Source organism: Hemitrygon akajei, unplaced genomic scaffold, assembly GCF_048418815.1.
Source record: "Hemitrygon akajei unplaced genomic scaffold, sHemAka1.3 Scf000202, whole genome shotgun sequence".
Classification (NCBI taxonomy): Eukaryota; Metazoa; Chordata; class Chondrichthyes; order Myliobatiformes; family Dasyatidae; genus Hemitrygon; species Hemitrygon akajei.
In genome coordinates, this window is record NW_027332087.1 from 343,522 (window position 1) to 414,432 (window position 70,911).

Genomic DNA, 70,911 nt, shown 5'->3' on the forward strand with positions numbered 1-70,911 from the left:
CCGACCACGTAACCTACTCTAGAGACTGCCTAGGATTTCCTGATCGTATAACCCTCTATGTTTCTAAGCTCCATGTACCTATCTAAGAGTCTCTTAAACTATCCTATTGTATCCACCTCCACCATCGCTGCAGGCAGTGCATTCCATGCACCCACCACTCTCTGTGTAAGAAACTTACCCCTGACATTCCCTCGATACCGACTTCCAAGCAGCTTAAAACTACGTCCCCTCGTGTCAGTCACTTCAAGCCTGGGAAAATGCCTCTGGCTATCCACATGGTCAAAGCCTCTCATAATCATATATACCTCTATCAGGTCACCTCTCATCCTCCGTCGCTCCAAGAAGGAAAGGCCAAGTTCACTCAATCTATTCTCATAAGGCTGCTCTCCAATCCAAGAGCAACATCCTTGTAAATCTACTCTACACTCTCTATAGTATCCACATCCTTCCTGTAGTGAGGTCACCAGAACTGAACACAGGACTCCCAAGTGGAGACCAACTAAGTCCACAACCCTGCCATGTTGGGGTACAGTTACTTATGTACAGGTTAGGAAAAATATAGCTTCAACATCACCTCACAGCTCTTGAACTCAATCCCACGGTTGATGAAGGCCATCACACCAGACGCCTTCCTAACAACACTGCCAACCTCCACAGCAGCTTTGAATGTCATATGGACATGGACCCCAAGATCTCTCTGACCTTCCACACTGCCAAGAGTCTTACCATTAATATTATATTCTGTGTTCAAATTTGATCTGCAGAAATGAATCTCTTCATCTGTGTTGAACTCGCTCTGCCACTTCCCAGTTCTGCATCCGAGGTGAGGAAATAGATTGCTGAGCCTCTGGCTAGGATCATTATGTCCTCATTGTCCATGGGAATGGTATCGGAGGATTGGAGGGAGGCGAATGTTGTCCCCTTGTTCAAAAAGGGTAGTAGGGTCAGTCCGGATAATTATAGACCATTGAACCTGTGGTGGGAAAGCTGTTGGAAAAGATTCACAAAGATAGGATTTATTGGCATTTAGAGAATCATGGTCTGATCAGTGACAGTCAGCATGGCTTTCTGAAGGGCAGATCGTGTCTAACAAGCTTGATGGAGTTCTTTAGAGAGGTGACTAGGCATATAGATGAGAGTAGTGCAGTGGATGTGATCTACATGGATTTTAGTAATGCATTTGATAAGGTTACACACGGTAGGCTTATTCATAATGTCAGAAGGCATGGGAACCAGGGATGTTTGACCAGGTGGATTCAGAATTGGCTTGCCTGCAGAAAGCAGAGAGTTGTGGTGGAGGGATTACATTCGGATTGGAGGGTTGTGACTAGTGGTGTCCCACAAGGATCAGTTCTGGGATTCCTACTTTTCGTGATTTTTATTAACGACCTGGATGTGGGGGTAGAAGGATGGGTTTGCAAGTTTGCAGAAGACACAAAATGTTGGTGGTGTTGTGGATAGTGCAGAGAATTGTCAAAGATTGCAGAGAGACATTGATAGGATGCAGGAGTGGGCTGAGAAGTGGCAGATAGAGTTCAACCTGGAGAAGTGTGAGGTGGTACACTTTGGAAGGACAAACTCCAAGGCAGAGTACAAAGTAAATGGCAGGATACTTGGAAGTGTGGAGGAGCAGAGGGATCTGGGGCTTATGGGGTGTTAGCTTTCATAAGTCGAGGGATAGAGTTTAAGAGTCGCGATGTAATGATGCAGCTCTATAAAACTCTGGTTAGGCCACACTTGGAGTACTCTGTCCAGTTCTGGTCACCTCACTATAAGAAGGATGTGGAAGCACTGGAAAGGGTACAGAGGAGTAAATCTTCTTTGCAATCTTTGAATCTTACTGATATCCTTCCTATATTTAGGTGACCAGAACTGCAAATTTGTCCTCACCAATGCCTTATACAACCTCAGCATAACATCCCAACTCCCGTACTCAGTACTTTGATTTATGAATGCCAGGATGCCAAAGGCCTTCTTTCCAACCCTGTCTACCTGTGACGCCACTTTCAGGGAATTATGTACCTGAACTCCCAGATCCGTTTGTTTCTCCGCACTCCTCAGTGCCCTACCATTTACTGTGTATGTCCTACCTTGGTTTGTCCTTCCAAAATGCAACACCTCACGCTTGTCTGCATTAAATTTCATCTGTCATTTTCTGGCCCATTTTTCCAGTTGGTCCAGTTCTCGGCAAGCTTTGAAAGCCTTCCTCGCTGTCCACAATGCCTCCAATCTTGGTGTCATCAGCAAAATTGCTGATCCAATTGACCACATCTATATCATTGATATAGACAACAAACAACAATAGTCCCAGCACAGATCCCTGAGGCACACCACTAGTCACAGGCCTCCAGTCTGAGAAGCAATCATCCACATCACTCTCTGTCTTCTCCCTCACAGCCAATTTCGAATCCAGTTTCTAACCTCTCTATGGATACCTAGTGTCTGAACCTTTTGAACTAACCTTGTCAAAGGCTTGTTGTATCCTTGTCCCATGTATACAACATCCACAGCCTTTCCTTCATCTACTTTCTTGGTAACCTCCTCAAAAAACTCTACAAGTTTCATTAAACACGATCTACCACGCACAAAGCCATAATGACCATCCTTAATCAGCCCTTGGCTGTCCAAATACTTGTAAATCTGATCTCTCAGAACACCTTCCAATAATTTACCTACCACTGATGTCAGGCTCACTGGCCTGTTGTTACCTGGTTTACTATTGGAGCCTTTTTTAAACAACGGAATAACATGAGCTACCCTCCAATCCTCCGGCACTGCTCCCGTGTCTGAGGACATTTTAAATATTTCTGTCAGGGCCCCTGGAATTTCTACACTAGTCTCTCTCAAGGTCCGAGGAAATATCAAGTCAGGCCCGGGGGATTTATCTACCTTTATTCGCTTTAAGGCAGCAAGCACCTCCTCCTCTTTAATCTACAAATGTTCCATGACGCTACTGCTTGTTTCCCTTCCTTCCATATACACTATGCCAGTTTCCTGAGTAAATACTGATGCAGTTAATACAGATAATACAGAATCTGAGGCCACAAACCAGGCACGCCCGGGATCCGCTTCAGTTTGCGTATAAGGAGAAGGTGGGAGTGGAGGATGCTATCACGTATTTGCTGCACAAATCACTCTCTCACCTAGATGGGGTCAGTTGTGCTGTGAGGATTACATTCCTTGACTTCTCTAGTGCCTTTAACACCATCCAGCCCAAGATCTTAAAGCACAAACTAACGGAGATGGGAGTAGACTCTCACATGGTGGATTGGATAGTGGACTACTTGACAGATAGACCTCAGTATGTGCGGTTGGGAGACTGTAGGTCTGACACAGTGATCAGCAGCACAGGAGCGCCACAGGGAACCGTACTCTCTCCGGTCCTGTTCACCCTGTACACATCTGACTTCCAATATAACTCGGAGTCCTGCCATGTGCAGAAGTTCGCTGATGACACGGCCATAGTGGGGTGTGTCAGGAATGGACAGGAGGAGGAGTATAGGAAACTGATACAGGACTTTGTGATATGGTGCAACTCAAACTACCTGCGTCTCAATGTCACCAAGACCAAGGAGATGGTGGTGGACTTTAGGAGATCTAGGCCTCATATGGAGCCAGTGATCATTAATGGAGAATGTGTGGAGCAGGTTAAGACCTACAAGTATCTGGGAGTACAGTTGGACGAGAAGCTAGACTGGACTGCCAACACAGATGCCTTGTGCAGGAAGGCACAGAGTCGACTGTACTTCCTTAGAAGGTTGGCGTCATTCAATGTCTGCAGTGAGATGCTGATGATGTTCTATAGGTCAGTTGTTGAGAGCGCCCTCTTCTTTGTGGTGGCGTGTTGGGGAGGAAGCATTAAGAAGAAGGACGCCTCACGTCTTAATAAGCTGATAAGGAAGGCGGGCTCTGTCGTGGGCAAAGTACTGGAGAGTTTAGCATCGGTAGCTGAGCGAAGGGCGCTGAGTAGGCTACGGTCAATTATGGAAAACCCTGAACATCCTCTACATAGCACCATCCAGAGACAGAGAAGCAGTTTCAGCGACAGGTTACTGTCGATGCAATGCTCCTCAGACAGGATGAAGAGGTCAATACTCCCCAATGCCATTAGGCTTTACAATTCAACTGCCAGGACTTAAGAACTTTTTTAAAGCTATTATTAATGCTTTTTGAGTTAGTGATTTAGATGCATATCATATTATTACTGAGTTAAGTATTGTATGTAATGAGTTTTTGCTACAACAAGTGTATGGGACATTGGAAAAAATGTTGAATTTCCCCATGGGGATGAATAAAGTATCTATCTATCTATCTATCTATCTATCTAAAAAAAACTGTTTAAGATCTCCCCCATCTCGTGAGGCTCCACACGTAGACGACCACTCTGATCTTCTAGGGGACCAATTTTGTCCCTTACTATCCATTTACTCTCAATATATTTGTAGAAATCCTTTGAGTTTTCCCTTCACATTAGCTGCCAAAGCATCCTCATGTCTTTTTTCCTTCCTGATTTCCTTCTTTAGTATTTTCTTACATTTTCTATACTCTTCAAGTACCTCATTTGTTCTTTGTTGCCTATACCTGCTATACACTTCTCCCTTTTTCTTAACCAGATCGCCAATATCCCTTGAAAACCAAGGCTCCCTATGCCTGTTAACTTTGCCTTTAATCCTGGCAGGAACGTGCAAACTCTGCACTCTCAGATTTCACCTTTGAACTTACTGAAAATCCTCGCCAGAAAAAAAAACTTTTCCCAATCCACTCTTCCTGGATCCTTTTTCATTTCCACAAAATTGGCCCTTCTCCAATTTTACCGGAACATTAAGCTGCCAGTTCTGCCCCTCCTGCCACCAAGACTCACTAGTAGCAGTAATGTCGTAATCCCACGTGTCAACCGACGCCCTAAACTCATCTGCCCTACCTACAATACTCCTTGCATTGAAATAGATGTGCCTGAGATTATTTATATCATGCATAAAGCTTTTTTTCATTTCCGTCTATACATGCAGTCCTCGCATATTCCTTATCCTCCTCCACCTCACTATCTGCTCTAACACTCTGGTTCCCCTCCCTCTGCAAATCTAGATTGAATCCCCCGGAGCAGCACTGGCAAATCTACCCGCAAAGATGTTAGTCCCCGTCCAGTTCAGGGACAAACTGTCCCGTCGGAACAGGCCCCACCTTCCCGGGAACAAAGCCCAATTGTCCAGAAACATGAAGCCCTCCCTCCTGCACCATCTCCTTAGCCACGTATTTAGCTGCACTCTCCGCACATTTATATTTACAGGGACTTTACTCCTGACGCCGGTCCCGGGACCCGACCCGTTTACAGACCCGGAGCGGAACCGGAGCAGATTCTCAGCCACTGGTTTGCATCCCCAGTCCGGAAGAAAGGATAAAGTTTCCCCGTGAATTTATTCCCAGTGAAGGTGTGGAGATGGGACGTGGTCTCCGCGTTGTAAAATGAAACTGTCCCGGACTCGTAAATGAGATAAACTCGCACCCTCCCGGGGATGGGACCGGCAGTGAGACGGGACTCGGGGGAGGGGAGACCACGGTCCACGTCATAATCCCGATGTAACACGTCACCATTCCGCCTGATGATCCAGAATCCGGTCTCCGGAGTCAGACAGACCCGTCCCTTCCTCTCCACTGACTCTGCGGCGACTCCCAGCCACCAGAACCGATGCCCCGTCGCATCCACCTCCCAGTAATGTCTCCCCCATGTGAATCCCTCCGATCCCAGCACACAAGGCCGGTCTGTGAATCTCTTCCGGGTGTCAGGGAGATTCCTCCAGGTCTCGGTCCGTCTCACACTCTTCCGATCATCAGACACCTCGAGATACGGATTCGCCGTTTCCACATCCAGGGTGACAGAGACTGGGGGGAGAAGCAGAGAATTAGAGAGTCCCCGGGGATCGGGGGGAGTCTCGGGCAGCGCGGCCCCGGGGATCGGGGGGAGACTCAGGCAGCGCGGCCCCGGGGATCGGGGGGAGACTCGGGCAGCGCGGCCCCGGGGATCGGGGGGAGACTCGGGCAGCGCGGCACAGGGGATGGGGGAAAGGCCGCTGGATCTCAGGCGCGGTCGTGTGGCCGACACGAACCGTTGACTCGACAAAAGCGGATGCACAACTAATGTCTCCACAAGGGTTTTCCCTGGACCGAGAGCAGAGAGACCCCTGGCCCTTGACTCCTCAGACAGGGGAAACATCCTCCCTCACTCCTGCCTGTTGACCCCTGAAAGAATTTTGTGTTTCCATGAGATCTCCTCTCATTTTTCGAAACTGGGAACAGAGAACATAGAACAGTACAGCACAGAAACAGGCCCGTCAGACAATGTTCACATTCATTTGCGAGTGTGAAGTGGGGCAGTGTGATGGTTTGAGACAGTAAAGGAGGTGATAATGGGAACCAGTAGGGGAGAGATGAATGGCAGATTGAACCGGGAGGGGGAGGGGTGCAAAGCCTGTGGGTGAACTATGTGTGTAGACGTAATGTGAAGCTGGAGGGGGCAAAGATGGGAGATGAGGATGGCTTTGTCCCCTTACCCACGACCCCATTCCCCGGAGCCCCTCATTAGGACAGGGGATGAATTTGCAGGAACCCTTAAGCAACACATTTCTTGATGAAGTGTTTCAATCTGAACCGTCGAGTGTTCACTCTTTTCCATAGAAACTTCCCGGCTTGCTGTTCCCCCAACAATTTGTGTGTGTTACTCTGCTTTAAATATACTCAATTATTTGGCCTCCACAGCTGCCTGTGGCAGATTCACTATCCTGTGGATAAAAGAATTCCTCCTCATCTCTGTCCTAAATGGACATCCCTATAGTCGGAGGCTGTGCTTACTGTTCTCGACCCACCCACATCCTTCCAACATCAACTCTCTGCAGACAGGTGTCAGAGAGATCTGGCGAGACCCTTCATCAGGACCTGTGTAGCTTGGATTACCAACATCTGCAGATTTTCTCCTGTTTGATTTTTAAAGCAGAAGTTAATAAGTAAACTTCTTGATTAGTCAGATTCTCAAAAGTTATGGGGAGAATGCGGGAGATAATAAATCAGCTATTCTGCTAAACTCCAGTGAGTACAGACCCAGAATCAACAAAGACTCCTCATGTGTTAAATCTTTCATTCCCGGAATAATTCTTGTGAACCTCCTGGACCCCCTCCAATGCCAGTACATGTTTTCCAATAGGAGGGACCCAAAACTGCTCACAATACTCCAAGTGTGGTCTGACCAATGCCTTATAAAACCTCAGAATTACATCCTTGCTCTTCTACTCTAATCCTCTCGAAATGAAAGCAAACATTGAGTTTGCCAATCTTACCACTGACACAAACTGCAAGTTAACCTTCAGGGAATCCTGCCCAAGGACACCCATGTCCCTTTGCACCTCTGATTTTTGAATTTCGCCCTGTTTACAGAATTGTCTCTGCTTTTATTCCTTCGACCAAAGTCATATCTGCCTAAGTGTGTACCTGCCAAACTCTACCTGTGCTACAAGATCCTTATTCCGTATACTGCTGCATTCAAATAAGACCATAAGACAAAGTAGCAGAAGCCGGCCATTCGGCCCTTCGAATCTGCTCCGTCATTTTATCATGAGCTGATCCATTCTCCCATTTAGTCCCACTCACCCACCATCTCACCATGACCTTTGATGCCCTGGCTACTCACATACCTATCAATCTCTGCCTTAAATACACCCAATGGCTTGGCTTCCACTGCAGCAAGAAATTCACAGATTCACCAACCTCTGGCTAAAAAAATTACTTCGCATCTCCCTTCTGAATGGGCGCCCTTCAATCCTTAAGTCATGCTCTCTCGTACTAGACTCCCCCACCATGGGAAACAACTTTGCCACATCCACTCTGTCCATGCCTTTTAACATTCGACATGTTTCTGTGAGGTTCCCCCTCATTCATCTAAACTCCACGGAGTACAGTCCAAGAGCGGTCAAATGTTCCTCCTATGTTAACCCTCTAATTTCCGGAATCATTCAGGTGAATCTTCTCTGAACCCTCTCCAATGTCAGAACATCCTTTCTTAAATAAGGAGCCCAAAACTGCACACAGTATTCCAAGTGAGGTTTACCAGTGCCTTATAGAGCCTCAACATCACATCCCTGCTCCTATACTCTATTCCTTCAGAAATGAATGCCAACATTGCATTTGCCTTCTTCACCACCGACTCAACCTGGAGGTTAACCTTAAGGGTATCCTGCACGAGCACTCCCAAGTACAATTGCAACTCAGAATTTTGAATTCTCTCTCCATTTAAATAATAGTCAGCCCGTTTATTTCTTCTACCAACGTGCATGACCATACATTTTTCAACATTGTATTTCATTTGCCACTTCTTTGACCATTCTGCTAATCTATCCATGTCTCTCTGCAGACTCTCTGTATCCTCAGCACTACCATGCCCTCCACTTATCTTTGTATCATAAGCAAACTTAGCCACAAAGCCATCTATTCCATAATCCAAATCGTTGATATACAACGTAAAAAGAAGTGGCCCCAACACGGATCCCTGTGAAACACCACTGGTAACTGGCAGACAACCAGAATGTGATCCTTTATTCCCACTCTCTGGTTCCTGCCAATCAGCCAACGCTCTATCCACATATGTAAATTTCCCGTAATTCCATGGGCTGTTATCTTGTTTAGCAGCCTCATGTCCGGCACCTTGTCAAAGGCCTTCTGAAAATCCAAATACACAACATCCACTACATCTCCCTTGTCTAGCCTACTTGTGATCTCCTCAAAAAATTTCAATGGGTTTGTCAGGCAGGATTTTCCTTTCAGGAAACCATGCTGAGTTTGGCCTATCTTGTCATATGCCTCCAGGTACTCCGTAACCTCATCCATGACAATTGACTCCAGAAACTTCCCAACCATTTCTCAAGCTAACAGGTCTATAATTCACTTTTTGCTTCCTTGCCCCTTTCTTAAATACCAGAGAGGCATTTGCAATCTTCCACTCCTCCCGAACCATTCAAGAATCTATTGACTTTTGAACGATCATTGCTAATGCCTCCGCGATCTCCACAGCTACTTCCTTCAAAACACAAGGGTGCATTCCATCTGGTCCTGGAGATTTATCTACCCTTAGACTATTCAGCTTCCTGAGTACTTTCTCTGTCGTAATTGTGACTGCGCACACTTCTCTTCCCTGACACCCTTGTGTTTCTGGTATACTGCTGATAACTTCCTCAGTGAGGACTGATGCAAATACTCATTCAGTTCCTCAGCCATCTCCTTATCTCCCATTACAATTTCTCTAGCATCATTTTCTATCTGTCCTATATCCACTCTCACCCGTTTTTTATTCTTTATATACTTGAAAAAGCTTTTAGTATCTTCTTTGATATTATTTGCTAGCTTCCTTTTATGGTTCAAATTTTCCCTCTTAATGGCCTTCTTAGGTTCCTTTTGTAAGCTTTTAAAAACTTCCCAATCCTCTGTCTTCCCACTAATTTTTGTTTCCTTGAACGCCCTCTCCTTTGCTTTTACTTTGGCTTTCACTTCTCTTGTCAGCAACAGTCGCATCGTTTTTCCATTCGAAAATTTATTCTTTTTTCGAATATATCTGTCTCGCACCTTCCTCACTTCTCGCATAAACTCCAGCCACTGCTGCTCTGCCATTCTTCCGCTAGTGTCCCTTTCCAGTCAAATTTGGCCAGTTCCTCTCTCGTGCCACTGTAATTTCCTTTACTCCACTGAAATACTGACACATCGGATTTTGGCTTCTCTTTCTCAAATTTCACAGTGAATTCAATCATGTTACGATCAATGCCTCCTAACGGTTCCTTCATCTCAATCTCTCTAATCACCTCTGGTTCATTACACAATATTCAATCCAGTACCTCTGATCCCCTAGTGGGCTCAACAACAAGCTGTTCTGAAAAGCCATCTCGTAGACATTCTACAAATTCTGTCTCTTGAGATCCAGTGTCGCCCTGATTTTCCCAATCCACTTGCATGTTAAAATCCCCCACAATTATCATAACACTGCCCTTCTGGCAAGCCTTTTCTATTTCCTGTTGTAATTTGTAGTCCACCTCACAGCAGCTGTTAGGAGGCCTGTATATAACTGCCATCAGGGTCCTTTTACCCCTGCGATTTCTTAGCTCAACCCATAAAGATTCTACACCTTCCAATCCGATGTCACCTCTTTCTAATTATTTAATATCATTTCTTACCAATAAAGCCACACCACCCCCTCTGCCTACCTGCCTATCCTTTCGATACACCGTGTATCCTTGGACGTTCATCTCTCAGAGACATGCATCCTTTAGCCACGTCTCAGTGATGGCCACAAAATTATACCTGCCAATCTGTAGCTGTACGACAAGATCATCCACCTTATTCCTTATGCTGTGTGTATTTAAGTATAACACCTTCAGTCCAGTATTTGGTACTTTTTGTTTTGATTGCACTGCAACTCATCCCAGTGGCTGCAAATTTGCCCAATCACCTGTCTGTCATTCCTGACATCTTTACTGCTCACTATCATAGATTTATTTCTGTTTTCCCCCTCCTCCGCTCTATCATTTCAGTTTCCCATCCCCCTGCCAAATTAGTTTAAACCCTCCCTAACAGCTCTATTAAATATTCCCGCTATGATATTGATCCCCTTCGTGTTCAGGTGTAACCCGTACTCTGGCACCTGGAAGGCAACACACCATGCGGGTGTCTCTACCAGGCTCACAGAATCTCCTGTCTGTTCCCCTGACTATGGAATCCCCTATGACTACCGCATTCCTCTTCTCCCTCCTTCCCTCCTGCACAACAGCGCCAGGCTCAGTGCCAGAGACCCGGTCACCGTGGCCGTCCCCTTTCAGGTCACCTCCCTCAACAGCATCCGAAACGATATACTTGTTGTTGAGGGGGGCAGCCACAGGGGTGCTTTCCACAATCCGGGCATTTCCCTTCCCTCTCCTGACAGTCACCCAGTTTTCTGACCCCTGTAGCCTAGGGATGACTACCTCCCTGTAGCTCCTGTCTATCACCTCTTCATTTTCTCTAATAAGCAGTAGGTCATCAAGCTGCAGCTCCAGATCCCTAACACGGTCTCCGAGGAGCTGAATCTCGGTTCACCTGGTGCAGATGTGGCTATCAGGGAGGCTGGAGGTCTCCCAGGATTCCCACATCTGACACCCTGAACAAAGCACTAACCCTGCAGACATGCTACCTAATTCTACAGGAATGAAACAAAGAAAGATAGGTCTACTCACCCACTTACTTCACCAAAGACACAAACTTTTTAAACCATTAGCTAATGTGCCCTGCTGTTCCCCCGTCCGTCCGGGCCGATTTGCCAAGGGGAAATAAAGAGCCGGTTCCTCGCTCTCACCTCTTCCCGTTACCGCCTAAGCCCGTTGAGCCAAAGCCCTACACTCTGCTGTCATCCACTCCGCTGCCCGCTGTATAGGGTGGTCATCTTTTTAAACTCTCTGCCCTGTCCTGTGCAGTCTCGCTGTTCTTGTACATGAAGTTTTTTAAAAAACAACTGCCTTCCTTCAGAATTTAGCTCCCACACCGCCCTTCTTGTCCCAATCTAAAAAACACCTTCAGTCGTGTATTCATCAGCCTATTTCACACTGTCCTCATGAAATTCAGCAAGGCCTTTGATGTCGATGATAGACCACACTTGGAGCATTGTCTGCATTTCCGGTTCCCGAATATGGGGAGGATGTCATTACACTGGACAGGAGGCTTCAGGAGGATGTTACCAGGACTGGGGGCTTGGGTTAAAAACAGAGAGTGTATAAGCTTGGGCTATTCAGCTGTAGTGTAGGATGTTCAGGTATGACCCCTTATCGAGGTAAATAATTCATAAGGAGCTTAAATAAAGTTTCTTTTTCCAAGAAATGGGAGTACAGAGCCAGAGGCCTCAGATTGAAAGTGAGACGGGAAATTTTTCTGAGTGGTCTATCAGGTAACATTCTTATAGAGACGGAGGTTGTTAAATGGAATTTGCCCTCAGACGCTGTAGAAACAGGTAAAAATAAAATATTTTAAAATAAATTTGGGCAGGTACACAGATGGGAAATGGTTAGAGGAATGGGGGGGGGGGGCAAACACACATACAAATTGGCCATGCTCAAGAAGACATCTTAGTCTTGCAGATTGATGAAGTGGGCCGTGAGTTCAACATCCGTCAAACCCTCCCAGATCATCCTCCTGAGGAATCTCACCCCGGAGTCTGTCTGTGAAGTGTTGATGTGACGTCACGTCAGAGGGCAGCTCAGTGCCACAGAACAGACAGACTGGGTGAGGACGGCAGATTTCAATCCTAAATGGGAATTTGTGCCTGTTTCTCTGGCCATGTGTCACACTCTGATAGTATATCTGTGTGTGTGTGTGTGTGTGTGTGTGTGTGTGTGTGTGTGTGTGTGTGTGTGTGTGTGTGTGTGTGTGTGTGTGTGTGTGTGTGTGTGTGTGTGTGTGTGTGTGTGTGTGTGTGTGTGTGTGTGTGTTGATTGTGATAAGTATCCGTGTGGTGTGTATATACATTGAAGGAGAGTGTGCACATTGAAGAATTTGTATGTTACAGTGTGTCATCACATGTCTGGTGTGTGTTGACAATGTGTCACACGTGATTGAGTTGTTTAAATGAATGAATGACTATCTCTGAAGAGATTGGTTTCCAGGTTACTGAGGGAAATAACAACGTACATTGCTGAGGCTCTGACTACAATCTGCCAGTCCTTCCTGTGTATGTATGTGAGGGAGCTTTGCCAGGCCGGTTATGCTGTGTGTGCTTCTCCCGAGATGAAATCTTGACCCATGTCAATGCTTGTTGGTGTGTCCGAGCTCATTCTCACAATGCTTCAATGTCGTGGTCTGATCACCATAAGACACAGGAGCAGAATTAGGCCATTTGCCCATCGACTCTGCTCCGCCATTCAATCATGGCTGATCCAGACTCGATGGACTGAATGGCCTACTTCTGCTCCTATGTCTTATGGTCTACTCCATCAGCTAAATCTTGATATACAGCATAAAATGAAGGTGCCCTAACACTGACCCCTGTAGAACACGAGTCACTGGCACACAACCAGAATAGGATCTCTTTACTCTCATTCGCTGTTTCCTACCAATCAGCCAATGTTCTAACCATGCCTGTAACTTTTCTGTAATACCATGGCCTCTTAACCTGGTTACCACCTTCATGTGTGGCACCTTGTCAAAGGCCTTCCGAGATTCCAAATATACAACTTCCACTACATCCCCTTTATCTATCCTACTTGTAATCTCCTCGAAGAATCCCAACAGGTTTGTCAGGCAGGATATTCCCTTAACAAAGCCATGCTGACTTGTCCTATCTTGTCCAGTGTCACGAATTATTCCATAACCTCAAACTTAACAACTGACTACAATTTCTTCCCAACCACAGAGGTGAGGCTAACTGGTCTATAATTTCCTTTCTGCTGCCTTCCTCCTTACTTAAAGAGTTAAGTGACATTTGCCATTTTCCAGTCCTCTGGCACCATGCCAGGTCCAATGATTTTTGAAAGATCATTTGAAATGCCTCCACAATGTCTACCACAACCTCTTTCAGAACACTAGGGTGCAGTTCATCTGGTCCGAGTGACTTATGTACCTTTAGGTCTTTCAGCTTTTTGAGCACCTTCTCCCTTGTAACAGTAACTGCACTCACTTCTCTTCCCTCGGACCCTTCAACACCGGGCACAGTGCTAGTGTCTTCCACGGTGAAGACTGGTGCAAAATATTCGGTTTATCTGCCATCTCTTTATCCTGCGTTATTATATATCCGGCCTCATTTTCTAGCGGTTCTATATCCACTCTCATCTCTGTTTAATTTTTTTACAATACTTGAAAAACAATTTGATATTGTTTGCTAACTTGTTTTACAAAGACAGGTGTGTAAAAAGGGCCTGAAGGATCATTCGAGACCCTTGCACATTTAGATGGAGATGTAACGTAAAAATTTTTAATCCTCATGCATATGAAGGATGTAAGTGATAAAGTCAATTCAATTCAAATCAATTTCTTGTTTATTTTTTCCCATCCAATCATCCTTTTAGTTCCTCTACGTAGATATTTAAAAGCTTCCCAATCCTCTCTCTTCCTACAAATTTTTGTTTAGTTGTATGCCCTCTCTTTTGCCTTTACATTAACTTGTCAGCCATGCTTGTACTATTTCGCCATTTGAGTATTTATTTATTTTTCGAGTACATCTATCCTCATTTTCCCAGAAACTGACACCATTTCTACTCTGCTCTCATCCCTGCCAGCACCTCCTTCCAATTTGCTTTGGCCAACTCCTCTCTCAGACCACTGTAATTTCTTTCACTTCTCTGAAATACCACAATGTCAGACAAAACTGTCTCCTGATCAGATTTCAAGTTGAAGTCAGTCATGTTGTGATCACTGCCTCCTAAGGTTTCTTTTAACTACTCACCTCTGGTTCAATACAAAACACCCAATCCAGTAGAGCTGTTCCCCGAGTAGGCTCAATGACAAACTGCTCTAGAAAGCCATCACACTGCATTCAACAAACTCATTCTATTGAGATCCTTTACCAACCTGATTTTACCAATTGACCTGCATGTTGAAATCTCCCATGATTATCATAACATTGTCCTTTTCATCAGCCTTTTCTATTTCCAGCTGTAATCTGTGGGCCTCCCTCACTGTTGGGAGGCCTGTATACGACTGGTGTCAGTGTCATTTTCACTTTTGCAGTTCCTGACCTCAACCCACAAGATTCAACATCTTCCAATCCTATGTCCCATTCTTGCTACTGATTTACCAACAGAGCCATATCACCCCATCGGCCTTCCTTCCTTCCTCTGATACATTGTGTAACCTTGAACATTCAGCTCCCAACTACAACCATCCTTCAGCCATATTTCCGTGATGGCCACAACATCATACCTGACAATCGGTAATAGTGCAACAAGATCATCCACCTTATTTCTCATACTCCATGCATTTGTGTATGATGCAACACTTTGTGTACTGTATCTGCTACTTTTTTAATTCTGTATCCCTAATGCACTGATACTCACCTTGCTGGCTGCAATTTTGTCCTCGCATCTGTCCGCCTATCTGACAGACTGACTTGGCATTTTTACCATCTGTTCTATCCCTTCACTCCACTTCCAACCACACCCCCCCCCCCCCCCCGCCCCACCAAATTTGTTTAAAACCTCCCCGACAGCTCTATCAAACCTCTCTGTGAGAATATTGTTCTTCCTCGGGTCGAGGTGCGACCCATCCCTTTTGAGCAGGTCATTCCTCCACCAGAACAAATCCCAATGATCAAAGAACCTGAATCCCTGTCCCCAGCACCATCTTCTCAGCCATGTTTATCTGTCAAATTATCCTGTTTCTACCCTCACCAGCACGTGGTACAGGCAGCAATCCAGAAATTACAACCCTGGGGGGTGCTGCTTCTGAGCTTTCTACCAAGCTCTCCAAATTCTATTTTCAGGGCCTATTTGCTTTTACTTCCAATGTCATTGTCACGAATTTACCAAGATATCTGGCTCTTTTCCTTCCCTCTCTAAAATCTCTGGGGACACGATTCGAGGCATCCCTGAACCTGGCACCCAGAAGGCAACATAACATTCGGGTGTCCTGTTCACATCAATAGATTCTCCCGCCTGTTCCCCTGATGATTCAGTCCCTGATCACGACCACTCCCCTCTTCTGCCTCTAACAATAGTGAGAGATGCTGATCCGGAAGGGGGAAGACCTGTGTCAGTCAGAGTCCACACTCACAGGGCACACAAAGGACTTGTGTATTTTCCTGACAATCCCTGTCACCACACTGACACATGCTTTTATTCCCTACAATATTATCATCAGTATTAAATTCCCAGCTCCTCTGGTAGATCCAAACTCATGTCCTGGTGTGTTAGTGCATTTGCCTGGGATCAGGACACAGTGGTTTATCTGACAGTCCCGTGTATTGGTTGTATTGTGACCCTGTGCTGGTGTGTTCAGGGGTCTGACATCTCCAGTTGACCATGTGACAGTGATGCCTCCCAGTCGGTGGGGCTGATGTGGAATAAACTTCAGTTCCCCTTCAGCCCAGTATTACAGCCAATCTTTGCCTCAAATTGAAACTAAATTGAGCTGCATAAACAAGGAAAAATGAATCTTTGTACGTTTTACCTCGATTAATAGCATCAAGCGTTTCTCTCAGCACTGTGTTCAACAAATAGAGGTGATCGAATTTTTCAACCGGTAGGGTCTCATCTGTCACTGACAATTCCTGGATATTGTCATTAATCCTGTAAGTATTAAACTGCTGGTTATAAATTGCTATTCTGAACTATTTTACAAATCCATTCAGGATTTCAGTAAAGAGCCTGTCCTACCTCCTGTTCTGACGAGTTTCCTCCTGAAATAAATAAAACACAAATCTGATTAGACTTGCACTTACTGTCCACATCCTGAATTTCATCCAAATCATTACAAGGTGTTGAAAATTCCCACTCCCGCAATCACTCACACACACGGACAATACAGAACCATGGGGTAAATGACAGGGAAAGTTTTTGAATGTCAGACCATTACTGAGAGGATGAAACTTACAGGGAAGACAGGACAGGCTGTGCATTTTCATCTGGATATGAAGCCAGTGTGATAGGATGGAGGAATTTAAGATCAGTGATGTATGTGTTTGTGTGCGGGTGGAGGAAGTACCTCTATTTATGGGGAGATGTAATTCCAGATGGATTTTAACAAATTCAACTAGAAATTTAGTGAAGATGATGTGGAACTCGCTGCCACAGGAGTAGTTGAAATGGAACAGCAGAGATTGAATGTAATGGAGAGGCTGGATAAACACGTGAGGGACCAGGGAGTTCAGGGCACTGTTGCTGGCTGTGGTGAGGAGGTGGCAGGAGGATTGTGAAACAGGGAAATTGAGAGGAGAAAATGGGCCGATTGGCCTGGTTATGTTTTTAACGAATGAACGTTCATTTGAATGTTATCTGTAAAAGTAAAGAGACAATAATAGTTTCCCTAATCTGATGGAAGCCGGATACAGAAGATAAGTCTGATGTGTGGGTCAAATTCTTTGTTCTCACTGATTGACAGAGAGACCCTCACACCCACCGCACCAGACACACTCACAGCCTGTGACTGGAACTGGGAGTTAATGAGAGTTTCAGAGGATACTAAACGTAGAATTCAGGACACAGTCAGCAGCTCTGTGTTATGGTCAGAGTAAATAATTTCAGAGAAAAGTTGTGGAAGTCCAGTTTTGGGACAATAGATAATAGGTGCAGGAGTAGACCATTCGGCCCTTCTAGCCAGCAGCGCCTTTCACAGTGATCATGACTGATCATACAAAATCAGTACCCCGTACATGCCCTCTCCCCATATCCCTTGACCCCGCGATCTATAAGAGCTCTATCTAACTCTCTCTTGAAAGCATCCAGAGACTTGGCCTCCACTGCCTTCTGGGGCAGAGCATTCCACATATCCACCACTCTCTGGATGAAAAAGTTTTTCCGCATCACTGTTCTAAATGGCCTACCCCTTATTCTTAATCTGTGGCCTCTAGTTCTGGACTCACCCATCAGCGGGAACATGCTTCCTGCCGCCAGCGTGTCCAATCCCTTAATAATCTTATTATTATGAGACAATAACAACCATGAATAGTTACATCAATTGTCTGATGAGAAACAGTTTACTGTCATTTGTAAATGCTGTGTGTAGGAGCAACATATCTGTTTTCTGTCTGCATTGTATTCTGTGTTACGTGTTTATTATGGTAACTCGTCACGTGAGTGGGGACGTGGTAAAAACGAAGGGAAAAAGTTACGTATCTGTACTTTGTTCTGGGCAGTTTTGATCTGGGGACGGGCGGATATCATTCTGTTCTTGACAGCTGTGTTGCAGCTTACTTTACAATGAATTACCCTGAAGTTTCATCGCTCCAAGATTGTATTTTGCTAATGAAGGACTGAAAGCGTATCTTGGACATTTTGAAATGTCATTATTGGAGTGATGGGAGGGCGCATCATGCAGGTATAACAACTTGTGTGAGGTCACCAGCAGCGGCAATTGATTTGTTAGAATTGGCCTCTATGCTGTGTTTATTTCAAATATACCACTGTTCATTTAGTGCCCTTTGACAGAAACAAATTGAAATATAATCCCTCACCTTGAGAAATATCACACTGTCTTTTTGATCTATCTGTTCTTTTAACTTAGTGATTTCCTCCTGAATAATCCTTATATTCTCTTGAAAAGCGAGAAGATTTTTCTCCAGTGGGTTGAGAATCCTCTTCTCTTCTTCCCTGAGATCCCTGAGTAAGCTCTGCTCTTTCTCAGTGATAATCTGGCGCAGTTCAGCAAACTGGGATGTGATGTGGGACTGAAGGCTGTGTGACTGTTCCTGTCGAATGAAAGGTGAAGATTAATATACTGCATTGCTGTGCTCTGTTTCATTTTGTCGTTAAGTTCGGTCTGTTAGAGTCCATGCTACTTCTGAGAGCATTCCCGCCAACACCATTCCCTCACGTTTTCCTGAAACCTATTCTCACTTATTGACCCATAAACTCCCATCTGATTCACGCACACCCTCCCCACCTTTTCACGGTTAACGGTAATTAGCCATTCATCCGGCATGTCCTTGATATGTGTCGGAATCTCTCGTGGTCACAGGGGGAGCATGCAAACTCCACACAGACAGCAGCAGAGGTCAGGATCGAACCTAGGTCACTGGAGCTGCGATACTCGGCTATTCTGCATTAAATGGAGCAAAATTCGACAGTAATATCTGAAATTCCGCTCAGGAAGCCTCACCTGAACTCCGGAAATCTTCTCTTTCAGTTGTTGCTCCTTTTCCTGGAAGTCTGATTTCTTTTTTGTGAGAGAGTCTAAGGAAGATTTTAGCTGATCCTGGAAGTCAGAGAGTGAAGGAAATAGAAACAAAGATGCATCAAAAGAAACAGGTGATCAAACCCGATTATCACACAAAATGCCGGAGGAACTCAGTGAGTCAGGCAGCATCTATTCAGGGGAAATAAATAGTCGGTGTTTCGGGATGAGACCCTTCATTAGGACTGGGAAGGAATGGGACAGAAGCCAGAATAAAAAGGTTGGGGACGAGAACCAGCTGACAGGTGACGGGTGAGACAACGTGAGGGGGAACGTCGGGGAGGGTGATGACGTGAGGAGCTGAGAGGGGACAGGTGGAAGAGGTAATGAGCTGGAGAAGAAGGAATCTAATTCGAGAGGACAGTCGACCATGGAAGAAACGGGAGGAACTGGGCTGTTTGCGGCCCTGAATGGTGACAAGGGAGGAGATTAGGAGTCAGGTGTAGCACTTGTCCCGCTTGCAGGTGTCGGTGCCAGGAGGGAGATCAGTGGGGAGGAGCGAGTGGATCAGGGCGATACAGTACGGGGAGCGCGATCCGTATAGAGAGCGGAGACTTGCGGGGTGAGGAGGTGGGCTGTGGGACGGAGAGATGCTAGAATCCCGTTGGAGAAGGTGGAAGTTGCAGATAATCATGTGTTAGTTATAGAGGCTCGTGTGATGATATGTTGGACAAAAGAAATGTGTTAAGTATTTAATTAACGTTAGTTTTATCTTGTAGAGATTAACAGCTTCTTTAATCGGCTTGAAGCGGTGCTCTCTGTGTTCCTCCGCCACTGCACAGATCACACAGATCAGTGTCTTGTCCGTTTCACAAAACAGCTTCAGTTCTTCCTCATGTTCCTCGCAGTGACGTTTACTTTCCTTCCCCTTCGGATTCAGATTTATATTTTGAGCTTCTTCAGCCAGATTTGCTAAGGCCCGATTCACCCTGAGGGTGCGGTCAGCAAATACCTCTCTGCATTCCGGGCAGGAGTTTCTCTCCTCCCTTTCCCAACACCGTGTGATACAAGAGCGACAGAAGTTGTGTCCGCACTCCAGTATAACCGGATCGGTGAAGAAATCCAGGCAGACGGGACAAATTACCTCATCGCTCAAACTCTCGGCCGGTCCTTTCGAAGCCATGTTAAATCCCAGCACTTCCTGATTCAGAATGCTTTCACTTTCCGGGAGCTGCTGATCCCCTGCAGTACCGCGATTGTCCACTACGCGCGCTGCAGACTCGGGGAATCAAACAACACACACACAATGCTGGTGGAACACAGCAGGCCAGGCAGGGAGAAGCACTGTCGATGTTTCGGGCCGAGCTCCTTCATCAGGACAGCTGGTGTGGTATACTGCGTCCGGTGCTCCCGTTGTGGCCTTTTATATATTGGTGAGACCCGACGCAGACTGGGAGACCGTTTCGCTGAACACCTACGCTCTGTCCGCCAGAGAAAGCAGGATCTCCCAGTGGCCACACATTTTAATTCCACGTCCCATTCCCATTCTGATATGTCTATCCATGGACTCCTCTACCGTCAAGATGAAGCTGTCAGGTTGGAGGAACAACACCTGGGTAGCCTCCAACCTGATGGCATGAACATTGACTTCTCTCACTTCCGTTAATGCCCCTCCTCCCCTTCTTACCCCATCCCTGACATATTTAGTTGTTTGTTTTTTTATCTCTCTCTCTCTCCCCATCACTGCCTGTTCTCCATCTCCCTCTGGTGATCCCCTCCCCCTTTCTTTCTCCCTGGGCCACCTGTCCCATGATCCTTTCCCTTCTCCAGCTCTGTATCCCTTTTGCCAATCACCTTTCCAGCTCCGGTCTTCTCCTATCATTTCACATTTTCCCCTCCCCCTCCTACTTTCAAACCTCTTACTATCTCTCCTTTCAGTTAGTCCTGACGAAGGGTCTCGGCCCGAAACATCGACAGCGCTTCTCCCTATAGATGCTGCCTGGCCTGCTGTGTTCCACCAGCATTTTGTGTGTGTTGTTTGAATTTCCAGCATCAGCAGATTTCCTCGTGTTTGCTCAGAGAATCAACATGGTTTTGCTGGATGTGTTCAGTGGAAATTCTGACCATTTCTATGTTTAGTGTGGGATCAACAACACATTAAACAGACAACAGATAAGAAAACGCGGCCATGGACTGTCTAAGCCCGGCTACGAGCGGAGGAGGGTCGGCCGTATGGCCAGCAACCCCATCTCGTAAAAACCCAGTGCGACAAAAACGTCAGCTGAATCTCCAAAGGCCTCATCCCTGCGGTCGGAAGGACCTTCCCCTGGAAGACGATTGAAGTCCTGCGCTGAAAGGAGAAGCCATGTCCCCCCCGGGGTGGTTCACTACTACAATAACTGTGAGGCTTCTTCAGCCAACCCGGCCACTCCCTGTCCAGTGTAGAGGATCCCTGTAGTTCCAATGGTGTCCCTGTAGTCTGGAATGTGTCAGTCGGCAGCATTCCTGTACGAGAGAGATTCCCAAACATTTTTATGCACAGGACCAATACCAGTAACCGTGGTACCCAGGTTGGGATCCCCTGCTCTCCGGACATCTCGATGTGATGGCAGGCCAACAAGTTTCGAGCGTCTTTCCCCGAGTTGATGATCTTCCAGCAGCACTCGCTGTCCGTTTTCCTGCGCGACCTGGGAACAGCCCGAGGATCAGTGAGCCTTCTGTCACGCAGCTGCTGTGGCACAGGCCCTTGCATCTTTCTCCACAGATCTTCGCCAGCCCACAGTCTGCAAAGAGGTGAGTGACCGTCTCGTCTCCACTGCAGTAATCTCGGGGCAGCGCGCTGTGGGAGTGATCTCCGGGCATGCGGCAAGGATCAGACTGGGAGGGGCCCTCTCGTCTCCACTGCAGTAATCTCGGGGCAGCACGCTGTGGGAGTGATCTCCGGGCATGCAGCAAGGATCAGACTGGGAGGGGCCCTCTCGTCTCCACTGCAGTAATCTCGGGGCAGCGCGCTGTGTGAGTGATCTCCGGGCATGCAGCAAGGATCAGACCGGGAGGGACCCTCTCGCCGCCAGACAGGTGAGGTCTTGGTGCCTGTTGGTGAGATCTGGTGATGAGGCATTCTGCCGGATGGTCTGGACTGTCTGCTCAGGGAACCACTCCACTGTGTCCATCCAGTCCTTCTCTTGCAGTAACTGCAGGACATTCCGTGCTGACCACTGTCTGGTGTTCTTGTGGTCAAAGCTGCTGGTCTGAAAGAACTGTCACCAATTTCATGAACACAAGGTTCACATGGAGAAGCTTCCTGACTGAGACAGACACAGTCTCACAGGGTATTTACAGGGTAGGGGCAGGAATGATGTTTCTCCTGGCTGGGCAGTGGAACCGGGGATCACAGACTCAAAATCCGAGGTCACCTCAGCAGGACTGAGATGAGGAGAAATTTCCCCACCCACAGTGCAGTGAATATTTGGAGTTTTCTCCACAGATTTTCTAAATTAAACGGACATATTTAGGGGCTCGGCGATGTTGGGAACGTTGCAGGATAGTGGTGCTGAGGGCAAAGATCAGCCATGTTCTGAGTGAGGGACAGAACAGCGCAACGGGCCGAATGGCAACGTCTGTTCCTGTTTCTTATTTTCTAAATCACGAGGTTACCTTTGCGCCTTGTTCTCCCTTGGCCTTCAGCCTGTCGGATTGCACAGGGGAGCGGTGAGAGCTCCGGAGATCCATGGGCAGCCGTTGCGGTTATTTTATGTTCTTGTTCTTTATCATTATTTTTGTATTTGCATTTGCACAGATCAGCACTCTGGCTGATCTTTCACTGCCTGCTTCTGTTGTGGTTACTATTCTATACTTTTTCTAAGTATGTCCGCAGGAAAATGCTTCTCGGGGTTGTATGTGGTGACTTATCTGGACTCTGAAAATAAAATTTATTTTGAAATTTGAGTTTCGGGAAACTTGCTTTAATTCTGGGAACAAACTGTGATTGACATCTGCAGTTCCCAGCAGCAGCCCGTCCTCAGACACACTCACAGCCAATCAGCGATCAGCGTTGGGAGAAGGAAGTCCCCATTGGTTGACGGGTGTCAGTGGGCGGGACGCTGAGTGCCCGGCCCAGCCGCAGTTTGCAACCGGGACCCAGTGAGGCCGGAGACCGCTATTTGAGCCTCGGGTTTCGGCTGCACCACCGGCGGGTCTTGAATCCTTTCGAAGGCAGAGCTGAAGAGACCGGCGGAGATTCCGTGAGATGTTTCAGCTACACGGAGGACGCGCGGCCTTTCCCCGCCGAGGATCGGGGCCTGTTGTCTGGAGTTGTCTCCCAGACCCGTCCCTTCCTGCTGGGAGACGGGAGCTGCCCCGCAGCGGCTGCCGGTGGATCTCCGGAGCTCTCACCGCTCCCCTGTGCAATCCGAACGGCTGAAAACCAAGGGAGAACAAGGCGCAAAGGTAAACTCGTGCTTTAGAAAATAAGTAACATGAGCATGCCTGGCCACTCGGCCCGTTGCGCCTATTCCACCCTTTCCTCAGAATAGTCCTTTTAAAATAATTTTATTGATTTTAAACAAACACAAAAATGAAACATGAATACAAAGAGCTTGAGAGTACATAATTAATAGGTGAAGGTATAAATACAAATAGATGATAATAACCTCCCAAACTCATAGTGGTTACAAAAAATGGAGAAAATAAGAAATCCTCCCCCCCCAAAAAAAATGAAAAAAATCCTAACCGACATGGGCCATTGCATTATATCAATTATACACAGTAGCGTCAGTAACTCCGCACCTCCATCCAAATAATTAAGGACAATAAAAGTAAGGTTTAGGAAAAGTCAGTTTAGCTCATATGAAAATGTTGAATAAATGGTCTCCAAGTTTCTTCATATTTAACTGAAGGGTTAAAGGCAACACTTGTAATTTTTTCTAAACTCGAACAAGAAATAGTTTGAGAAAACCACTGAAATATAGTTGGAGGATTAATTTCTTTCCAGTTCAATAGGATAGATCTTCTAGCCATTAATGTAACAAATGCAATTATCCGCCGGGCTGAGGGGGGATAAACGACTATTATCCACCATTGGTAAACCGAAAATTGCAGTAATAGAATGTGGTTGCAATTTGATATTCAGAACTGTTGAAATAATACCAAAAACATCTTTCCAATAATTTCGCAAACAGGGGCAAGACCAGAACATGTGGGTCAATGAAGCGACTTCAGAATGACATCTGTCACTGGTTGGATTAACATAAGAATAAAATCGAGCCAGTTTATCCTTGGACATGTGAGCCCTATGTACAACCTTAAATTGTATTAGGCATGTTTAGCACAAATAGAAGAAGAATTGACTAATTGTAAAATTTTCTCCCACTGCTCTGTGGGTATAAGACAGTGAAGTTCTTTTTCCCATTCCTTCTTTATTATTTCTGATATTCCTGGCTGTATTTTCATGATCATATGATAAATTATGGCTACTTAACCCTTCTGGCAAGGATTCAGAGCTAGAATTTTTTCTGTAATGTCCATTGGACATAATTTCAGAAAATACTAACATTCAAGACATTTCTAACTTGCAAGTATCTAAAAAAAAATGAGTTTTCGGCTGGATAGCTGTTCAAAGGGCATAAAACTGTTATCTAAAAATAGATCACGAAAACATGTTATACCTTTTGTTTTCCATAACACAAAGGCTTGGTCCATAAAAGAGGGCTGGAAAAAGAAGTTAGATATAATAGGGCTTGATTATTCAAGCCAAAGAATTTACGAAATTGAAACCATATTCTTAATGTATGTTTAACTACAGGATTAGTTATTTGATTATTCGGTTTAGATAAAGCAAAAGGAAGCGAAGATCTTAAAATAGAAAACAATAAGAAGTCTTGTACAGATTTACACTCCAAATTTACCCATTGTGGGCAAGGTACTATGACCGATTCTTGTGTCCAAAATATTAAATATTGAATATTAACTGCCCAACTGTAAAATCTCAGGTTTGGCAAAGCAAATCCACCTTCCTTCTTAGGCTTCTGTAAATATTTTTTACTTAATCTAGGATTTTTATTCTGCCACACATATGAGGATATTTTGGAGTCAATAATATCAAAAAAAGATTTAGGAATAAAAATTGGTAATGTTTGGAATAAATATAAAAATTTGGGTAATACTATCATCTTGATAGTATTAATTTGACCAACCAATGACAGAGATAATGGGGACCACCTGGTAACAAGTTGCTTGATTTGTTCAATTAAAGGTAAAAAATTAATTTTAAATAAACCCTTATGTTCCTTGGTAATTTTAATACCCAAATAAGTGAAATGATCTGTGACAACTTAAATGGTAAGTGTTTATAAATTGGAACTTGCATACTTAATGGAAATAATTCACTCTTATTAAAATTCAGTTTGTAGCCAGAAAAGCTACTAAACTGAGCAAGCAAGGATGAAATAGCAGGAATAGATCTCTCAGGGTCAGATATGTATAGTAACAAATCATCAGCATATAATGATAACTTATAAGTCCCTTACCCACCTAATATATAAATTCTGCAACGTATTAAATAAATATAGCCATTCAACTCAATCAAACACTTTTTCAGCATCTAAGGAAATGCCATTCTGGTATTTTAGATGAAGAAGTATAAATTATATTAATTAATTTTCTAATGTTAAAAGATGAATAACAGTTTTTAATAAATCCGGTCTGATCTTCAGAGATAATTTGAGGTAATACATTTTGTAATCTGTTGGCCAAAATTTTGGTAAAAATCTTAGAATCCGTATTCAGCAAGGATATTGGCCGATAGGATGCACATTCAGTGGAGTCTTTATTTTTTTTAAGAATTGGAGAAATGGAGGCATCATAAAAAGATTGTGGTTATTTACCTACAGTTAACGCATCTTTAAAAATTTTACAAATCCTAGGAGCGAGTATAGAAGAAAAGGATTTTAAACATTCAGAAGTATAACCGTCTGGACCAGGGACTTTTCCTGAATTCATTGAAAAAGGGTGTGGGTTCACCTTTCCAGACCCTGCCCAGGGACTTGTGCCACTCCTCAGGGTTATATATGGAACCTCTCGGACAGGGACAGGGAGTGGGTTCCCCTTTCCAGACCCTAACCGGGGACTTGCCTGCACTCCTCAGGGTTATATATGGAACCTCTCGGACAGGGACAGGGAGTGGGTTCCCCTTTCCAGACCCTGCCCGGGGACTTGTGCCACTCCTCAGGGTTATATATGGAACCTCTCGGACAGGGACAGGGAGTGGGTTCCCCTTTCCAGACCCTGACCGGTGACTTGCCTGCACACCTCAGGGTTATATATGGAACCTCTCGGACAGGGACAGGGAGTGGGTTCCCCTTTCCAGACCCTGCCCGGGGACTTGTGCCACTCCTCAGGGTTATACATGGAACCTCTCGGACAGGGATAGGGAGTGGGTTCCCCTTTCCAGACCCTGACCGGTGACTTGCCTGCACACCTCAGGGTTACATATGGAACCTCTCGGACAGGGATAGGGAGTGGGTTCCACTTTCCAGACCCTGCCCGGGGACGTACCACTCCTCAGGGTTATATATGGAACCTCTCGGACAGGGACAGGGAGTGGGTTCCCCTTTCCGGACCCTGCCCGGGGACTTGCCTGCACACCTCAGGGTTATATATGTAACCTCTCGGACAGGGACAGGGAGTGGGTTCCCCTTTCCAGACCCTGCCCGGGGACTTGTGCCACTCCTCAGGGTTATATATGGACCCTCTCGGACAGGGACAGGGAGTGGTTTCCCCTTTCCAGACCGTGTCCGGGGACTTGTGCCACTCCTCAGGGTTATATATGGAACCTCTCGGACAGGGACAGGGACAGGGAGTGGGTTCCCCTTTCCAGACCCTGCCCGGGGACTTGTGCCACTCCTCAGGGTTATATATGGAACCTCTCAGACAGGGACAGGGAGTGGGTTCCCCTTTCCAGACCCTGCCCGGGGACTTGTGCCACTCCTCAGAGGTTATATATGGAACCTCTCGGACAGGGACAGGGAGTGGGTTCCCCTTTCCAGACTCTGCCCGGGGACTTGTGTCACTCCTCAGTGTTATTTATGGAACCTCTCGGATAGGGACAGGGAGTGGGTTCCCCTTTCCAGACCCTGCCCGGGGACTTGTGCCACTCCTCAGGGTTATATATGGAACCTCTCGGATAGGGCCAGGGAGTGGGTTCCCCTTTCCAGACCCTGCCCGGGGACGTGCCTCTCCTCAGGGTTATATATGGAACCTCTCGGACAGGGACAGGGAGTGGGTTCCCGTTTCTCAGGCAGACGCCTGAAGGTGACCGGGAGCCTCCAGAGGGGCTGATGTAATACAAGCCATGGCACGGTGGGTCACTGAGGTAAGGGAACCCATTTGAATGACAGCCCGACTGCACGCGGATTTTGGTGAATTTACCCGATAACTACAGAAAAAAGAAGAATCCCTTGCGTACTTTATAGCTCGTTTTAAGGATACGTGAGAGTCCAATGCCGGCAAACCCCTGGACAGATCAGTGTGTCCAACTGGCAGTGCAGACTTTTCTAAACTGTCTCAGACCCAAGCCTGTCCACTCCTTTAAGTTAACTAATCTCAATTCGCTGTGTCAGACCTGGCCCCGGGTGACATAAATTCTGATGAATAGGGAGCGCAATTGACTCTTTAAAGGGACTGGGGAAAAGCGAGAGTGTGCACAGAGAACCGGTAGTGAGGAGATGGAGTTCGGGTCCCGACGAAGAACCCAGAACGGGTGGCAGGATCGTGCGGACGGTGCAGATGAAGAGGACAGTTGGCTAAGGACAGAAACGGGGTTTGTAGAAAGAGGAGACATTGGGCCAGAGATTGTCGCACTGCAATCACAGACAACAATAATAAGGGGCAGGGATAGAGCCTGGTCCACAGTAATACTCGACAGATTACCACATTTACTCTCCACAATCCCTTTGGTCCCGGATAGGGCAGGCCAGAGGGGACGGATCACAGCGATAGTCGACAGAGTACCACATTTACTCTCCACAATCCCTTTGGTCCCGGATAGGACAGGCCAGAGGGGACGGATCACAGTGATACTGGACAGAGTACCACATTTACTCTCCACAATCCCTTTCGTCCCGGATAGGGCAGGCCAGAGGCGACGGATCACAATCATACTCGACAGAGTACCACATTTACTCTCCACAATCCCTTTGGTCCCGGATAGGGCAGACCAGAGGCGACGGATCACAGTAATAATCGTCAGAGTACCACATTTACTCTCCACAATCCCTTTGGTCCCAGATAGGGCAGGCCAGAGGGGACGGATCACTGCGATACTCGACAGAGTACCACATTTACTCTCCACAATCCCTTTGGTCCCAGATAGGGCAGGCCAGAGTGGACGGATCACAGTGATACTCGACAGAGTACCACATTTACTCTCCACAGTCCCTTTGGTCCCATGTACTGCAGGCCAGAGGGGACTGATGAGAGTGATACTCGAAAGAGTACCACATTTACTCTCCTCAATCCCTTTGGTCCCGGATAGGGCAGGGCAGATGGGACAGATCACAGTGATACTCGACAGAGTACCACACTTACTCTCCAGAATCCCTTTGGTCCCGGACAGGGTAGGCCAGAGGGACGGATCACAGTGATACTTGACAGAGTACCACATTTGCTCTCCACAATCCCTTTGGTCCCGGATAGGGCAGGCCAGAGGGGAGTGATCACAGTGATACTCGACAGAGTAACACATTTACCCTCCACAATCCCTTTGGTCCCGGATAGGGCAGGCCAGAGGGGATGGATCACAGTAATACTTGACAGAGTACCACATTTACTCTCCACAATCCCTTTGGTCCCGGATAGGGCAGGCCAGAGGCGACGGATCACAGTGATACTCGACAGAGTACCACATTTACTCTCCACAATCCCTTTGTTCCCGGATAGGGCAGGCCAGAGGGGACGGATCACAGTGATACTCGACAGAGTACCACATTTACTCTCCACAATCCCTTTGGTCCCGGATAGGGCAGGCCAGAGGCGACGGATCACAGTGATACTCGACAGAGTACCACATTTACTCTCCACAATCCCTTTGTTCCCGGATAGGGCAGGCCAGAGGGGACGGATCACAGTGATACTCGACAGAGTACCACATCTACCCTCCACAATCCCTTTGGTCCCGGATAGGGCAGGCCAGAGGGGACGGATCACAGTAATACTCGACAGAGTACCACATTTACTCTCCACAATCCCTTTGGTCCCGGATAGGGCAGGCCAGAGGCGACGGATCACAGTGATACTCGACAGAGTACCACATTTACTCTCCACAATCCCTTTGGTCCCGGATAGGGCAGGCCAGAGGGGACGGATCACAGTAATATTCGACAGAGTACCACATTTACTCTCCACAATCCCTTTGGTCCCGGATAGGGCAGGCCAGAGGCGACGGGTCACAGTGATACTCGACAGAGTACCACATTTACTCTCCACAATCCCTTTGGTCCCGGATAGTGCAGGCCAGAGGGGACGGATCACAGTGATACTCGACAGAGTACCACATTTACTCTCCACAATCCCTTTGGTCCCGGATAGGGCAGGCCAGAGAGGGACGGCGATACAGGCGGCTGTGATCAGGCTCACCACACAGGCAGGCTCTTTTCTCACTGCTGTAATCAGGTAGATGGTACACGAGCCTCAGGACTCGCCCCACCAGGGTCAGGAACAGTTACTACCCCTCAACCATCAGTCTGTGGAACAATACAGGATAACTGCACTCACTTGTCCATAGACATGCTCCCACAACAAATCATCGTACTGGGACTGTCTCCAAATGAGTGAAATAAGAGGTGGTATGACTGAGACAGACCACACTCCTGTCTCAGAATTAGAGAAATACAATCTCACAGGATATTTACAGCGGAAGGGCTGGAATGATGTTTCCCATAAGGTGTGGAACCAGCTGTCACAGAGTCAAAATCGCAGGACAACTCAGCCTGTCTGAGATGAGCAGAAATTTCCTCACCCAGAGTGCAGTGAATCATTGCAATTATCTCCACAAGGTTTCTAAATTTAATAGACATATCCTGGGGCTCAGCGGTGATGGAAATTTGCAGGAAAGCGGTGCTGACGTCAAAAGTCTAGCATGTTCTGAGTGAAGGGCAGAAGAGGCGCAAGGGGCCGAATGGCCACACCTTCTCTATTTCTGATTTTCTGAAACACGAGTTTACCTTTGCGCCTCACTGTTTCTTGTCCTGTCAGATTGAACAGGGAGCGCTGAGAGCACCGGACATCTATCGGCAGCCGCTGCTGTTATTTCATGTTCTCGTTGTTTATTTGCATTGGCGAAGTTTGTTGTCTTCTGCATTCTGGTTGATCTTTCAGTGATCCAGATATAGTTACCGTTCTGTAGCTTTGCTCTGTATGTTTGTAGGAGTTGTAGGTGGTGACTTATATGTACTCTGTTAGTTTTTGGAATAGTCGCTTGGGGAATCTGAAGTGGAGGAGTATTTGTGGCTTATTTAAAATTATACATAGATATTATCCATACAATGTTTATTTGACAAGGGTTAATTCTGATATTGAAACTAACTGTTCTTTTTGTGGTTTATATCCAGAGAATTTACTTCATCTGTTTTGGGATTTTGAATATGTTAAAACTTTTTGGGTTGATGTTGATCAATTTATAGATCAATATATTAATGTGGATTTTACTTTTTGTTTTCAAAATGTCTTATTTGGGTTTACTAATAACACCAAATCTCATAGGGATCATTTCTTTATCATAAATCTTTTGTTAATTTACAGCAAATTTTATATCCATAAATGCAATCACAGCAATAAGAAACCTTCATTTATATTTTTACGTCAGACTTCAAACTATACGTTTATCCTCTGAAAACTTCCCATAGCCAGAAGGCTGTAAAGACTGTACAAATCTGTCAACGTTTTGGGTTATCTCTGTAAATGTTCCTGTTTTGTGACTCCTCTTAGATACAATTCCTTCTGTCCAACAATATTTAGAGCGGATTTCCTTGTTTATTTGTATATTTAAAGTTAATAGTTATATATTTGTTGCTGCTTTTGTGTGACTCCCTGGCTTTGTTAGCATATGTTTAGTGTTTCTGTTTTTGATTGTGTTTAATAAAAATTAAAAAAATTTAAAAATAATAATAAAATTTACTTTGAACTTTGAGCCTCGGGGAACTTGCTTTGATTCTGAGAACAAACAGTGACTGACATTTCCATCTTCCGGTAGCAGCCCTCCCTCGGACACACTCACAGCCAATCAGATAAGACCACTGGGATACTCTTGCCTCCATTGGCTGAGGAGTGTCAGTGGGCGGACCGAAGTTTGGAACAGGGAAGGAGTGGACCCGGTGAGAGACCCGAGATTGGGAGCAGCTCCCCGGGTAAAGGCTGCAACAGCGGCCGGAGTTTTGAATCCTTCCGATGGCGGAGGTGAAGATTCGGGCGGAGATTCCGTGAGATGTTTCAGCCACACAGGGGGTGCCCGGTCTTTCTCCGCCGTGGATCGGGGCCTGTTGTCCGGAGTTTCCTCCCAGACCTGTCTCCTGCTGCTGGGATACGGGAGCTGGCCCGCAGCGGCTGCCGACGGAACTCCGGAGCTGTGAGCGCTCCCCTGTGCAAAAGGACAGGCTGAAGGTCAAGGGAGAACCAGGCGCAAAGGTAAACTCGGACTTTAGAAAATAACAAACAGGAGCAGGCCATTCGGCCCTTTGTGTCTGTTCTGCCTTTCACTCAGAACATGCCTGATCTTTGACCTCAGCGCCACTTTCGCGCAACGTTCCCAGCATCGCAGAGCCCCAAAATTTGTCCTTCGAATTTAGAAACCTTGTGGAGAAAATTCCAAAGATTCACTGCCCTCTGGGTGAGGAAATTTCTCCTCATCTGAGTCCTGCTGAGGTGAACTCGGATTCTGTGACCCCCATTCCTCACCACAGCCAAAGGAAACATCATTCCTGCCTCTACCCTGTCAATACCCTGTGAGACTGTGTCTGTCTCAGTCAGACGGCCTTTTATTTCTCTAATTTTGAGACAGGCCCTGTCAGTATAATCTCTCCGAGGACACTACCTCACCTCCTAAATCAATCTGGGAAATCTCTTCATTCCCTTTATCCCACAGGCTGACTCCGGGAGGGAGACCAGACCTGTGCACAGTGTTCCATGTACGCTCTCACCAGGGCCCCATATACCTTCAGAGGGGATCTTTATTCTTGTATTCAAACCTTCCTTCCCATTCAATGCTCTTCATTTAATATCGAACTCAAACAGTGAACAGACACAACACAGCCTCAGCCATGAATTTAAAGGGCAGGTGTTGCAACAGTTTGAGCTTCATACCGGGGGCCACGGAGCAAGCAGGGTGTCACAAAGGGAGGAATGTGGGAGTGTTGTATGTCTGAGCCCAGCTGTGTGTGTCTGTGTATCAGAATCAGGTTTAATATCACCGGCGTATATTGTGAAATTTGTCAGCAGTAGATTGCAATATTTAGTAATAAAAACTAAAGATTACAATTAGTATGTGTAAAATTATATTTAAAATGTTGTGCAAAAAGTGAGGGGAAATTCTGAGGAAGTGTTTATCGGCACATTGTCCATTCAGAAATCTGATGGAGGGGAAGAAGCTGTTCCTGAAATGGCGAGAGTGTCTTCAGGGTCCTGTACATCCTCCTTGATGGTAGCAATGAGACAAAGGCATGTCCTGGGTGATGGGGGTCCTTAATGATGGATGCCACCTTTTTGTGGCATCATCTTTTGAATGTGTCCTGGATGCTGTGGAGTCCAGTGCCCATGAAGGAGCTGGCTGAGTTTACAACTTTCTGCAACATTTTCCGATCCTGTGCAGTGGCCTCTCCACACCAGGCAGTGATGCAACCAGTTAGAATGCTCTCCACAGTACATCTGTAGAAATTTGCAAGTGTCTTTAGTGACAGATCGATTCCCCTCAATCTCCGAATGAAATATAGCGAATGTTGTGCCTTCATTTTAACTGCATCAATATGTTGGGCCCAGGATAGTTCCTCAGAGATGTTGACAGGCAGGAAATGGAAACTGCTCACCCTTTTCACTTCCGATCCCATGATGAGGACTGATGTGTGTTCCCTCGACTTCCCCTTCCTGAATCCACAATCCATTCCTTTGTCTTCATGATGTTGAGTGCAAGGTTGTTGCTGTGACACCACTCAACTTGCTGATCTATCTCACTCCTGTACTCCTCCTCGTCACCATCTGAAATTCCACCAACAATAGTTGTGTCATCGGCAAGTTTATAGATGAGCCTAGCCACACAGACGTGGGTGTAGAGAGAGTAGAGCAGTGGGCTGAGCACGCATCGTTGAGGTGTGCCAGTGTTGATTGTCAGCAAGGAGGAGATGTTATTTCTGATCCACACAGACTGGGGTCTCCTGGTGAGGATCCAGTTGCAGAAGGAGGTACAGAGGCCCAGGTTTTGGAGCTTGTTGATTACAATTGAGGGTCTGATTGTGTTGAACGCTGAGCTGTAATCAGCAGCCTGACTTGTGTATTGCTTTTATCCTGGTGATCAAAGGCCGAGTGTGAGCCAGTGAGAATTGTTGACAGATTGTGGTGATTGGCAAATTGCAGTGGGTCCCTGCACACAAGACAGGGGTTGATTCTAGTCATGACCAGCCCCTCAAAGCACTTCATCACAGTCGTGAGCGTCACTGGGCGATAGTCGTTGAGGCAGGTCACCCTGGTATTTTTGGGCACTGATATGATTGTCGACGTTTTTAAGTGTGTGTGTGTGTGTGTGTGTGTGTGTGTGCGTGCGTGCGTGCGTGCGTGCGTGCGTGCGTGCGTGCGTGCGTGCGTGCGTGCGTGCGTGCGTGCGTGCGTGCGTGCGTGCGTGTGTGTGTGTGTGTGTGTGTCTACAGGTATTCGCACGCTTGAGCAGAGAGACAGAGTATTTGAGGCTTTCCAGTTCAATTCAGGAATATTTCCAGTAATTGGTGTGCCTCGAAAGACGGGTCACAGTGTTGGGCCGACCATTCAGATCAGAACAAAATAATTTACCCAACAGACTGAGCTCACAACCCGCTCTTGTGTTTCAGAGTTATTTACAAATTGAAATGTACAATTTAAAATGTGCAAAGTAAATTTATTATCGAAGTATAGGCACATCACCATGTATAATCCTGGGATTTGATTATATTGTAAATTCAGTGAACTCAAGAACCATTATAAGATGAGTGAAAGATCGCCCCCAACAGGACAAACAAAACAACCATGTGCAAAAGACAACAAAATTCAAATACAAGAGAAGTAAAACTAATAAATAACCCAGGAATAAACATCAAGAACATGAGATGAAGAGCTGTTGATTGTGTCCATTGGTTGTGGGAATATCAAAGTTTAAGGATCTGGTCTCAATTTAGAAAATTTTTTGGTTTAGAGAATTTTTCATTATCATGTCCCATTCTCCTTAATTATTTTTTTTTATCCCTTCCATAACTGACAAAGTCTTTAAGGATTGGGATGAACTAGGTGTTAAGTGTTTTTGGAACTTGTTTATCTCAGGATCTCTTGCATCATTTGACCAATTGTCAAATAAATTTGCACTCCCAAAATCACATTTTTACAGATAGCTTCAAATTAGAGATTTTCTATGTTTCCAATTAGCTACTTTTCCTATAGGTCCTGATAAAAATTTACTGGACGATCTTTTAAATTTAAAACCTTTTGTTAATGGTTCTATTACCGGTATCTATAACTTGTTGATTAATTCTAGACAAGACTTTTTAGATAAAATAAAAAAGCTTGGGAGGATGACCTAAATTGTCAGATTTCTGATGATAGATGGAATAAAATTCTTAAGCGGGTTAATAAATCATCTTTCTGTGCTCGTGGTTCTCTTTTACAATTTAAAGTGTTTCATAGAGCTTGGATTTCTAAACAGAAGCTCTCCAGTTTTTACCCGAATGTTTCTTCACTTTGTAATAAATGCAACTCTGCTGATGCCTCTTTAATTCATATGTTTTGGTTTTGCCCTACAATTGAAAAGTTTTGGCGGGAAGTATTTCATACCTTCTCTCAACTTTTTAGGGTCCAATTTGACCCAAATCCCCTTACTGCCTTGTTTGGTATTATTGCAAATGAAGATATAACTTTAAATACTCCTAACCTGTAGGTTTTAGTTTTTACCTCTCTTTTAGCAAGAAGAGCAATCTTGCTTTAATGGAAGGAGTCTGCCCCTCCTACACATCTTCAATGGCTACATGATATTATGTCGTATTTAAATTTAGAAAATATCCGCCGCTCAGTCTTAAATTCGAAACAATCTTTTTATGATATTTGGGGACCTTTCTTAAATTACTTTTCCAATTTATAAAGTTTAACATTGCACAGACTTTTATGTATATTTTTATCTTCTCTTCTTAAGTGAATACGTTTTTTTTCTAATTATCGATTGTCATTCATCAGCTTTTTTCTTTGTTAGTTGGTAGGGGGTTGACTTTTTTATATATATAAAAAAATTCTTTTATGATGTATGACCTATCTTTAAATGTTTGATTACAGAGTGGTATAACTTTATGTGTTATTCTTTAACATTTTGATCAATTTTATTACAATATATGAATGTACACAAGTTATGTTGAGATATATCTATGTGTTGCACTCTAAATCTTTTTTTTCTTCTGAATAAAAATATTGTAAAAAGAAAGAAGGACCTGTTGGTTGAGTGTAATAACTGTTCCTGAACCTGGGGTTGAGGCTCCTGAGGCTCATGCACCTTCTTCCTGATGGCAGCATTGAGAAGAGAGCATGGCCTGGGTGGTGGGGGTCCTTGATGATGGATGCTGATTTCCTGCGACAGCACTCCGCAGAGATGTGCTCAGTTGTGAGGAAAGTTTTACCGGTGATGTGCTGGGCCATATCTACTATGATGTGCTGGGCCATACTACTGAGGACAGACAGTTCCTGCTTTCTTGTAATTGCACTTGTGTCCCGGGCTCGGGACAGATCCTCTGAAACGTTAACACTGTGGAATTTAAAGTTGCTGAACGTCTCCTCCTTTGAGCCCCGATGAGGATTGCCTCATGGGTTCCTGTTTCCTCCTCCAAAGTCCATAACCAGTTCATTGCTGTTGCTCTCATTGAATGAGAGGCTGCTCTTGGACCATAAGACCATGAGAAACAGAAGCAGAATTAGGCCATTTGGCCCATCAAAACCGCTCTGCCACTTCATCATGGTAAATCCATTTGTCCTCCCAGCCCCATTTTCCTGCCTTCGCCGCGTATCCTTTCATGCCCTGACCGATCGAAAGTCCATCAACCTCTGCCTTAGCAAAAGGAAAAGCAGCATCCGTCATCAAGGCAAGATGAGGTGAGTCACCTCCCACTCCATACCCATCCATTTCTGTCCCTCCCCCCTTCCCACTCTCTTGCCTACAAACCTCGCTTTCATTCTTACCATTCTCTCTCGCTCCCTCCCCTCTCTCAACTCTCTCCTCTCTCTCTCACACTCTCCTCCCCTCTTCCACACTCTCTCCCAACTCTCTGCTTCACTCTTTCCTCCCCAGTATACCCCATTCTCCTACTCTTGAACCCTCTCTCCCCACATTCTCTTTCTTTCACTCTCATCCCTCTTCCCTCCCTCTCCCCTTCCCTTTTCCCCTTTCTCCACCCCTCTCCAGTCTCCCCCACTCTCACCCTCACCCCCACTACACCCCCTCTCTCAGATCAATGATTCTGTGCTCTGTTTACACTTGTTTAGTAAATTGTTCGTATCACTTGTTCCTTCATCAATTCCTTCACTCTTTGTTTTAGACTTGGGATTGTGTTTTTCATTATATATTGTACTTCTCACTTACTGTAATCCAACAAACAATCCCACAGCATCCTCGGAAAGTTCCCACTCCCCACTGATCGAATCCTCTCATCTTGCTGATCTCGGTCCGACACGTCCCCTCTTTATTATTTTCCATAGAGTTTGCCTGACCTGCTGAGCTCCTCCAGCATTTTGTGCGTGTTGTTCTCCGTTACACCTCCTCCTCTCTGCCCCTTTCTTTTCCCATTTCTGGCACCTCTCTCCCTTCCTCCATTCTTACCCATCTCTCCCACGCACTCTCACTCCCTCTGTCCCTCTCTCACCCCGACTGTTCATTGCAGTCTCTCTCTCTCTCCCCCTTTATCACTCTCTCTCTCTCACACACACACACACAAACCTCTCTCCTGTATTACTCTCGCAATCACTCCCACACTCTCCTCCACTCCAGCCCTCTCCATCTCTCCCACCTCCACGCTACTCCACTCCTTTCTATCCCCCTCTCTCCTTCCCTCCCTCTCTATCCCACCCCTGTTCCCGCTCTCCTCTTGTTTGCCCAAATTTCACGTAAAAGTGTTCTCCCTCTCTGCCTCCCCAGCCTCTGTCTTTGCTCACGTTCTTACCCTCCACCTTCCTTCCTCCTTCCCTCGGTGCCTCTCTTCACCCTCTATCACTGCACCCACTCGCTCAACCCACTCTCACCCTGTTCAACCTACTTACCCGCACTCTCCCATTCTCCCCCCTATAGTCTACCCTTTTTACTCTTAACATCTCTCTCCCTCACTCTCTTTCTCTCCTCACCACTGTCACATCTGTCCTTTGGCCACATAGAGAGGGAAATGAGTTAGACGGAGATGGAGAGGGAGGAGTGAAACTGATCGGGTCAGCAATTGATTGTATCGGCATTGGGTTCGTTCAGTGAACCCAGCTCCGCCTTTCTCCCAGACTGCATATCCTTCCCTCCATCCGTGCATTTATAGTACACTGACAGAGAGAGAGGGGGAGACAGACAGACAGACAGACAGGGAGACAGAGAGAGAGGGAGAGACAGAAAGGGAGAGGGGGAGAGAGGGAGAGACAGCAAGAGAGGGAGAGAGAGAGGAACAGGGAGAGACAGAGAGAGGGAGACAGAAGGGAAAGAGAGTGAGTGGGAGAGGGAGACAGAGAGAGGGGGGGAGGGGAACAGAGACAGAGAGGGAGAGGGAGACAGAGGGGGAGAGAGAGGGTGTGGAGAGAGTGAGAGAGAGATAGAGGAGAGAAAGTGAGTGAGAGAGAGTGATAGAGAGTGGGGGGAGAGAGAGAGGGAGACAGAAAGAGAGTGAGAGACAGAGAGGAAGGGGAGAGGGACAGAGAGAGGAGGAGAGAGAGGAGGGGGAGTGAGAGAGGGGGACGGATAGGGACAGGGCGATGGAGAGGGTGAGAGTGAAATTCCTCTCCTGTCTGGTTCCATTCAGTCCTGTTTCTCCATCTTCCCAGTATCTCCTGCTTCTGAACTTCCCCCGAGCTCTTTACCCGTTCTATCTCTCCTCCTTCTACACAATTACTTCTCCCCACATCTCGTTATCCCTTAGTCTCCCTCCTCCCTCGCCGCCTTCCCAATTCCCCCAAATTTGTTTCACCCTCTTCCCAATGGCCTGATACTTTCCCTCGCCCTCTCCCTCCCTTTCCGCTGAGGGTCTGACAGTGAATCAGAGTCACCGGAAGTTGAGTAAATCCGTGTCCTGCAGAAGCGACAGCAGATAAAGCCTTTCGGCTGGATGAGGAGGGCGCGGGAGGAATATGTTTCATATGAGTGATGCAGGATTCAGGAAGGTAGGGAGTAAGCAGAAGGTGAGGGGTCAGTGTGAGAGTGGTGTAAGGCAGAGGGAGTGGGGAGTAATGGAGGAGAGTGAGGGGGAGGGATAGTAGAGTTTGGGATGAGAGAGGAGAAGCGGAGAGAGACTAGAGAGAGGAAGGTGAGAGTGAGAAAAGTGAGAGAGAAGGACGAGATTCGGGGAAAGCGCGTAAATAGACCCTTCAGTCCGTCTGGACAGTTCCACCCGTGTTCACAGAGCCAGTGCTGTTTGCACACGGTTGGAATTTACTCCTGTAAACCTTCTCCACCCGCGTGTCGGGTCGGAGCTGGAGAGCTCTGTGACCTGGTATCAACACTCCCCACCCCCTCCATTTCAGCAACGCAATAGAGCTGGTTACTGACAACAGAAAGTCAGCCGGGGCGATGCAGACATTCCTGTTTACATCAACGGCAGAGGATAAGGGGGTTAAGAGCTCCAATCTCCTGAGAGTGAACACCACTAACAGCCTGTCCTTGTCCAGCCACAAGGACACTATCGCCAAGAAAGCTCAGCGGCATCTCTGCTTCTTCAGAGGCTGAAGAAATTTGGCGCCTCCTGGACGACCATCATCTATTTTTACAGAACACATCCTGTGCGGAAACACAGGATTGTCAGGATTGTCTGTTGTCACGGCAACAGGACTGGTCACCACCGGAAACACTGCAGAGAGCTGTGAACAAGTTCAGTATATCATGGAAACTGTGGACACTGTTTACACATCTCTCTGCCTCAATAAAACAGTCCACATTATTAAAGACCCCACACATGTCGAACATTCAGACTTCCTGAGAGATGGACCACTAACTTCACAATCTCCCTAATGCAGTGTTGTGATTAATTGGTCTGTATGATTCGTTAAGTTAATTAATTGTCCCTTCACATTTCGCGACCCCGCACTCCCAGTCCCGAGGTGATGAATTGACCTTTATGAACGCGATGCGAATCAAAAGTTATCACTGTACCTTGATTCATTGAAAGCAAATGTCCCAATTTACGCTCATCTCTCCTCTCCTCTTCTTCTCTCCCCCCTTTCTCTGTCTGTCGCTCTCTCGTACTCTCTGTCTCTCTCATCTCTCTCTCCCCTCTCTCATTCTCTCTGCCTGTCACTCTCTTTCTCTCTGTCTCTCTCTTCTCTGTTTCCCCTCTCTTTCACGTCCCTTTACTCCTCTCCTTCCCCCTCTCTTACGTCCTCACTTGCCCTCTCTCTCCCCTCTTCTCCACACTCCTCTGTAGCATAGGTAATCTGCAGCATACCTAATGGAAACAAACAGGACTCTCCCGGAAACCACAAGCCTTAAAAGAGGAGATAGAGAAATTGAGGAATTGTATATGTAAAGAGAGAGAGTGAGAGAGACAGAGAGATAAGAAAGTTAACGGGGAGAGAGAGAGGGAGAGAGAGGAACAGAGAATGAGAGAGAGAGAGAGAGAGAGAGAGAGAGAGAGAGAGAGAGAGAGAGAGAGAGAGAGAGAGAGAGAGAGAGAGAGAGAGAGAGAGAGAGGGAGAGATGGAGAGAGAGAGACAGAGAGGGAGAGCCAGAGACAGAGACAGGCAGAGGGAGAGGAAAAGAGAGAGAGGGAGAGAGACAGAAAGAGAGAGGGAGCAAGAGACAGAGACAGGCAGAGGGAGAGGAAAAGAGAGAGGGGGAGAGAAAGGGAGACAGACAGAGTGAGAGAGAGACTGAGAGGGAGAGCCAGAGGCAGAGACAGGCAGAGGGAGAGAAAAAGAGAGAGAGGGAGAGAGACAGAAAGAGAGAAGGAGAGCAAGAGACAGAGACAGGCAGAGGGAGAGGAAAAGAGAGAGGGGGAGAGAAAGGGAGACAGACAGAGTGAGAGAGAGACTGAGAGAAAGAGAGGGTGGGGAGAGAGGACGAGAGACAGACAAAGAGAGAAAGGTACAGAGAGTGAGAGAGACAGAGAGGGGGAGAGAGAGAGGGGAGGAGAGGGAGAGACAGAGAGAGAGAGGGTGGGGAGATAGTGAGAGAGAGGGAGAGGGAGAGACAGAGAGAGTGGGAGAGAGAATGAGAGACACAAAGAGAGAAAGGTACAGAGAGTGAGAGAGAGAGAGGGGGAGAGAGACAGAAAGAGAGAGGGAGAGCAAGAGACAGAGACAGAGACAGGCAGAGGGAGAGGAAAAGAGAGAGGGGGAGAGAAAGGGAGACAGAGTGAGAGAGACTGAGAGAAAGAGAGGGAGACAGAGAGAGGGTGGGGAGAGAGAGGACGAGAGACAGACAAAGAGAGAAAGGTACAGAGAGTGAGAGAGAGACAGAGGGGGAGAGAGAGAGGGAGAGAGACAGACAGAGAGGGAGAGGGTGTGGAGAGAGAGTGAGACAGAGAGAGAGAGAGGGGAGGAGAGAGACAGAGAGAGAGTGGGTGGGGAGAGAGTGAGAGAGGGAGGGAGAGAAAGAGAGTGGGAGAGAGAGAGGATGAGAGACACAAAGAGAGGAAGGTAGAGAGAGAGAGGGGGAGAGAGACAGAGAGGAACAGAGAGTGAGAGAGAGAGTGAGACAGAGAAGGAAAGATGGAGAGAGAGGGAGAGAGAGAAGGAGAGCAAGAGACAGAGAGAGAAGGAGAGAGAGCGAGGCAGGCAGAGAGAGAGGGTGGGGAGAGAGTGAGAGACAGAGGGGGAGAGAGACAGAAAGAGTGAGAGAGAGACTGAAAGAGAGAGACAGAGAAGGGGAGAGAGGCAGAGAGTGAGAGAGAGTGACAGAGAGAGGGAGGAAGAGAGAGAGAGGGGGAGAGACAGAGAGAGGAGAGAGACAGAGAGAGAGGAACAGAGAGTGAGAGAGAGACAGAGAGAGAGAACATTGAATGAGAGAGAGACAGAAGAGAGGGAGAGCGAGAGACAGAGAGTGTGGAGAGAGTGAGAGACAGACAGACAGACAGACAGAGGAGAGAGTGAGTGAGAGTGATAGAGAGAGGGAGAGGGTGACAGAAAGATAGAGAGAAAGAGAGTGAGAGAGGGGAGAGGGGGAGTGAGAGATGGAGACGTACAGGGAGAGGGAGATGGAGTGGGTGAGAGTGAAATTCCTCTCCTGTCTGGTTCCATTCAGTCCTGTTTCTCCATCTTCCCGGTATCTCCTGCTTCTCAACTTCCCCCGAGCTCTTTACCCGTTCTATCTCTCCTCCTTCTACACACTTACTTCTCCCCACAGCTCGTCATCCCTTAGTCTCCATCCTCCCTCGCCCCCTTCCCAATTCCCTCAGCTGTTTCTTCTCTTCCCAATGTCCTGATACTTCCCCTTGCCCTCTCTCTCCCTCTCCGCTGAGGGTTTGACAGTGAATCAGAGTCAACGGAAGTTGAGTATATCCGTGACCTGCGGAAGCGACAGCAGATAAAGCCTTTCGGCTGGATGAGGAGGGCGCGTGAGGAATATGTTTCATATGAGTGATGTAGGATTCAGGAAGGTAGGGTGTAAGCAGAGGGTGAGGGGTTAGTGTGAGAGTGGTGTAAGGCGGAGGGAGTGGGGAGTAATGGAGGAGAGTGAGGGGGAGGGATAGTAGAGTTTGGGATGAGAGAGGAGAAGCGGAGAGAGACTAGAGAGAGGAAGGTGAGAGTGAGAAAAGTGAGAGAGAAGGACCAGATTCGGGGAAAGCGCGTAAATAGACCCTTCAGTCCGTCTGGATAGTTCCACCCGTTTTCACAGAGCCAGTGCTGTTTGCACACGGTTGGAATTTACTCATGTAAACCTCCTCCACCCGCGTGTCGGGTCGGAGCTGGAGAGCTTTGTGACCTGGTATCAACACTCCCCACCCCCTCCATTTCACCAACACAATAGAGCTGGTTACTGACAACAGAAAGTCAGCCGGGGCGATGCAGACATTCCTGTTTACATCAACGGCAGAGGATAAGGGGGTTGAGAGCTCCAATCTCCTGAGAGTGAACACCACTAACAGCCTGTCCTTGTCCAGCCACAAGGAAACTATCGCCAAGAAAGCTCAGCGGCCTCTCTGCTTCTTCCAGAGGCTGAAGAAAATCGGCGCCTCCTGGACGACCATCATCTATTTTTACAGAACACATCCTGTGCGGAAACACAGGATTGTCAGGATTGTCTGTTGTCACGGCAACAGCACTGGCCACCACCGGAAACACTGCAGAGAGCTGTGAACAAGTTCAGTGCATCATGGAAACTGTGGACACTGTTTACACATCTCTCTGCCTCAATAAAACAGTCCACGTTATCAAAGACGCCACACACGTCGAACATTCTGACTTCCTGAGAGATGGACCACTAACTTCACAATCTCCCTAATGCAGTGTTGTGATTAATTGGTCTGTATGATTCGTTAAGTTAATTAATTGTCCCTTCACATTTCGCGACCCCGCACTCCCAGTCCCGAGGTGATGAATTGACCTTTATGGACGCGATGCGAATCAAAAGTTATCACTGTATCTTCATTCATTGAAAGCAACTGTCCATATTTACGATCACCTCTCCTCTCTTCTTCTCTGTCCCCCCTCTCTCATTCTCTCTGCCTGTCACACACTCTCCCTCTTTCTCTCTGTCTCTCTCTCCCTCTCTCTCTTCCCCTTCTCTCTACCCCTCTCCTTTCCCCTCTTCTTCCCCCTCTCTTACGTCCTCACTTACCCTCTCTCTCCCCCCTTCTTCACACTCCTCCGACGCCTATTCTGCAGCACACTAAACGGAAACCACAAGCCTTTATCTTCTGAGAGAACATTGAATCTTTCCAACCGACGAGAAATTATACAGCATCTGTAATCCACTGAGTGTGTAAAACCGTCATCACAGTGCGGGGTGGGGGAGGGGTGCTGGTCTGGACGGGTGGGTGGCGGAGACAGAAAGCTACAGGAAAGGGGGAATTGGGGAGAGAAAGAGAGGCAAGCGAAAGGTTAGGCATAAACGGAGGAAGAGACAATAAGGAAAAGATGCAGGTTAGTGACTGTGTAGGGAAGAATGTTTGGAGGAAAGAGTGGGAGGGTGCAAAAGAGAATGGATGAGGAAAAGAAGAGATAGAGAAATTGAGGAATTGTATATGTATAGAGAGGGAGAGATGGAGAGATAAGAGAGTTAAGGGGGAGTGAGAGGGAGAAAGGGGGAGAGAGAGGACTGTGGAGTAGAGTACCTGGGCACAGGTAAACATCATCTTTGAACTGTCCCACACTGACCTTGAAATCACGTCCTCTGGTAATTGAGATATTCACCTGGTGAACAAACGATGTTGGTTCTCTTCTCTCAGATCTCTACTCAGCCTCAGTCTACCTCTGGTCTACCCTCAGCCCCCATCGCTACAGAGGAAACAACTGAAGCCTCTCCAACCTTTCATTCCCTCTGATCCATGAGGCAACCCCTCCATTTCCAGAACATTAACTCTCACCCGATCCTCCCTCCGCCGTAACAGGGTTAGAGTTCCTCCTGTTGTCAACCAACGACCAGCGGTTCTGTGGTGGCGATAGAGTCACCCAGATGGTGAGATGTGTCCAGGTGCCAGGGACAGGGATGACTCCGATCAGGTCCCTGGCATTCTAAAGGGGGAGGGCGAGCAACCAGACTTGTTGGTAAATATTGGCACCAATGACAGGTGGAAAATGTCAGCAGACACTGAAAAGAAATTTTGTGAGTTAGGTAAGGGGTTTGGGAACCGATGTGCTACCGCCGGGGATGAGGAAGTTGGTTTGTAGACAGAGACAGTATGTTGTGAGACTGCTGGCAATGAGAGGCTGCTGATAGGGCAACCTGGCAGTCGACAGGATGAGTTGCAATGGAAAAGACGCACAGAATCTAAAAGGCTGAACACAGGACTGAAGGTATTACATTTGAATGCGCGTATTGTACAAACTGACGTGGAGGAAGAGCTACAGACTGGCATACATGAGGTTGTGGGCATCACTGAAAGCGTGGCCCTGTTGGTAAACATAATAAAATCAAACCATCAGAAAGAGCTGGCATAGGGTCGGAAGGTGCTGAGTCGTTGTGGGTAGAGCTAAGGAACTGCAAGTGCAAAGAAAACCCTGGTGGAAGGTATGTGCAGACCCCCAAACAGTAGTAAGGATGTAGTCTACAAACTACAACGGGAGATAGAAAATGCAAGTCAGCAGGTCAACGTTACAATAGTCATGTGGGATTTCAGTACACAAATCGATTGGGAAAACCTGGTTGGTGCTGGATGCCCCGAGGGAGAATTTCTAGAATGCCTGCGAGGTTGCATCAGAAAGCAGCTTGTGAATAAGCCCAGTATCGCTAAATCATATCGTTTCATTGCGGCCCGGTGGCTGGGGACCATTGCACTAAGGGATCTGCTAGATAGATAGATAGATACTTTATTCATCCCCATGGGGAAATTCAACTTTTTTTCCAATGTCCCATACACTTGTTGTAGCAAACCTAATTACATACAATACTTAACTCAGTAAAAAATATGATATGCATCTAAATCACTATCTCAAAAAGCATTAATAATAGCTTTTAAAAAGTTCTTAAGTCCTGGCGGTAGAATTGTAAAGCCTAATGGCATTGGGGAGTATTGACCTCTTCATCCTGTCTGAGGAGCATTGCATCGATAGTAACCTGTCGCTGAAACTGCTTCTCTGTCTCTGGATGGTGCTATGTAGAGGATGTTCAGAGTTATCCATAATTGACCGTAGCCTACTCAGCGCCCTTTGCTCAGCTACCGATGTTAAACTCTCCAGTACTTTGCCCAAGACAGAGCCCGCCTTCCTTACCAGCTTATTAAGACGTGAGGCGTCCCTCTTCTTAATGCTGCCTCCCCAACACGCCACCACAAAGAAGAGGGCGCTCTCCACAACTGACCTATAGAACATCTTCAGCATCTCACTACAGACATTGAATGACGCCAACCTTCTAAGGAAGTACAGTCGACTCTGTGCCTTCCTGCACAAGGCATCTGTGTTGGCAGTCCAGTCTAGCTTCTCGTCTAACTGTACTCCCAGATACTTGTAGGTCTTAACCTGCTCCACACATTCTCCATTGATGATCACTGGATTAATGATCACTATTCAGGATAGGGTGTGATACAATGAACAGGGATTGAATTTGCAATTTGAGAAGGGGAAGCACAACGTAGATGCAGTGTTGCAGTGGAATGAAGGAAACTGCAGAGGCGTGAGAGAGGAGCTGGCCAAAAGTGATTGGAAAAGACCTTTGGCACCGATAACCTCAAAGCAACAATGGGTGGAATTTCTGTGGCCTCTATTTCCTCATCTCTGTTCATGTCCTCTGCAGATTTTGCAACAAAGCCATCAAATACATCATCCAAGTCGTCGCCATATAGCAGAGAATAATCGGTCCCATCACAGACCCCTGTGGAATGCCACTGGACATCTGCAGCCAGACAGAAAACGCTCCATTTATTCACACGTTCTGCCTCCTGTCAATCAGCCACTGCTTTATCTGTGCTGGACTCTTTCTGTAATATCATGGGCTCGTAGCTTGTTAAACAGCCTCATGTCTGCCACCTTTTCAAAAGCCTGAAATTCAAAGTACACAACATCAACCGATTGTCCTTTGACTATCCCGCTTGTTATTTCGTCAATGAATTTCAACAGATTTGTCAGGAAACTATGCTGACTCCGGCGCTTTTTATCATTTGCCCAAAGTGCCCTGAGACATCATCCTTAATAATCGAATCCAACATCTTCCCAAACACTGAGGTCAGACTAACTGGCCTTCAGTTTCCTTCCCTCTGCCTCTCTCGCTTCCTGAAGAGTGGAGAGACACTGTTGTACTCCCCTTTCTCCGGAATCCCTCTTCAACACCACACTGTTCCTTATTCTTCACCTATTCCCTATTCTTCCTTATCTCTCTTCGTATCCCCACTCTGTCTTCTCCCACTTTCAATCCCCACTCTCCCTTCTCTCTCTCAAACTGCAAAAGATACCTTCACTCTCACACCCTCCCCACTCTACCTCCTCTCTCCCACTCCGTACCCTGATTGTGTTCTCCTCCGCTCCATGTTCCAGTTTCTCTCTCTGCAACTGGTCCCTCTCTCTCACACTCTCCACTCCTTCCCTCTCTCACATTACCCGATCCCCCTACGTTCTCTATCATTGCACACAGCCCCTTCTCTGTGTCTGCAACTCCCCACGCTGCCCTCCCTCTCTCCCACTGCCCAACTGTCCTCACTCTTTCCCTTCCCTTCTCTCTCACACCGTCCCCACGATGGCTTCCCTCTCTCCCACTGTCCAACCGCCCTCACTCTCTCCCTTCCCTTCTCTCTCACACCATCCCCACGCTGACTTCCCTCTCTCCCACTGTCCAACCGCCCTCACTCTCTCCCTTCCCTTCTCTCTCACACCGTCCCCACGCTGCCTTCCCTCTCTCCCACTGCCCAACTGCCCTCACTCTCTCTCTCTCTTTCCTACTCCTCACACTTCATTCTCTCTCTCTGTTCTCTGTCCCCAATCCCCACGTTCCCACTCTCCACTCTCCTGCCTCTGTCCCCCACTGCCCGCACTCGCTTTTCTTTCTCACATGCACACTGCTCGGTTTCTCTCACTTTTCCCACTCTCCCTCAATTTCTTCTCCTACTCCTGAATCTCCCATCTATCTTTCTCCCTATACTTCACTTCTCCCCACTCTCGCTTCCCTTTCTCCCACTCTCCCTTCTCTTTCTCCCCACTCTCCCTTCCCTTTCTCCCACTCTCCCTTCCCTACTCACACTCTCCACTTCTCCCCACTCTCTCTTTCCCTTACCCCCACTCTCCCTCCTCCCCACTCTCCCTTCTCTTTCTCCCCACTCTCCCTTCCCTTTCTCCCCACTTTCCCTTCCCTTCTCCCCACTCTCCCTTCCCTTTCTCCCCACTCTCCCTTCCCTTTCTCCCCACTCTCCCTTCCCTTCTCCCACTCTCCGAGTTCATCAAGCTTGTTTGTACGTTTTGATTTGACCACAGCATCTGCAGTGGACTTTGGGTTCAGCATCTAATAGCTCTTGGCTGGACACAGAGCACAGGGGAGAATGTTCTGTAACACGGGGAAGAAAGCCAGTGCAGGCAGGCAGAATAAGATCCCCGGGTGGACGGATGAAAGGGAGGGGTTTGAGAGTCTGGCCAGCATGCTGGCAGACCACGGGAAACCAGTGGACCGGACGGAGCAGTTAGAACCCCGTGGCGAGAAGCTGGGCCACCACGTGGTCTCCCTCCTTAAGGAATCAGGGTTCCCCAAAGCCAGGGGGGGTCAAAGGGGTGTCTCCTGGTTGTTTGCGTCCCTGCTGAGACGCCAGGTGGTCAGAAGGACAAGGAGCTGGAAGAGCTCAGGCAACATACTTCCTTTGAAGATAAAATTATAAAGTAATTGGGGAAAGTAAAAATTAAAATTAAAATTATTTAGAACTCCATGGAGCATGTGGGGATCCTCCGATATCCAGGCAATCTTTCTCTTCTTTCTTTCTTTTTTTTTCTTTAGACAAGGGTTGGGGGGGGGGGGTTAAGGGAAGGGGGGAGGGTTAATATTATTTTTTCTCTCTCTTACTATTTTCTCATTACATTTATTCTTGTAATTTTCTAAAAATTTAATAAATAAATAAATTATAAAAAGAAGATCTCAGGCAGCGCTGCTGGACGCCGAGGAGCTCGAGGTCAGGGGGACTTCTCCCCCGCGGAGCTCGAGGTCAGGGGGACTTCTCCCCCGCGGAGCTCGAGGTCAGGGGGAATACTCCCCCAAGGAGCTGGAGGTCAGGGGGATTTCTCCCCCAAGGAGCTCGAGGTCAGGGGGACTACTCCCCCAAGGAGCTGGAGGTCAGGGGGATTTCTCCCCCAAGGAGCTCGAGGTCAGGGGGACTTCTCCCCCAAGGAGCTCGAGGTCAGAGGGACTTCTCCCCCAAGGAGCTCGAGGTCAGGGGAACTTCTCCCCCAAGAAGCTCGAGGTCAGGGGGACTTCTCCCCCGAGGAGCCCGAGGTCAGGGGGACCTCCCCCAAGGAGCTCGAGGTCAGGGGGACTTCTCCCCCAAGGAGCTCGAGGTCAGGGGGACTTCTCCCCCGAGGAGCCCGAGGTCAGGGGGACCTCCCCCGAGGAGCCCGAGGTCAGGGGGACTTCTCCCCCGAGGAGCTCGAGGTCAGGGGGACGTCTCCCCCAAGGAGCTCGAGGTCAGGGGGACTTCTCCCCCGAGGAGCTCGAGGTCAGGGGGACTTCTCCCCCGAGGAGCTCGAGGTCAGGGGGACGTCTCCCCCAAGGAGCTCGAGGTCAGGGGGACTTCTCCCCCGAGGAGCTCGAGGTCAGGGGGACTTCTCCCCCGAGGAGCTCGAGGTCAGGGAGACTTCTCCCCTGAGGAGCTCGAGGTCAGGGGGACTTCTCCCCCGAGGGGCTCGAGGTCAGGGGGACTTCTCCCCCAAGGAGCTCGAGGTCAGGGGGACTTCTCCCCCAAGGAGCTCGAGGTCAGGGGGACATCTCCCCCAAGGAGCTCGAGGTCAGGAAGACTTCTCCCGCAAGGAGCTCGAGGTCAGGGGGACTTCTCCCCCAAGGAGCTCGAGGTCAGCGGGACTTCTCCCCCAAGGAGCTCGAGGTCAGGGGGACTTCTCCCCCGAGGAGCTCGAGGTCAGGGGGACTTCTCCCCCGAGGAGCTCGAGGTCAGGGGGACTTCTCCCCCGAGGAGCTCGAGGTCAGGGGGACTTCTCCCCCAAGGAGCTCGAGGTCAGGGGGACTTCTCCCCCGAGGAGCTCGAGGTCAGGGGGACTTCTCTCCCAAGGAGCTCGAGGTCAGGGGGACTTCTCCCCCAAGGAGCTCGAGGTCAGGGGGACTTCTCCCCCAAGGAGCTCGAGGTCAGGGGGACTTCTCCCCCGAGGAGCTCGAGGTCAGGGGGACTTCTCCCCCGAGGAGCTCGAGGTCAGGGGGACTTCTCCCCCAAGGAGCTCGAGGTCAGGGGGACTTCTCCCCCGAGGAGCTCGAGGTCAGGGGGACTTCTCCCCCAAGGAGCTCGAGGTCAGGGGGACTTCTCCCCCAAGGAGCTCGAGGTCAGGGGGACTTCTCCCCCAAGGAGCTCGAGGTCAGGGGGACATCCCCCAAGCAGCTCGAGGTCATGGGGACTTCTCCCCCAAGGAGCTCGAGGTCAGGGGGACTTCTCCCCCGAGGAGCTGGAGGTCAGGGGGACTTCTCCCCCAAGGAGCTCGAGGTCAGGGGGACTTCTCCCCCGAGGAGCTCGAGGTCAGGGGGACTTCTCCCCCAAGGAGCTCGAGGTCAGGGGGACTTCTCCCCCGAGGAGCTCGAGGTCAGGGGGACTTCTCCCCCAAGGAGCTCGAGGTCAGGGGGACTTCTCCCCCGAGGAGCTCGAGGTCAGGGGGACTTCTCCCCCAAGGAGCTCGAGTTCAGGGGGACTTCTCCCCCAAGGAGCTCGAGGTCAGGGGGACATCCCCCAAGCAGCTCGAGGTCAGGGGGACTTCTCCCCCAAGGAGCTCGAGGTCAGGGGGACTTCTCCCCCAAGGAGCTCGAGGTCAGGGGGACTCCTCCCCCGAGGAGCTGGAGGTCAGGGGGACTTCTTCCCCAAGGAGCTCGAGGTCAGGGGGACTTCTCCCCCGAGGAGCTCGAGGTCAGGGGGACTTCTCCCCCGAGGAGCTCGAGGTCAGGGGGACTTCTCCCCCAAGGAGCTCGAGGTCAGGGGGACTTCTCCCCCGAGGAGCTCGAGGTCAGGGGGACTTCTCCCCCAAGGAGCTCGAGGTCAGGGGGACTTCTCCCCCGAGGAGCTCGAGGTCAGGGGGACTTCTCCCCCAAGGAGCTCGAGGTCAGGGGGACTTCTCCCCCAAGGAGCTCGAGGTCAGGGGGACTTCTCCCCCGAGGAGCTCGAGGTCAGGGGGACTTCTCCCCCGAGGAGCTCGAGGTCAGGGGGACTTCTCCCCCAAGGAGCTCGAGGTCAGGGGGACTTCTCCCCCAAGGAGCTGACCCAACCGGCGGATCGGTACCGCCAACGACCAGACGAGCACCTGGCTGCTCCGGCTGTGGGACGAGGGGGGCCTAACCTCAGCCTCTCCCATCAGGAGGCAAGCGCCCTGGGAAGCCTTTCTGACCAGCAGAGCATAAACAATGCGCTGCGGGCGCCGCAAACAGGAGTCCGCGATGGCACTACCCTGCGGGATCGGGTAGTGACCGCGGTGAGAGCCCGATATCCCACCCTTCTGGAGTGGGATCTCCACAGGCGGCCGCAATGGGGTACGGTCAGCGATGACACTACCCTGCGGGATCAGGTAGTGACCGCGGTGAGAGCCCGATACCCCACCCTTCTGGAGTGGGATCCCCACAGGCGGCCGCAATGGGGTACGGTCAGCGAGGGCACTACCCTGCGGGATCTGGTAGTGACCGCGGTGAGAGCCCGATATCCCACCCTTCTGGAGTGGGATCTCTACAGGCGGCCGCAATGGGGTACGGTCAGCGAGGGCACTACCCTGCGGGATCGGGTAGTGACCGCGGTGAGAGCCCGGTACCCCACCCTTCTGGAGTGGGATCTCCACAGGCGGCCGCAATGGGGTACGGTCAGCGAGGGCACTACCCTGCGGGATCGGGTAGTGAGCGCGGTGAGAGCCCGATATCCCTCCCTTCTGGAGTGGCATCTCCACAGGCGGCCGCAATGGGGTACGGTCAGCGAGGGCACTACCCTGCGGGATCGGGTAGTGACCGCGGTGAGAGCCCGATATCCCACCCTTCTGGAGTGGGATCCCCACAGGCGGCCGCAATGGGGTACGGTCAGCGTGGGCACTACCCTGCGGGATCGGGTAGTGACCGCGGTGAGAGCCCGATATCACACCCTTCTGGAGTGGGATCTCCACAGGCGGCCACAATGGGGTACGGTCAGCGAGGGCACTACCCTGCGGGATCGGGTCGTGACGGCTGTTATGCCTGCAGCCCCCTCCTTTGAGAGAATCGCAAGATCACTGTTGGGTTGGGTCAGGGGGCCCAGGAAATGAGAGAGAGACGTGCGGATTGTCTCGTTCCCCGGCGATGTAAAGCTACGGGACATGTCCATTGTCTCCTGGAGACAAATTTGTGGATTGAGATACTATGCTACGTGCTACTCCCTCAGGCAAAGTGGGCTGGTTGAGGGAGAGATTGCATCACCCCAACCTGATTGACATCTACGACCCTGCGAGTCAGATTAAAAGAGGGTCTGTAGATAGATAGATAGATACTTTATTCATCCCCATAGGGAAATTCAACTTTTTTCCAATGTCCCATACACTTGTTGTAGCAAAACTAATTACATACAATACTTAACTCAGTAAAAAAATATGATATGCATCTAAATCACTATCTCAAAAAGCATTAAAAATAGCTTTTAAAAAGTTCTTAAGTCCTGGCGGTAGAATTGTAAAGCCTAATGGCATTGGGGAGTATTGACCTCTTCATCCTGTCTGAGGAGCATTGCATCGATAGTAACCTGTCGCTGAAACTGCTTCTCTGTCTCTGGATGGTGCTATGTAGAGGATGTTCAGAGTTATCCATAATTGACCGTAGCCTACTCAGCGCCCTTCGCTCAGCTACTGATGTTAAACTCTCCAGTACTTTGCCCACGACAGAGCCCGCCTTCCTTACCAGCTTATTAAGACGTGAGGCGTCCCTCTTCTTAATGCTTCCTCCCCAACACGCCACCACAAAGAAGAGGGCGCTCTCCACAACTGACCTATAGAACATCTTCAGTATCTCACTACAGACATTGAATGACGCCAACCTTCTTAGGAAGTACAGTCGACTCTGTGCCTTCCTGCACAAGGCATCTGTGTTGGCAGTCCAGTCTAGCTTCTCGTCTAACTGTACTCCCAGATACTTGTAGGGCTTAACCTGCTCCACACGTTCTCCATTAATGATCACTGGATTAATGATCACTATTCAGGATAGGGTGTGATACAATGAATCGGGATTGAATTTGCAATTTGAGAAGGGGAAGCACAACGTAGATGCAGTGTTGCAGTGGAATGAAGGAAACTGCAGAGGCGTGAGAGAGGAGCTGGCCAAAAGTGATTGGAAAAGACCTTTGGCACCGATAACCTCAAAGCAACAATGGGTGGAATTTCTGTGGCCTCTATTTCCTCATCTCTGTTCATGTCCTCTGCAGATTTTGCAGCAAAGCCATCAAATACATCATCCAAGTCATCGCCATATATCAGAGAATAATCGGTCCCATCACCGACCCCTGTGGAATGCCACTGGACATCTGCAGCCAGACAGAAAACGCTCCATTTATTCACACGTTCTGCCTCCTGTCAATCAGCCACTGCTTTATCTGTGCTGGACTCTTTCTGTAATATCATGGGCTCCTAGCTTGCTAAACAGCCTCATGTCTGCCACCTTTTCAAAAGCCTGAAATTCAAAGTACACAACATCAACCGATTGTCCTTTGTCTATCCCGCTTGTTATTTCTTCAGTGAATTTCAACAGATTTGTCAGGAAACTATGCTGACTCCGGCCCTTTTTATCATTTGCCCAAAGTTTCCTGAGACATCATCCTTAATAATCGAATCCAACATCTTCCCAAACACTGAGGACAGACTAACTGGCCTAAAGTTTCCTTCCCTCTGCCTCTCTCGCTTCTTGAAGAGTGGAGTGACACTGTTGTACTCCCCTTTCTCCGGAATCCCTCTTCCACACCACACTGGTCTCTACTCTTCACCTATTCCCTATTCTTCCTTATCTCTCTTCATCTCCCCCCTCTGGCTTCTCCCACTTTCATCCCCACTCTCCCTTCTTTCTCTCAAACTGCAAAAGATACCTTCACTCTCACACCCTCCCCACTCTACCTCCTCTCTCCCACTCCGTACCCTGATTGTGTTCTCCTCCGCTCCATGTTCCGGATTCTCTCTCTGCAACTGGTCCCTCTCTCTCACACTCTCCACTCCTTCCCTCTCTCACATTACCCGATCCCCCTACATTCTCTATCATTGCACACAGCCCCTTCTCTGTGTCTGCAACTCCCCACGCTGCCTTCCCTCTCTCCCACTGCCCAACCGCCCTCACTCTTTCCCTTCCCTTCTCTCTCACACCGTCCCCACGATGGCTTCCCTCTCTCCCACTGCCCAGCCGCCCTCACTCTTTCCCTTCCCTTCTCTCTCACACCGTCCCCACGCTGCCTTCCCTCTCTCCCACTGCCCAACTGCCCTCACTCTCCCTCTCTCTTTCCTACTCCTCACACTTCATTCTCTCTCTCTGTTCTCTGTCCCCAATCCCCACGTTCCCACTCTCCACTCTCCTGCCTCTGTCCCCCACTGCCCGCACTCGCTTTTCTTTCTCACATGCACACTGCTCGGTTTCTCTCACTTTTCCCACTCTCCCTCAATTTCTTCTCCTACTCCTGAATCTCCCATCTATCTTTCTCCCTATACTTCACTTCTCCCCACTCTCGCTTCCCTTTCTCCCACTCTCCCTTCTCTTTCTCCCCACTCTCCCTTCCCTTTCTCCCACTCTCCCTTCCCTACTCACACTCTCCACTTCTCCCCACTCTCTCTTTCCCTTACCCCCACTCTCTCATCTCCCCACTCTCCCTTCCCTTTCTCCCCACTCTCCCTTCCCTTCTCCCACTCTCCGAGTTCATCAAGCTTGTTTGTACGTTTTGATTTGACCACAGCATCTGCAGTGGACTTTGGGTTCAGCATCTAATAGCTCTTGGCTGGACACAGAGCACAGGGGAGAATGTTCTGTAACACGGGGAAGAAAGCCAGTGCAGGCAGGCAGAATAAGATCCCCGGGTGGACGGATGAAAGGGAGGGGTTTGAGAGTCTGGCCAGCATGCTGGCAGACCACGGGAATCCAGTGGACCGGACGGAGCAGTTAGAACCCCGTGGCGAGAAGCTGGGCCACCACGTGGTCTCCCTCCTTAAGGAATCAGGGTTCCCCAAAGCCAGGGGGGGTCAAAGGGGTGTCTCCTGGTTGTTTGCGTCCCTGCTGAGACGCCAGGTGGTCAGAAGGACAAGGAGCTGGAAGAGCTCAGGCAACATACTTCCTTTGAAGATAAAATTATAAAGTAATTGGGGAAAGTAAAAATTAAAATTAAAATTATTTAGAACTCCATGGAGAATGTGGGGATCCTCCGATATCCAGGCAATCTTTCTCTTCTTTCTTTCTTTTTTTTCTTTAGACAAGGGTTGGGGGGGGGGGGGTTAAGGGGAGGGGGGAGGGTTAATATTATTTTTTCTCTCTCTTACTATTTTCTCATTACATTTATTCTAAATAAATTATAAAAAGAAGATCTCAGGCAGCGCTGCTGGACGCCGAGGAGCTCGAGGTCAGGGGGACTTCTCCCCCAAGGAGCTCGAGGTCAGGGGGACTTCTCCCCCGCGGAGCTCGAGGTCAGGGGGACTTCTCCCCCGCGGAGCTCGAGGTCAGGGGGAATACTCCCCCAAGGAGCTGGAGGTAAGGGGGATTTCTCCCCCAAGGAGCTCGAGGTCAGGGGGACTTCTCCCCCAAGGAGATAGAGGTCAGGGGGACTACTCCCCCAAGGAGCTGGAGGTCAGGGGGAATTCTCCCCCAAGGAGCTCGAGGTCAGGGGGACTTCTCCCCCAAGGAGCTCGAGGTCAGAGGGACTTCTCCCCCAAGGAGCTCGAGGTCAGGGGAACTTCTCCCCCAAGAAGCTCGAGGTCAGGGGGACTTCTCCCCCGAGGAGCCCGAGGTCAGGGGGACTTCTCCCCCAAGGAGCTCGAGGTCAGGGGGACTTCTCCCCCAAGGAGCTCGAGGTCAGGGGGACTTCTCCCCCGAGGAGCCCGAGGTCAGGGGGACCTCCCCCGAGGAGCCCGAGGTCAGGGGGACTTCTCCCCCGAGGAGCTCGAGGTCAGGGGGACTTCTCCCGCAAGGAGCTCGAGGTCATGGGGACTTCTCCCCCGAGGAGCTCGAGGTCAGGGGGACGTCTCCCCCAAGGAGCTCGAGGTCAGGGGGACCTCCCCCGAGGGGCTCGAGGTCAGGGGGACTTCTCCCCCAAGGAGCTCGAGGTCAGGGGGACTTCTCCCCCAAGGAGCTCGAGGTCAAGAAGACTTCTCCCGCAAGGAGCTCGAGGTCAGGGGGACTTCTCCCCCAAGGAAATCGAGGTCAGCGGGACTTCTCCCCCAAGGAGCTCGAGGTCAGGGGGACTTCTCCCCCGAGGAGCTCGAGGTCAGGGGGACTTCTCCCCCGAGGAGCTCGAGGTCAGGGGGACTTCTCCCCCGAGGAGCTCGAGGTCAGGGGGACTTCTCCCCCAAGGAGCTCGAGGTCAGGGGGACTTCTCCCCCGAGGAGCTCGAGGTCAGGGGGACTTCTCTCCCAAGGAGCTCGAGGTCAGGGGGACTTCTCCCCCAAGGAGCTCGAGGTCAGGGGGACGTCTCCCCCAAGGAGCTCGAGGTCAGGGGGACTTCTCCCCCGAGGAGCTCGAGGTCAGGGGGACTTCTCTCCCGAGGAGCTCGAGGTCAGGGGGACTTCTCCCCCAAGGAGCTCGAGGTCAGGGGGACTTCTCCCCCGAGGAGCTCGAGGTCAGGGGGACTTCTCCCCCAAGGAGCTCGAGGTCAGGGGGACTTCTCCCCCGAGGAGCTCGAGGTCAGGGGGACTTCTCCCCCGAGGAGCTCGAGGTCAGGGGGACTTCTCCCCCAAGGAGCTCGAGGTCAGGGGGAATTCTCCCCCAAGGAGCTCGAGGTCAGGGGGACATCCCCCAAGCAGCTCGAGGTCAGGGGGACTTCTCCCCCAAGGAGCTCGAGGTCAGGGGGACTTCTCCCCCAAGGAGCTCGAGGTCAGGGGGACTTCTCCCCCGAGGAGCTCGAGGTCAGGGGGACTTCTCCCCCAAGGAGCTCGAGGTCAGGGGGACCTCTCCCCCTAGGAGCTGGAGGTCAGGGGGACTTCTCCCCCGAGGAGCTCGAGGTCAGGGGGACTTCTCCCCCAAGGAGCTCGAGGTCAGGGGGACTTCTCCCCCGAGGAGGTCGAGGTCAGGGGGACTTCTCCCCCAAGGAGCTCGAGGTCAGGGGGACTTCTCCCCCGAGGAGCTCGAGGTCAGGGGGACTTCTCCCCCAAGGAGCTCGAGGTCAGGGGGACTTCTCCCCCAAGGAGCTCGAGGTCAGGGGGACATCCCCCAAGCAGCTCGAGGTCAGGGGGACTTCTCCCCCAAGGAGCTCGAGGTCAGGGGGACTTCTCCCCCAAGGAGCTCGAGGTCAGGGGGACTTCTCCCCCGAGGAGCTGGAGGTCAGGGGGACTTCTCCCCCAAGGAGCTCGAGGTCAGGGGGACTTCTCCCCCGAGGAGCTGGAGGTCAGGGGGACTTCTCCCCCGAGGAGCTCGAGGTCAGGGGGACTTCTCCCCCAAGGAGCTCGAGGTCAGGGGGACTTCTCCGCCAAGGAGCTCGAGGTCAGGGGGACTTCTCCCCCAAGGAGCTCGAGGTCAGGGGGACTTCTCCCCCGAGGAGCTCGAGGTCAGGGGAACTTCTCCCGCAAGGAGCTCGAGGTCAGGGGGACCTCCCCCAAGGAGCTCGAGGTCAGGGGGACTTCTCCCCCAAGGAGCCCGAGGTCAGGGGGACTTCTCCCCCGAGGAGCCCGAGGTCAGGGGGACTTCTCCCCCGAGGAGCCCGAGGTCAGGGGGACTTCTCCCCCGAGGAGCCCGAGGTCAGGGGGACTTCTCCCCCGAGGAGCTCGAGGTCAGGGGGACTTCTCCCCCGAGGAGCTCGAGGTCAGGGGGACCTCCCCCAAGGAGCTGGAGGTCAGGGGGATTTCTCCCCCAAGGAGCTCGAGGTCAGGGGGACTTCTCCCCCGAGGAGCTCGAGGTCAGGGGGACTTCTCCCCCGAGGAGCTCGAGGTCAGGGGGACTTCTCCCCCAAGGAGCTCGAGGTCAGGGGGACTTCTCCCCCGAGGAGCTCGAGGTCAGGGGGACTTCTCCCCCGAGGAGCTCGAGGTCAGGGGGACTTCTCCCCCAAGGAGCTCGAGGTCAGGGGGACTTCTCCCCCAAGGAGCTGACCCAACCGGCGGATCGGTACCGCCAACGACCAGACGAGCACTTGGCTGCTCCGGCTGTGGGACGAGGGGGGCCTAACCTCAGCCTCTCCCATCAGGAGGCAAGCGCCCTGGGAAGCCTTTCTGACCAGCAGAGCATAAACAATGCGCGGCGGGCGCCGCAAACAGGAGTCCGCGATGGCACTACCCTGCGGGATCGGGTAGTGACCGCGGTGAGAGCCCGATATCCCACCCTTCTGGAGTGGGATCCCCACAGGCGGCCGCAATGGGGTACGGTCAGCGAGGGCACTACCCTGCGGGATCGGGTAGTGACCGCGGTGAGAGCCCGATACCCCTCCCTTCTGGAGTGAGATCCCCACAGGCGGCCGCAATGGGGTACGGTCAGCGAGGGCACTACCCTGCGGAATCGGGTAGTGACCGCGGTGAGAGCCCGATATCCCTCCCTTCTGGAGTGGGATCTCCACAGGCGGTTGCAATGGGGTACGGTCAGCAAGGGCACTACCCTGCGGGATCGGGTAGAGACCGCGGTGAGAGCCCGATATCCCACCCTTCTGGAGTGGGATCTCCACAGGCGGCCGCAATGGGGTACGGTCAGCGAGGGCACTACCCCTCGGGATCGGGTAGTGAAAGCCCGATATCCCTCCCTTCTGGAGTGGTATCTCCACAGGCGGCCGCAATGGGGTACGGTCAGCGATGACACTACCCTGCGGGATCAGGTAGTGACCGCGGTGAGAGCCCGATACCCCACCCATCTGGAGTGGGATCCCCACAGGCGGCCGCAATGGGGTACGGTCAGCGAGGGCACTACCCTGCGCGATCGGGTAGTGACCGCGGTGAGAGCCCGATATCCCACCCTTCTGGAGTGGGATCTCTACAGGCGGCCGCAATGGGGTACGGTCAGCGAGGGCACTACCCTGCGGGATCGGGTAGTGACCGCGGTGAGAGCCCGATATCCCTCCCTTCTGGAGTGGCATCTCCACAGGCGGCCGCAATGGGGTACGGTCAGCGAGGGCACTACCCTGCGGGATCGGGTAGTGACCGCGGTGAGAGCCCGATATCCCACCCTTCTGGAGTGGGATCTCTACAGGCGGCCGCAATGGGGTACGGTCAGCGAGGGCACTACCCTGCGGGATCGGGTAGTGACCGCGGTGAGAGCCCGATATCCCTCCCTTCTGGAGTGGGATCTCTACAGGCGGCCGCAATGGGGTACGGTCAGCGAGGGCACTACCCTGCGGGATCGGGTAGTGACCGCGGTGAGAGCCCGATATCCCTCCCTTCTGGAGTGGCATCTCCACAGGCGGCCGCAATGGGGTACGGTCAGCGAGGGCACTGCCCTGCGGGATCGGGTAGTGACCGCGGTGAGAGCCCGATATCCCTCCCTTCTGGAGTGGGATCCCCACAGGCGGCCGCAATGGGGTACGGTCAGCGTGGGCACTACCCTGCGGGATCGGGTAGTGACCGCGGTGAGAGCCCGATATCACACCCTTCTGGAGTGGGATCTCCACAGGCGGCCGCAATGGGGTACGGTCAGCGAGGGCACTACCCTGCGGGATCGGGTCGTGACGGCTGTTATGCCTGCAGCCCCCTCCTTTGAGAGAATCGCAAGATCACTGTTGGGTTGGGTCAGGGGGCCCAGGAAATGAGAGAGAGACGTGCGGATTGTCTCGTTCCCCGGCGATGTAAAGCTACGGGACATGTCCATTGTCTCCTGGAGACAAATTTGTGGATTGAGATACTATGCTACGTGCTACTCCCTCAGGCAAAGTGGGCTGGTTGAGGGAGAGATTGCATCACCCCAACCTGATTGACATCTACGACCCTGCGAGTCAGATTAAAAGAGGGTCTGTAGATAGATAGATAGATACTTTATTCATCCCCATAGGGAAATTCAACTTTTTTCCAATGTCCCATACACTTGTTGTAGCAAAACTAATTACATACAATACTTAACTCAGTAAAAAAATATGATATGCATCTAAATCACTATCTCAAAAAGCATTAAAAATAGCTTTTAAAAAGTTCTTAAGTCCTGGCGGTAGAATTGTAAAGCCTAATGGCATTGGGGAGTATTGACCTCTTCATCCTGTCTGAGGAGCATTGCATCGATAGTAACCTGTCGCTGAAACTGCTTCTCTGTCTCTGGATGGTGCTATGTAGAGGATGTTCAGAGTTATCCATAATTGACCGTAGCCTACTCAGCGCCCTTCGCTCAGCTACTGATGTTAAACTCTCCAGTACTTTGCCCACGACAGAGCCCGCCTTCCTTACCAGCTTATTAAGACGTGAGGCGTCCCTCTTCTTAATGCTTCCTCCCCAACACGCCACCACAAAGAAGAGGGCGCTCTCCACAACTGACCTATAGAACATCTTCAGTATCTCACTACAGACATTGAATGACGCCAACCTTCTTAGGAAGTACAGTCGACTCTGTGCCTTCCTGCACAAGGCATCTGTGTTGGCAGTCCAGTCTAGCTTCTCGTCTAACTGTACTCCCAGATACTTGTAGGGCTTAACCTGCTCCACACGTTCTCCATTAATGATCACTGGATTAATGATCACTATTCAGGATAGGGTGTGATACAATGAATCGGGATTGAATTTGCAATTTGAGAAGGGGAAGCACAACGTAGATGCAGTGTTGCAGTGGAATGAAGGAAATTGCAGAGGCGTGAGAGAGGAGCTGGCCAAAAGTGATTGGAAAAGACCTTTGGCACCGATAACCTCAAAGCAACAATGGGTGGAATTTCTGTGGCCTCTATTTCCTCATCTCTGTTCATGTCCTCTGCAGATTTTGCAGCAAAGCCATCAAATACATCATCCAAGTCATCGCATATAGCAGAGAATAATCAGTCCCATCACCGACCCCTGTGGAATGCCATTGGACATCTGCAGCCAGACAGAAAACGCTCCATTTATTCACACGTTCTGCCTCCTGTCAATCAGCCACTGCTTTATCTGTGCTGGACTCTTTCTGTAATATCATGGGCTCCTAGCTTGTTAAACAGCCTCATGTCTGCCACCTTTTCAAAAGCCTGAAATTCAAAGTACACAACATCAACCGATTGTCCTTTGTCTATCCCGCTTGTTATTTCTTCAGTGAATTTCAACAGATTTGTCAGGAAACTATGCTGACTCCGGCCCTTTTTATCATTTGCCCAAAGTTTCCTGAGACATCATCCTTAATAATCGAATCCAACATCTTCCCAAACACTGAGGACAGACTAACTGGCCTAAAGTTTCCTTCCCTCTGCCTCTCTCGCTTCTTGAAGAGTGGAGTGACACTGTTGTACTCCCCTTTCTCCGGAATCCCTCTTCCACACCACACTGGTCTCTACTCTTCACCTATTCCCTATTCTTCCTTATCTCTCTTCATCTCCCCCCTCTGGCTTCTCCCACTTTCATCCCCACTCTCCCTTCTTTCTCTCAAACTGCAAAAGATACCTTCACTCTCACACCCTCCCCACTCTACCTCCTCTCTCCCACTCCGTACCCTGATTGTGTTCTCCTCCGCTCCATGTTCCAGATTCTCTCTCTGCAACTGGTCCCTCTCTCTCACACTCTCCACTCCTTCCCTCTCTCACATTACCCGATCCCCCTACGTTCTCTATCATTGCACACAGCCCCTTCTCTGTGTCTGCAACTCCCCACGCTGCCTTCCCTCTCTCCCACTGCCCAACCGCCCTCACTCTTTCCCTTCCCTTCTCTCTCACACCGTCCCCACGATGGCTTCCCTCTCTCCCACTGCCCAGCCGCCCTCACTCTTTCCCTTCCCTTCTCTCTCACACCGTCCCCACGATGGCTTCCCTCTCTCCCACTGTCCAACCGCCCTCACTCTCTCCCTTCCCTTCTCTCTCACACCGTCCCCACGCTGCCTTCCCTCTGTCCCACTGCCCAACTGCCCTCACTCTCCCTCTCTCTTTCCTACTCCTCACACTTCATTCTCTCTCTCTGTTCTCTGTCCCCAATCCCCACGTTCCCACTCTCCACTCTCCTGCCTCTGTCCCCCACTGCCCGCACTCGCTTTTCTTTCTCACATGCACACTGCTCGGTTTCTCTCACTTTTCCCACTCTCCCTCAATTTCTTCTCCTACTCCTGAATCTCCCATCTATCTTTCTCCCTATACTTCACTTCTCCCCACTCTCGCTTCCCTTTCTCCCACTCTCCCTTCCCTTTCACCCCACTCTCCCTTCCCTTTCTCCCACTCTCCCTTCCCTTTCTCCCACTCTCCCTTCCCTTTCACCCCACTCTCCCTTCCCTTTCTCCCACTCTCCCTTCCCTACTCACACTCTCCACTTCTCCCCACTCTCTCTTTCCCTTACCCCCACTCTCCCTTCTCCCCACTCTCCCTTCCCTTTCTCCCACTCTCCCTTCTCTTTCTCCCCACTCTCCCTTCCCTTTCTCCCCACTTTCCCTTCCCTTCTCCCCACTCTCCCTTCCCTTTCTCCCCACTCTCCCTTCCCTTCTCCCACTCTCCGAGTTCATCAAGCTTGTTTGTACGTTTTGATTTGACCACAGCATCTGCAGTGGACTTTGGGTTCAGCATCTAATAGCTCTTGGCTGGACACAGAGCACAGCGGAGAATGTTCTGTAACACGGGGAAGAAAGCCAGTGCAGGCAGGCAGAATAAGATCCCCGGGTGGACGGATGAAAGGGAGGGGTTTGAGAGTCTGGCCAGCATGCTGGCAGACCACGGGAAACCAGTGGACCGGACGGAGCAGTTAGAACCCCGTGGCGAGAAGCTGGGCCACCACGTGGTCTCCCTCCTTAAGGAATCAGGGTTCCCCAAAGCCAGGGGGGGTCAAAGGGGTGTCTCCTGGTTGTTTGCGTCCCTGCTGAGACGCCAGGTGGTCAGAAGGACAAGGAGCTGGAAGAGCTCAGGCAACATAATTCCTTTGAAGATAAAATTATAAAGTAATTGGGGAAAGTAAAAATTAAAATTAAAATTATTTAGAACTCCATGGAGAATGTGGGGATCCTCCGATATCCAGGCAATCTTTCTCTTCTTTCTTTCTTTTTTTTTCTTTAGACAAGGGTTGGGGGGGGGGTTAAGGGGAGGGGGGAGGGTTAATATTATTTTTTCTCTCTCTTACTATTTTCTCATTACATTTATTCTTGTAATTTTCTAAAAATTTAATAAATAAATAAATTATAAAAAGAAGATCTCAGGCAGCGCTGCTGGACGCCGAGGAGCTCGAGGTCAGGGGGACTTCTCCCCCAAGGAGCTCGAGGTCAGGGGGACTTCTCCCCCGCGGAGCTCGAGGTCAGGGGGACTTCTCCCCCGCGGAGCTCGAGGTCAGGGGGACTACTCCCCCAAGGAGCTGGAGGTCAGGGGGATTTCTCACCCAAGGAGCTCGAGGTCAGGGGGACTTCTCCCCCAAGGAGCTCGAGGTCAGGGGGACTACTCCCCCAAGGAGCTGGAGGTCAGGGGGATTTCTCCCCCAAGGAGCTCGAGGTCAGGGGGACTTCTCCCCCAAGGAGCTCGAGGTCAGGGGGACTTCTCCCCCAAGGAGCTCGAGGTCAGGAAGACTTCTCCCGCAAGGAGCTCGAGGTCAGGGGGACTTCTCCCCCAAGGAGCTCGAGGTCAGGGGGACTTCTCCCCCAAGGAGCTCGAGGTCAGGGGGACTTCTCCCCCGAGGAGCTCGAGGTCAGGGGGACTTCTCCCCCGAGGAGCTCGAGGTCAGGGGGACTTCTCCCCCGAGGAGCTCGAGGTCAGGGGGACTTCTCCCCCAAGGAGCTCGAGGTCAGGGGGACTTCTCCCCCGAGGAGCTCGAGGTCAGGGGGACTACTCCCCCGAGGAGCTCGAGGTCAGGGGGACTTCTCCCCCAAGGAGCTAGAGGTCAGGGGGACTTCTACCCCGAGGAGCTCGAGGTCAGGGGGACTTCTCCCCCAAGGAGCTCGAGGTCAGGGGGACTTCTCCCCCGAGGAGCTCGACGTCAGGGGGACTTCTCCCCCGAGGAGCTCGAGGTCAGGGGGACCTCCCCCAAGGAGCTCGAGGTCAGGGGGACTTCTCCCCCGAGGAGCTCGAGGTCAGGGTGACTTCTCCCCCAAGGAGCTCGAGGTCAGGGGGACTTCTCCCCCAAGGAGCTCGAGGTCAGGGGGACATCCCCCAAGCAGCTCGAGGTCAGGGGGACTTCTCCCACAAGGAGCTCGAGGTCAGGGGGACTTCTCCCCCGAGGAGCTCGAGGTCAGGGGGACTTCTCCCCCGAGGAGCTCGAGGTCAGGGGGACTTCTCCCCCGAGGAGCTCGAGGTCAGGGGGACTTCTCCCCCGAGGAGCTCGAGGTCAGGGGGACTTCTCCCCCGAGGAGCTCGAGGTCAGGGGGACTTCTCCCCCAAGGAGCTTGAGGTCAGGGGGACTTCTCCCGCGAGGAGCTCGAGGTCAGGGTGACTTCTCCCCCGAGGAGCTCGAGGTCAGGGGGACTTCTCCCCCAAGGAGCTCGAGGTCAGGGGGACTTCTCCCCCGAAGAGCTCGAGGTCAGGGGGACTTCTCCCCCGAGGAGCTCGAGGTCAGGGGGTCTTCTCCCACGAGGAGCTCGAGGTCAGGGGGACATCTCCCCCAAGGAGCTCGAGGTCAGGGGGGACTTCTCCCCCGAGGAGCTCGAGGTCAGGGGGACTTCTCCTCCAAGGAGCTCGAGGTCAGGGGGACTTCTCCCCCAAGGAGCTCGAGGTCAGGGGGACTTCTCCGCCAAGGAGCTCGAGGTCAGGGGGACTTCTCCGCCAAGGAGCTCGAGGTCAGGGGGACTTCTCCCACAAGGAGCTCGAGGTCAGGGGGACTTCTCCCCCGAGGAGCTCGAGGTCAGGGGATCTTCTCCCGCAAGGAGCTCGAGGTCAGGGGGACTTCTCCCCCAAGGAGCTCGAGGTCAGGGGGACTTCTCCCCCAAGGAGCTCGAGGTCAGGGGGACTTCTCCCCCGAGGAGCCCGAGGTCAGGGGGACTTCTCCCCCAAGGAGCTCGAGGTCAGGGGGACTTTTCCCCCAAGGAGCTCGAGGTCAGGGGGACTTCTCCCCCGAGGAGCTCGAGGTCAGGGGGACTTCTCCCCCGAGGAGCTCGAGGTCAGGGGGACCTCCCCCAAGGAGCTCGAGGTCAGGGGGATTTCTCCCCCAAGGAGCTCGAGGTCAGGGGGACTTCTCCCCCGAGGAGCTCGAGGTCAGGGGGACTTCTCCCCCGAGGAGCTCGAGGTCAGGGGGACTTCTCCCCCAAGGAGCTCGAGGTCAGGGGGACTTCTCCCCCAAGGAGCTCGAGGTCAGGGGGACTTCTCTCCCGAGGAGCTCGAAGTCAGGGGGACTTCTCCCCCGAGGAGCTCGAGGTCAGGGGGACTTCTCCCCCAAGGAGTTCGAGGTCAGGGGGACTTCTCCCCCAAGGAGCTCGAGGTCAGGGGGACTTCTCCCCCGAGGAGCTCGAGGTCAGGGGGACTTCTCCCCCGAGGAGCTCGAGGTCAGGGGGACTTCTCCCCCAAGGAGCTCGAGGTCAGGGGGACTTCTCCCCCGAGGAGCTCGAGGTCAGGGGGACTTCTCCCCCAAGGAGCTCGAGGGCAGGGGGACTTCTCCCCCAAGGAGCTCGAGGTCAGGGGGACTTCTCCCCCGAGGAGCTCGAGGTCAGGGGGACTTCTCCCCCGAGGAGATCGTGGTCAGGGGGACTTCTCCCCCGAGGAGCTCGAGGTCAGGGGGACTTCTCCCCCAAGGAGCTCGAGGTCAGGGGGACATCCCCCAAGCAGCTCGAGGTCAGGGGGACCTCCCCCAAGGAGCTCGAGGTCAGGGGGACTTCTCCCCCGAGGAGCTCGAGGTCAGGGGGGCTTCTCCCCCGAGGAGCTGGAGGTCAGGGGGACTTCTCCCCCAAGGAGCTAGAGGTCAGGGGGACTTCTACCCCGAGGAGCTCGAGGTCAGGGGGACTTCTCCCCCAAGGAGCTAGAGGTCAGGGGGACTTCTCCCCCGAGGAGCTCGAGGTCAGGGGGACTACTCCCCCGAGGAGCTCGAGGTCAGGGGGACTTCTCCCCCAAGGAGCTAGAGGTCAGGGGGACTTCTACCCCGAGGAGCTCGAGGTCAGGGGGACTTCTCCCCCAAGGAGCTCGAGGTCAGGGGGACTTCTCCCCCGAGGAGCTCGAGGTCAGGGGGACTTCTCCCCCGAGGAGCTCGAGGTCAGGGGGACCTCCCCCAAGGAGCTCGAGGTCAGGGGGACTTCTCCCCCGAGGAGCTCGAGGTCAGGGGGACTTCTCCCCCAAGGAGCTCGAGGTCAGGGGGACTTCTCCCCCAAGGAGCTCGAGGTCAGGGGGACATCCCCCAAGCAGCTCGAGGTCAGGGGGACTTCTCCCACAAGGAGCTCGAGGTCAGGGGGACTTCTCCCCCGAGGATCTCGAGGTCAGGGGGACTTCTCCCCCGAGGAGCTGGAGGTCAGGGGGACCTCCCCCAAGGAGCTCGAGGTCAGGGGGACTTCTCCCCCAAGGAGCTCGAGGTCAGGGGGACTTCTCCCCCAAGGAGATCGAGGTCAGGGGGACTTCTCCCCCGAGGAGCTCGAGGTCAGGGGGACTTCTCCCCCGAGGAGCTCGAGGTCAGTGGGACTTCTCCCCCGAGGAGCTCGAGGTCAGGGGGACTTCTCCCCCGAGGAGCTCGAGGTCAGGGGGACTTCTCCCCCGAGGAGCTCGAGGTCAGGGGGACCTCCCCCGAGGAGCTCGAGGTCAGGGGGACTTCTCCCCCAAGGAGCTCGAGGTCAGGGGGACTTCTCCCCCGAGGAGCTCGAGGTCAGGGGGACTTCTCCCCCAAGGAGCTCGAGGTCAGGGGGACTTCTCCCCCGAAGAGCTCGAGGTCAGGGGGACTTCTCCCCCGAGGAGCTCGAGGTCAGGGGGTCTTCTCCCCCGAGGAGCTCGAGGTCAGGGGGACTTCTCCCCCAAGGAGCTCGAGGTCAGGGGGGACTTCTCCCCCGAGGAGCTCGAGGTCAGGGGGACTTCTCCTCCAAGGAGCTCGAGGTCAGGGGGACTTCTCCCCCAAGGAGCTCGAGGTCAGGGGGACTACTCCGCCAAGGAGCTCGAGGTCAGGGGGACTTCTCCGCCAAGGAGCTCGAGGTCAGGGGGACTTCTCCCACAAGGAGCTCGAGGTCAGGGGGACTTCTCCCCCGAGGAGCTCAGGGGATCTTCTCCCGCAAGGAGCTCGAGGTCAGGGGGACTTCTCCCCCAAGGAGCTCGAGGTCAGGGGGACTTCTCCCCCAAGGAGCTCGAGGTCAGGGGGACTTTTCCCCCAAGGAGCTCGAGGTCAGGGGGACTTCTCCCCCGAGGAGCTCGAGGTCAGGGGGACTTCTCCCCCGAGGAGCTCGAGGTCAGGGGGACCTCCCCCAAGGAGCTCGAGGTCAGGGGGATTTCTCCCCCAAGGAGCTCGAGGTCAGGGGGACTTCTCCCCCGAGGAGCTCGAGGTCAGGGGGACTTCTCCCCCGAGGAGCTCGAGGTCAGGGGGACTTCTCCCCCATGGAGCTCGAGGTCAGGGGGACTTCTCCCCCAAGGAGCTCGAGGTCAGGGGGACTTCTCTCCCGAGGAGCTCGAAGTCAGGGGGACTTCTCCCCCGAGGAGCTCGAGGTCAGGGGGACTTCTCCCCCAAGGAGCTCGAGGTCAGGGGGACTTCTCCCCCAAGGAGCTCGAGGTCAGGAAGACTTCTCCCGCAAGGAGCTCGAGGTCAGGGGGACTTCTCCCCCAAGGAGCTCGAGGTCAGGGGGACTTCTCCCCCAAGGAGCTCGAGGTCAGGGGGACTTCTCCCCCGAGGAGCTCGAGGTCAGGGGGACTTCTCCCCCGAGGAGCTCGAGGTCAGGGGGACTTCTCCCCCGAGGAGCTCGAGGTCAGGGGGACTTCTCCCCCAAGGAGCTCGAGGTCAGGGGGACTTCTCCCCCGAGGAGCTCGAGGTCAGGGGGACTTCTCCCCCAAGGAGCTCGAGGGCAGGGGGACTTCTCCCCCAAGGAGCTCGAGGTCAGTGGGACTTCTCCCCCAAGGAGCTCGAGGTCAGGGGGACTTCTCCCCCGAGGAGATCGTGGTCAGGGGGACTTCTCCCCCGAGGAGCTCGAGGTCAGGGGGACTTCTCCCCCAAGGAGCTCGAGGTCAGGGGGACATCCCCCAAGCAGCTCGAGGTCAGGGGGACTTCTCCCCCAAGGAGCTCGAGGTCAGGGGGACTTCTCCCCCGAGGAGCTCGAGGTCAGGGGGGCTTCTCCCCCGAGGAGCTGGAGGTCAGGGGGACTTCTCCCCCAAGGAGCTCGAGGTCAGGGGGACTTCTCCCCCAAGGAGCTCGAGGTCAGGGGGACTTCTCCCCCGAGGAGCTCGAGGTCAGGGGGACTTCTCCCCCAAGGAGCTCGAGGTCAGGGGGACTTCTCCCCCGAGGAGCTCGAGGTCAGGGGGACTTCTCCCCCAAGGAGCTCGAGGTCAGGGGGACTTCTCCCCCGAGGAGCTCGCGGTCAGGGTGACTTCTCCCCCGAGGAGCTCGAGGTCAGGGGGACTTCTCCCCCAAGGAGCTCGAGGTCAGGGGGACTTCTCCCCCGAAGAGCTCGAGGTCAGGGGGACTTCTCCCCCGAGGAGCTCGAGGTCAGGGGGACCTCCCCCGAGGAGCTCGAGGTCAGGGGGACTTCTCCCCCAAGGAGCTCGAGGTCAGGGGGGACTTCTCCCCCGAGGAGCTCGAGGTCAGGGGGACTTCTCCTCCAAGGAGCTCGAGGTCAGGGGGACTTCTCCCCCAAGGAGCTCGAGGTCAGGGGGACTTCTCCCCCAAGGAGCTGGAGGTCAGGGGGACTTCTCCGCCAAGGAGCTCGAGGTCAGGGGGACTTCTCCGACAAGGAGCTCGAGGTCAGGGGGACTTCTCCCCCAAGGAGCTCGAGGTCAGGGGGACTTCTCCCCCGAGGAGCTCGAGGTCAGGGGAACTTCTCCCGCAAGAAGCTCGAGGTCAGGGGGACTTCTCCCCCAAGGAGCTCGAGGTCAGGGGGACCTCCCCCAAGGAGCTCGAGGTCAGGGGGACTTCTCCCCCGAGGAGCCCGAGGTCAGGGGGACTTCTCCCCCAAGGAGCTCGAGGTCAGGGGGACTTCTCCCCCAAGGAGCTCGAGGTCAGGGGGACTTCTCCCCCGAGGAGCTCGAGGTCAGGGGGACTTCTCCCCCGAGGAGCTCGAGGTCAGGGGGACCTCCCCCAAGGAGCTCGAGGTCAGGGGGATTTCTCCCCCAAGGAGCTCGAGGTCAGGGGGACTTCTCCCCCGAGGAGCTCGAGGTCAGGGGGACTTCTCCCCCGAGGAGCTCGAGGTCAGGGGGACTTCTCCCCCAAGGAGCTCGAGGTCAGGGGGACTTCTCCCCCAAGGAGCTCGAGGTCAGGGGGACTTCTCCCCCGAGGAGCTCGAAGTCAGGGGGACTTCTCCCCCAAGGAGCTCGAGGTCAGGGGGACTTCTCCCCCGAGGAGCTCGAGGTCAGGGGGACTTCTCCCCCGAGGAGCTCGAGGTCAGGAAGACCTCCCGCAAGGAGCTCGAGGTCAGGGGGACTTCTCCCCCAAGGAGCTCGAGGTCAGGGGGACTTCTCCCCCGAGGAGCTCGAGGTCAGGGGGACTTCTCCCCCGAGGAGCTCGAGGTCAGGGGGACTTCTCCCCCGAGGAGCTCGAGGTCAGGGGGACTTCTCCCCCAAGGAGCTCGAGGTCAGGGGGACTTCTCCCCCAAGGAGCTCGAGGTCAGGGGGACATCCCCCAAGCAGCTCGAGGTCAGGGGGACTTCTCCCCCAAGGAGCTCGAGGTCAGGGGGACTTCTCCCCCGAGGAGCTCGAGGTCAGGGGGGCTTCTCCTCCGAGGAGCTGGAGGTCAGGGGGACTTCTCCCCCAAGGAGCTCGAGGTCAGGGGGACTTCTCCCCCAAGGAGCTCGAGGTCAGGGGGACTTCTCCCCCAAGGAGCTCGAGGTCAGGGGGACTTCTCCCCCGAGGAGCTCGAGGTCAGGGGGACTTCTCCCCCAAGGAGCTCGAGGTCAGGGGGACTTCTCCCCCGAGGAGCTCGAGGTCAGGGGGACTTCTCCCCCGAGGAGCTCGAGGTCAGGGGGACTTCTCCCCCGAGGAGCTCGAGGACAGGGGGACTTCTCCCCCAAGGAGCTCGAGGTCAGGGGGACTTCTCCCCCGAGGAGCTCGAGGTCAGGGGGACTTCTCCGCCAAGGAGCTCGAGGTCAGGGGGACTTCTCCGCCAAGGAGCTCGAGGTCAGGGGGACTTCTCCCACAAGGAGCTCGAGGTCAGGGGGACTTCTCCCCCGAGGAGCTCGAGGTCAGGGGATCTTCTCCCGCAAGGAGCTCGAGGTCAGGGGGACTTCTCCCCCAAGGAGCTCGAGGTCAGGGGGACTTCTCCCCCAAGGAGCTCGAGGTCAGGGGGACTTCTCCCCCGAGGAGCCCGAGGTCAGGGGGACTTCTCCCCCAAGGAGCTCGAGGTCAGGGGGACTTTTCCCCCAAGGAGCTCGAGGTCAGGGGGACTTCTCCCCCGAGGAGCTCGAGGTCAGGGGGACTTCTCCCCCGAGGAGCTCGAGGTCAGGGGGACCTCCCCCAAGGAGCTCGAGGTCAGGGGGATTTCTCCCCCAAGGAGCTCGAGGTCAGGGGGACTTCTCCCCCGAGGAGCTCGAGGTCAGGGGGACTTCTCCCCCGAGGAGCTCGAGGTCAGAGGGACTTCTCCCCCGAGGAGCTCGAGGTCAGGGGGACCTCCCCCAAGGAGCTCGAGGTCAGGGGGACTTCTCCCCCAAGGAGCTCGAGGTCAGGGGGACTTCTCCCCCAAGGAGCTCGAGGTCAGGAAGACTTCTCCCGCAAGGAGCTCGAGGTCAGGGGGACTTCTCCCCCAAGGAGCTCGAGGTCAGGGGGACTTCTCCCCCAAGGAGCTCGAGGTCAGGGGGACTTCTCCCCCGAGGAGCTCGAGGTCAGGGGGACTTCTCCCCCGAGGAGCTCGAGGTCAGTGGGACTTCTCCCCCGAGGAGCTCGAGGTCAGGGGGACTTCTCCCCCGAAGAGCTCGAGGGCAGGGGGACTTCTCCCCCAAGGAGCTCGAGGTCAGGGGGACTTCTCCCCCAAGGAGCTCGAGGTCAGGGGGACTTTTCCCCCAAGGAGCTCGAGGTCAGGGGGACTTCTCCCCCGAGGAGCTCGAGGTCAGGGGGACTTCTCCCCCGAGGAGCTCGAGGTCAGGGGGAACTCCCCCAAGGAGCTCGAGGTCAGGGGGATTTCTCCCCCAAGGAGCTCGAGGTCAGGGGGACTTCTCCCCCGAGGAGCTCGAGGTCAGGGGGACTTCTCCCCCGAGGAGCTCGAGGTCAGGGGGACTTCTCCCCCAAGGAGCTCGAGGTCAGGGGGACTTCTCCCCCAAGGAGCTCGAGGTCAGGGGGACTTCTCTCCCGAGGAGCTCGAAGTCAGGGGGACTTCTCCCCCGAGGAGCTCGAGGTCAGGGGGACTTCTCCCCCAAGGAGCTCGAGGTCAGGGGGACTTCTCCCCCAAGGAGCTCGAGGTCAGGAAGACTTCTCCCGCAAGGAGCTCGAGGTCAGGGGGACTTCTCCCCCAAGGAGCTCGAGGTCAGGGGGACTTCTCCCCCAAGGAGCTCGAGGTCAGGGGGACTTCTCCCCCGAGGAGCTCGAGGTCAGGGGGACTTCTCCCCCGAGGAGCTCGAGGTCAGGGGGACTTCTCCCC

At 51.4% G+C, this 70,911-nt stretch overlaps 1 protein-coding gene across 1 annotated transcript; it reads right to left on the reverse strand.

Moving 5' to 3' along the window:
- Nucleotides 1-5,263: 5,263 nt before the first annotated feature.
- LOC140724392 (zinc-binding protein A33-like) lies at nucleotides 5,264-20,011 on the reverse strand. The gene is made up of 6 exons (XM_073038837.1): nucleotides 19,961-20,011; nucleotides 18,802-18,897; nucleotides 18,158-18,391; nucleotides 16,362-16,384; nucleotides 16,156-16,274; nucleotides 5,264-5,880 (listed from the first exon to the last, which is right to left on the reverse strand). Exons 1-6 carry the CDS (start codon nucleotides 19,997-19,999, stop codon nucleotides 5,327-5,329), a joined length of 1,065 nt encoding a protein of 354 aa, XP_072894938.1. The 5' UTR covers nucleotides 20,000-20,011; the 3' UTR covers nucleotides 5,264-5,326.
- Nucleotides 20,012-70,911: the final 50,900 nt, after the last annotated feature.

What these genes read in the sequence shown, in the direction of transcription:
- LOC140724392 (XM_073038837.1), bottom strand. Translation starts at nt 19,999, where the DNA reads ATGGCTTCGAAAGGACCGGCCGAGAGTTTGAGCGATGAG. An exon ending in GAAACTCGTCAGAACAGGAG is followed by an intron (nt 16,275 to 16,361) that starts GTAGGACAGGCT and finishes TAATACTTACAG; the next exon opens with GATTAATGACAATATCCAGG. An exon ending in GCTTGATGCTATTAATCGAG is followed by an intron (nt 5,881 to 16,155) that starts GTAAAACGTACA and finishes TTCTCCCCCCAG; the next exon opens with TCTCTGTCACCCTGGATGTG.